Source organism: Phoxinus phoxinus (assembly GCF_949152265.1).
Source record: "Phoxinus phoxinus genome assembly, chromosome: 19".
In the NCBI taxonomy this organism is placed as follows: domain Eukaryota; kingdom Metazoa; phylum Chordata; class Actinopteri; order Cypriniformes; family Leuciscidae; genus Phoxinus; species Phoxinus phoxinus.
This window is the reverse complement of record NC_136894.1, coordinates 13042121-13114209: the sequence shown is the minus strand read 5'-3', so window position 1 is coordinate 13114209 and position 72089 is coordinate 13042121. Positions and strand designations below refer to the sequence as shown.

Here is a 72089-nt window from a genome sequence, read left to right as displayed (position 1 = left end):
GATCGATGTTAAAGAGAATCGTCCATCACACACCAGTGAATGTGCTAGCAGCTCTGAGAGAGAGTTGAGGCCATAGGGTGTGGAGGAGTGATGTGACATGATTCAGGGAGAGGTGTGATGAACAGATGATGAGGTGGATGAGTGGAGAGAGAGATAGAAAGGAGGATGGGGTCTGTGTTGTGGAGGTGGAACAGTGGTGTCTGCCTCTTCAGAACACCACAACCAGCCTACTCGAAAACTGAGCTTCCCCCTGCCTCCTGTCTAGTCCTCTCTCGTTTATCTTCTAAACTTCAAAACCAAAAGTATTTTGGCTTTGAAAAATACCAAAATACTTTTTTACCCCCCGCTAATTTGTGATATTAGCTTTGGAAAGTGATTTTTATTTGTATTATTATGCGTTATTCACCAACTTATACAAATATTTATTTTAATCTAGTAACCATTCATGACAGTTTCAACAGATACTCACAAAACTGAGGGTCATGTAATGCTCAGCAATCATATAGTTTAGAACAGCAACAACACATAGCACATAATGCCAACAGCATTGGCACAACACATTAATCTCACAGTCTCAAGGGGAGCATAAACACACCTGCATGCTGGGCGAGCCTGATGGGGAAAAGATCATGTCCAAACAAAGGGGTCAGAAAAGAAGTCTGCAAATCCACCCTGCTTGCTTACACAGAGGAGACATTTCAGATTTCACACATGCCTGTAATGTTCCCACTGGCTGGAGACAGAGTTCACTGCTCGTCTGAAAACTTGTTTGTGCTTCTAAAAAGAGGGGTGTGTGGGTATGGAGAGTTATAATGCCGGTCTTTCTGTAGTTATAAGCATTGCGTAAACTTCAAATCCACCTCATTCTGGTCTTGACGCAGGGTCTGATACATAAACAAATGGGTTAGTTGCAGGTTTAGTCTCAAGTAAGGCTCACCCAGGAACTGTTGCCCTGATCATATTTCCTCTAAGCACTTTACAAAACAAAAAAAGATCTACAAATTATACATTACAAAAAAAAACGAAAATACTATTATCTTGCACTCAATAAAAGTTTAGCAGAATGTCGAGGCTGCTGTTTTCTATACAATGAAAGAGAATTATGTAAATACACTGTAAAAATGAGAAGATACGTCATCGTTTGGTGTTTCTCAGACTGCCACACTATGAAACCCTGATGAGCATCTCTAGACACCCTTACAAATCCAGTTCAGGGAATTTGGAAGCTATTAAGTGTCAACAGTTCCAACATTAACCGCATTATAAAAGAAAGGTTTTTAGACACTTAAAATATTTTATTTAGTACACAGTACAATATATGACACACTAAAAAGTCTTCATGAGCCAAGTTTTAATATGTGCAAGCAATTCTTTAATAATTTATATTAAAAGAATATTCCCAAGTGCAAACTAAATTGGATGTTTGCTGTCACTTATTGCATGTTAATTTCATGCTTTTTTATCTATTTTTATGTAAGTTTATCACTTCAATTTAAAATAATAAACATTAAACAAAAAAAACTTATTGAATAACACATTTACAGAGCTAAATTAATCAAGTACATGTGCTTTCGTTAACATTAAATAAAGTGTAAGTGCATATTCAATATATTTAAGCACAATTATTTTTCAAAAGGGATATTAGAATTACAGCAATATTTTCAATGAATAAAGACTTAAATAGTCAAACAAAGAGGTGTGCAATTTGTAGGGATTCTTTTCTGGTGATTTTGTCTATTTTACTGTATCACAGTATGGAAAAGAACAAATTGAATATAATTAATAAATTCTCTTTTTGTCTCTCACAGAAAAAGGAAAACATTAGATGGGTTTAGAACGATAAGAGGGTAAGTGATAAAGACTGATGACTTTCATTTTCGAAGAAACTATCCCTTTAAAAAGTGTTTAAACCATACATAGCTATGGATAAAGTGCACCTGCACTCACTCAATAATTTGCAGAGTGAGAGTGATGCCAGGATACTTGACAGCATGTGCTATAGATTTGTACTTCACTGTAACGTGAAACTGTATATGCTAATAGCATGTAGGGATAATCTGGCATGAAAGTGAACTGGACAGAGTTGGGACAGACTGTTCTAGCTGTAGTGTCTGCCTCGCCATGCACACAGCTAAGCTCTAAGGACTTATGAGACCGACTGTTTAACATACATAAAACAGACACACACTTTCTCTCACACACACACAAACAAAAGTACAGTGAGATAGCTTCCATAAAATCATGAAATACATAAAATACTTGCAAGAAAATTATTTTTTATTAACAATGTGAATGGTATTTAATTGTCTACGACACACACACACACACACACACACACACACAAATGCCTTTTTTGGCTATTCATTTTTATATTTTTTAATTATTTTAGAAATGTACATGGTATTTTACATGCTTTTTGTTCTCTTTAATATTAATATGCTAATGTAAAGCACTTTAAATTAACATTTTTTATGAAATGTACTATTCTATATATAAATAGACTTGCTGTACAATGCATGGGATGTTCTGAGTGGTTGCCAGGGCATTGCTTACTAGCGGAGAAGGTGTGTAAAGTTGACGTATGGCTGCTAGGGAGTTCTGATGGTTGCTGAATGATTACTTTCTTGCCCAAGTCAAAATACCTGACCAGTTTACCGAATCCTATGTCTGTCACATTTACACCAGGCTCCTCAGTCACCAACACGCAGGGCTCCCCCTCACTCGAATACTATTTATCCACACCTCAATCAGACCTGTATAAGACCTGTATGAAAAGACTTCTGTCATCATTCTATTAAAAAAACTAATCTGAACATTGACTGATGAGATCATCTTAGTTGCAAATTTAATCCAAAACCAATTATGCATCACACTTCTGTTGTGAGGGCAAGAACATGAATTAAAAGGTAGAAAAATTTATTACGCTAATCTGTCTCTTTCCTTTTAGGGGATTTTTTTCTAGGATAAATGGCACAGTGAAAAAACAATCCTTCAATTTGCTGAATAAGAGCCGTTGGTGATATAACATGTAAGCTCAAAGATTGAGCCCAGAGGAGAAACCACTCATTTAAGCTCCTGACTGAAGAGATTTACTGTGGCCTCTTTTCAGGGTTGGTGTGGTAAGTTGGTGCGTTGCTGTGAAAACTTGTGAGATCTCTTTTTATAATACCAATGCTATTACTACAAAATCATTACTGGTGTTTGTTAGGCCAAAAAACACTAAAACATTTACCTATAGGGATCTACACAAACCCTATACCTCAAATTGTATAGGCTGTTCTATAAAGGTTTTGCTTTATAAAAGTCCAGTGATTCAAAGACAGTCTCTAAAATGCGGTTTAAATTTGCAGGTGTTCTATAAGTCACAAACCTTGTTACGTCAATGTGCGGGCGGGCTTTAGCATATCAATAACTATGCTCTGAAACAGGGGGTCTCAAGAGAAGGTTACCCTGGTGTTTTTTTACTGTTGATATGAAAAATAAGGTTTAGCAATATAAAGGGTGAATTATGTATATGATGTACTGTATATTACAGCAAACTATATGCCTTTCTCCACTGACGTTCTGAGTTGTTCAAACCGTTTGGATGTTGATTTTTAGAAGGCAGTCAACTGACTTTGAGATGACGAACGGGAACATGGTTTGTGTAAAATAACATTGTCTGCATTGGCAACATTTATAATATTTAGCCATGGGCACCCTCATAAACCCAGCTGTGCCCTTTTACCATCTGGGTTCTCTCTGTTATTCGGTTTAAGCTTTGTTATCTCGATCCTCTCTTTTATTTGAAGTGAGATTGTGGATAATTCAGCTGTGATTTTCCATGATTCAAGGTCATGTGCTTCTTCACCATGGCAATGAGATCAGATGGTTCATAGCCACTTCGCCCCTATGAGAATTGTCCCGTGTGACGGGGCTGCTGGAGCGCTGTGATGCCATCTCCGTATAGCCACGGCATCACCCCAATCTGGAGGCCTATAAATAAAAGCTCTATTCATGGTGAATGGGGGTGTGTGCATGTGTGTGTGGTTGGGCGGCACATTTGCACACAATTCCCCATTGATTGCTGCTGCATGTGGACATCATGTCCAGCGGGGAGCCTAACGGCAATCAATTCAATACACATCTTTCCAGTTTGCCATGACGAAAATCACCAAAGGTTCACGTCAGCAACACATGTTCAGAATATCTGAACAGTCAGTAAGCATACCATTCTGATAAATAAAGACAGCTTTAGGCATGAGGTCAAAATCATTCTGGTCAAAGAGTTATTTATATGCTGGGCTTATTGATATGATCATTCAGACTTCCAGTGCTAAAATCATGTTTTAAAATGGATAGTTGCATTTATCCAACCCTTCTCTCTTTTCTTAAAGGCATATAATGCAACATTGTTCAAGCAGAAAATAGTGTCATGTTAGTTATTAGATAACATCCACAAAACTGCCTCATGAGCTCCCACATTAGAACTTTTTGTGTTATGTCAAGAATCTTATACATCACAAGTAGTTCTATCATCTCACTTGAATTCACTCAAAGTGATTTGTTCAGTTAATGTACAAAATAGGTCAAATTCTCTCCTGAATTCCTCTTGCTTGTAAAAAGAAATACAGGACACATACAATTCACTCTTAAATGGAAACAGGATTTGACTAGCAAAATGAAGCATTTGCATAAAACAAAAAGACACTGCATGCACTAGTTAGGAAATATGAGTGGAAAAATCAATATGTGTCAAAGTGTGACATTCCCCACACCAGTCTGCTAATCTTTAATATTAAAAATCAATATTACAAACATGTAGGCTATTTAATCCTCTGATTGGATGAATTTGGCTGGATTGAATCTTCACCCTCTTTGGCCAGGATTCATAAAAGTGAAATTATTATAAATTAATTTATTATAATAATAAAAGAGAAAAACTCTCATCTCAGAGCAAAACTCCACAATGTAAAAACTAATTAATTGTATACAGTCATACTTATTGTAACACTTTTTAAATATATCAACAACAACAAAATGATCTTAAAAATGACATGCTTTTACACAAGTAATATTTTATTTTGATATCAAAGGTCATTTATACTATACAATGTATCAGGACGTTTTACTGATATTGATCACATTTCACAACAGCTCAGCTGTACCTGATGTCCCAATGCAAAACGATCTCATGAAAGCGTATCTATGCACGAATGTTATTTCTTGTGCCATTTATACGTCAAAAATGTTTTTTTGCGTGCATATGCTGCACTGAAAACCCTTGGGTATATGATTAGGGGTGGGGAGTGTGTGCGTATTACACGCTATAAAGTGCGTATCACGCGAAACCTGAGTATCATATGCACGCAAAAACTATTTTTGGTGTATAAATGGCACGAGAAATTACATTCGTGGTATAGACACGCACTTTCATGAGATCGGGCTGCTCCATCATAAAGCCAAAAAAAAAAAGCCCAGGGCAAACTTACAGAAATGTCTCTCACATCCAGCTTACGCAACCACTTAATTTAACTCAACTTAACCTGAAACCCCAGTGGACATGGCCAGAGACAGAAGGACAGAGAGAGCGGGAATGAGAAAGAAAAACTAGAGAACAACGTCAGTGAGCTGTGCTGGTGAGACCCCAAGGCAACATAGCTGATTTTGAGGCAAATGCACAGTAAAAGCAGTGGATAAAATGTCTTGCAGTCCCAAGCCGCATGTTTATGTAAGAGCAAAATCTGACGTCAATGGAATTGGGAGATAGGAAGTTTTTGCAGCAAATTACAAGGTAACTGCAATCAAAAGATTTAGGCGTCAAATTAAAACAGATTTGAAACTGGATTATACAATAAACAGCCATGGACAACTGTATAGCAATACATAGGAAAATCGAGGGTCTCTTGAGGGTCAGAGAGCCTCATAAAACGTTGCCTTGACTAGGTCACCCAAATATATCTCATTTAAATTGAATTGTCCACTGACGGGTCCATAATCAGGGCACTCACACCTTTGAGTAAATTGCAAAGACAGATTTTTGATGATTGTTAAATGACATTTCATATTCATACTCTATGCAAGGCTGTAATCCCTCACATATGATGACATAATGCCATAATGTAATGAAATACAGTTGGGAGCATGTGCTTTGCTTTCAGCAAAAGCAGCAGGACAATCTGTTCAAATAAAAAAATCTGTCTTATTGGAAGGGATAATCAGGTCTAAGAATTTACATAAGCTTGCATTTAGAGCTGTGCTACTGTCAGTGGTAACCGAATGATATGATGGGTCTGAGGGTGAAAGAGTAAGCCGTAGTCATACAGTGGGACAGATGTGGGAAAGTTGTAATGAGCTGTGAAAGGTTGCAGGTGAAGAGACAAAAATATTAAATGAAATTAGATGAAATGGAAAAAAGTCTGACTGACGCTTTGACTCTGCATCTATTCTGAAGGACAACATGCTTTACCATGAAAGAATAATAGTAGTTTATTTGTGTGGCATGTGACCTTAGCAGCCAGTTAGAATCCATCCTGATTACCTTAGCAGAACCATAGCCACCATCTATCAGCAACCTAATGGTCACTCAGAACACCTTAGCAACCACAGAGAAATGGCATAGTAACAGCGAGGTCAGGTCCTAGCACCCCCTCAAACACAGTAGCAACCACATAGAAGTGCCCTGGCAACAATAAAGAATATCTTAGCAACTGCCTGGTAATGCCCTAGGAAACATCAACACCCTAATGGTCACTCAGAACATCTTGAAACTGCATAGAAACGGCATAGCAACCATGAAGGACCTAACAACCATCTCAAAAACATTAACAACCTCATAGCAGTGTCCTGACAACAATAAAGAACACCTTAGCAACTGCCTAGCAACCATCCAGAGCACCCTTGCCACCACATATTAATGCCCTATAGGGCAGGACTGTCAAACCAATTAAACAGACCTGAACCATCAAGGTATTTAGGATTACTAGAAACTTCCAGGCAGGTGTTTTGGAGTCGGGTGGAGCTCTGTATTGGCCCTCCAGGAGCAAAGTTTGAGATTACTCAGAATACTTTAGAAACCACATAGGAAAATCCTATAAACAACCCAAACACCTCAGCAAAGGCCTTACAATTGCCTAGCGACCATCTGTGAATAGTATGGCAACATTAGTTATCAGAACAACTCCAACATTCTAGTGGCAAGTTTTGCATTGGCAAACATCACTGACATTTTCTTCAGAAAATGGTTGGAATAGTTGGAATTTTCTCAGTGGTGTGTGTTGAATATTTGAGAGATAAAACAATGTCACGTCACAGACCAGATTTTCTTGCTCATGCAACATTACAACATAATTTCTCAGCATGCTAAAGTGACACTCACAGCTGGGTAGGTCTCCATATTCATCACACTATTTAATTTTTGTGCCAGCCAAGATTGTGTGTGGGGGAGTGAGGAATGTGACTAATAATTTGCCAGGCCTGCACGCATCTATAGTGAAATAGGCTGTTTTGCTACTCTACCTTTGGTATTTAAAACGTTGGTGATGGCCATCATTGTGGCGAGCAGGACGAGGTCAAGGGCCGGTTGGAGAGCGGCGCGAGGCCTGTGGAGTGATTTATAATGAGCGACACCTGCGCGACGCACAGGGTTTTGTTTCTGTTTTGTGTGGCCAGCAGTCAGCAAAAATGGCGCGGTTTGCAATGGACCATCTTTAAAGATCATGCAGCAAAACATTGGGGTGGGACTTCGTCCTCCATTGCACCATTAAAAAGAGTCATGTGATCACGATTGGAGTCCACATGTGTTGACGTCATTTACCACCATCACTCTTTCAATGTCGTACGACTCGCATTGTAAGGGGAATATCCGATCTGTCCGCTTGCATGGCAGACTTAAATGCACATAGGGCTAATCGATTCATATAAAATTTATTTTCACCTCTGAATGAGGCCTGAAACCTATCTGAGAATACCGGAATCCATGCGTTTTTTTTCCTGCTTACATGTTCGTGTGTCATATTCGTTCTGTGCCACATGAGAGGGGAAAAAAAACAGAATTGGGTCACTTGAACCACATAATGTAAATGCAGTCTGTATTTTATAGTGTAGAAAACAAGTCTCCTAAAGATTTAATCTGAGTGTCCTGCAAGTCTCAAAGTGAGTTTTTAAATTCAATGAAGTCTCCATTTAGTGTTCAGATGGAACATAAGATTGTAAGCACATGAGAGTTAAAGGACACTGTGACGAAGTGAATCCATACTGTTTTCTTCTGCTAATTCATCCACAGCACCTAAGGCACTGTGATGTCAAGTTGTGGAGTTTAAACGTAAGATGTTTTCGGGTCAAAGGCCCATTTCAGTTGGTGCGCATATGACTGTATGTGCGTTTATTTTTAACCTGTCGCCATGTGATGTTATACTGTGACGTCAGTTTGTAACGTGTACAGTACATTCTTTCTCCGCTGGGACTCTACAACTGCATATTTCACATGAGCGTGAAACTCGACCTCACTATGGTAGCAATTATTTGTGAGAAGACAAGAGGAGGCCAAGGGAGGTACAGTAACAGTGATACCCCTGGTGTAATCTTTCTATCGGCTCAGGTATCGGAATGTAGTGTTCCCTTCGTAAATAATGAAGGTGCTCTCCACTTTTCTTTGTCAGAAAGTTCTAGAACAGTCCCTCTCTTTTTGTCCCTTTCATTTTCTGAACATAGTACAGTATTTGTTTGATGTTTTATTCAGGAGCATAAAACATACCTCAGGATGATGACTGAATTTTTTTTAGGGTAACTGTCTCTTGTGTAAAAGTATTTTAGCATACCTCTTTATAACTTATTAGAGAAATAATCATTTTGAAAGAATATACTTAAGTGTGCACTGCATGTGATGTTTTTGGTCACTTATCTGCAATTTAATTAAAAAGTATTATAGTTTAAATTTAGATTAAACGCGATTACTTTCTCCGACCCACTTATATATACTGCTGAATGTACTGACAAGTATTTTTATTTACTTTCTATTAGCACTTGTATAGATACTTGTATGTTATACACAGATACTTGTATGTTATATGTTCATATTTGTAATTACACATTTGTAATGAAGTTACATTGTTACATAAAAATGTAAATATTACTTTAAATGTAATTTAAAATAACACACTGCAGTATCAAGTACTTTAGTTAAACACATCAAAATAAGCAAGACAAAAGATGATTAAAACCATATTTAAGATGTATATTCAAGTAAAACTTTTAATTTGACATTATTAAAGTGCACTTTTTTAAATATGCACTTAAGTGTACTCTTTTAAGTACACTTAAGTGGCCTTTTCTTAAATTAATATCTGTAAGTACAGTTTTTGGTCACACTTTATTTTAAGGTGTCCTTGTTACAGTGTAATTGAAGTACATTTAAGTATTAAGTAATATTAACTAATTACATTACTATATGGTTAGGATTAGGGTTTGGTTTAGGGGTTAGTTCCATGTAATGATTAAGCATAATTTGTTACATAACATGTAACAAGGAGACTGTAATTTAAAGTGTTAGCTATCGTTTTATTATATATATATATATATAGCTCAAATACTTTGAATACATATTCAATGCAAGTGCACTTTTTCACAACTTTCTCTTGCCTTCAACTATGAGTTAGACTATGAAATGAGCTTTATGCAACTTATTTCATTTCTTAGTATTACTATATATCATCACAGTCTTATTATATACAGACTTGCTTGGGACTGCATAACAGCAGGCTTTGTTTGCACATGACTAGCTTCGGTGGGTTATAATCAAACCATAGCCTGTCAAAACCAGATCCCCTCAACACTCCTAGTGAGATTATGCTGGTTCAAGTTCTCTCTCTGTTTGTCAGATTCCACATGTTCACTGTTGTTTTGAGGGGTGAGGTGCATGAAGGGTCAGCGTATACACTCTCCAAAATAGAGCCCTCCTTGTCGACACAGCACCTGCGAGGGTCACAACCTTTTTCTTTCTTTAGTTCATCTTTGATGGAAGCTTATTCAAGAGCGGAGGGGAAAGTCAAAACAGGCTGGGAATGCGTGCCGTGTGTTCTCAACATAATTCACTGACCCGCTGCTTGCAGAGTAAGAGAGATGGCTCATTTCCCCAGAGTGCATTGAGGCAGACCGTAGAGCCACGGATTGTAATTGGAATCATTAAATGTCGCCTCCCTCAATGATACGCTTGATTTAGTAAGTCTTCCTGCTCCTGCTCAATGAAGCATTTGTGTTGTTGCCAAAGAAAGCAAGCTGGCAAAGGTGACAACCATGTGGAAAAAAGTAATCAGAAAGGCAGATTTAATCAACATAAACTACAACATATAACATCAAAATATGTATTTTGATGTTATATGTCAACTTTTACAATCACAAACTTTATCAATTGAATTAACTGACTTTATGATGTCCTTTACTCTGTGATGTAACAAGCAAGTGACCTGTTTGCAATTTGACTTGCAGCCAACACACCCATTCCAGTGACTGCATGCAAATATGATGAAGGCCGGCTGTGTTTCGTCCCATCTGACAATGGCATCAGTATGACACAGCTCTCTCCTTCACTAACCCTACTTAAATCCATAATCCCAATCACTACATGAGCACATAGCTGAAGAACTGTTGTATAACCTCTAGATCACAGTGTCATAACCATTTCACTGCATAGTGCTTTACACTAGACCCCACAGCCAATTCAGAATGACATAACTGCATCTACGAATGACAGATCATGTTTGACCAATGTCAAGATTACCAAAACAAAGAAGAGAGTTGGGATTTTTCCTGTGGGATAAAGCAGCAGCCCCTGTACAGACTGTTCGAACACTGTGATGCAATGATAATGTTGGCATTACATTTTATTAATCAGGCCAGTCCAATTTATTGGATTTCTGAGAACTGCTGACGCATGAGTTACATCTGGGCATGGGCTATTTTAACGTCAGGTCATCCTTTACATTGTGCATAGCGCTAAACCAAGTGCCCTTCTTCAGACACACAGTAAATCAAAGTATTAATCTGAATTCTGAAGTGCAATGTCACAGCTTCTCAGAGACATGCTCATCTCAAAAAGGAAGTTTCCATCATGTCAGGATCACAGAATACATCAACAGAATTTTTAAAGGTCAAATTTTAAAGGTACACTGAAAATGGTCTTGCAAACATGCCTGCCAAATAAAAGCACTTTTTTAATTGTAAATAATTGGTTTTAAAGTTATAGGACATTATAGTACACACTAAAAATGGTTATTTTATCAATAGAAATGCTAGAAAGAAATAGAAAATTATTTTCTTGGTTTGTGCATAGTAGTTGTAGTGTGCTTTTTTTTTAGATACTATTATAGTTTTTATTAATATTTGTGATCTTTTTAAGTTGTTTAATTAGTTTTGTTTATATTATCTTTTTTCATTTTAAAGTTTCAGTAATTTTGTTGTTAAACAAGTAATGTTGTCTTGCTAACTATAGCAGAAATAAAATAAGCTTTCTATTTTATTTTACTTAATGTTTGTTTTATTTAAAGTAACAATTTTTATTTTATTTTAGTTGACTAATAACCCTGCTTGTGTCACGGTGTGGTGCAGAAGAAGAATCAAAAAGTTCCAATGAAAACGTACACAATATAAATCATACAGGTACATCGAAGACTCACACACACTTACTACGACGAAGATCAGGCTACGTTTACACATGGCCGGCTATTTTCAGAAACGGACATTTCACCCCTCTCCGTTTTCAAAAATAACATTGTGCACACCTGTCAGTTTTCAGAAAAGTGTTCGTTTACACAAACCTGTGTATATGCCGTCAAGAGCACGCCAAACCTGTAGGTGGCAGTGTAACAAGAAGCTCTAGCCCACGTTAGGCAATCAGAATCCCAAAAATTGTCACATACTGTGACGTCGGCTGCCTAAAACCAGAGAATGTCTAATATGGGGAGAAATGCCACTCTCATTAAACTTCCGGCTTCTGAACTGGTTGCAGTTCCACTCTGGTTCCATATGAGGGCGCTCACAGGACGAGTGCAGAATGAATGGTGGTCTATGGAGCTATACCCCTAAAAATCCACTTTTCTCAGGATATCATTTTTTGTCTAGTAATTTGAATGTTGTATTCGAAAGGAGATGCAAAGAAATTACACATTGTGGGTGTTAGATTTTTTAGAGTCACTTATTTGCTTTAAAAAGTATTTTCAAATGTCAATGACGTCATACACATCGTAAGACCAGAGATACTGCTTTACGGCAATCCTTCAGTCACTTTAGTGCTTTCGCGCTCTGCACTTTCTTTTCTCTCGAGGCATCGACAACACAGCTGACACAGGTAAATACACAAGCTAGAAGAGTTTTTGCTAGAAGACATTCTGGTCCCGCTTCGGATGCCACGATGCCATCAAGCGGTATCTCTGGTCGTAATCAGGCCTTCACTGACCAATCAGCGTTCATTAACAGAATGCTAGCGTGTTATGGGCAACAACAACTCAACCTGTAAGAAATTGAAAGGACATAAGTACTCGTTCATTCAACTTTCGACCTATAACCCATGTTGAACTTGCAAAACCTACAATCAAATCATAGATTTCTCAACGGCAATAGACTATGTGCATGTTAGCATATGCTACTTCCGGCTGCGAAACTGATAGGGGGTGTCTAGTTTCCGGTAGCCTGATGGACGACGTAGAGGATGTATATTCCATAGTATATTCCGCCAAGAAGGCTACAGTACCCCACGTTGGACAATCCCCTTTCTCTGGTTGTGCAGTCATTACTGCAGGGGCTCAGTGCAGCTTTCACTGTGTCATTGGGAGAGCCCTATTCTTTTGGAGATAATCCTCAGAAAACGTGTAACGTGTAGTGGGAATTCTACTGCAGTGACATTGCAGCCTAAAGGATGCAGCCGGACCTGCATATCTTCAAAGCAGGGAGAGTGTAACCCGGATAATCCAGGCTACGAGTAAAAGAGTTGAAAGATGTGTAAAAAGATGGGAAAATTAAAAAGAATAAGAGAAAAACGAGTGTTTTAGAAGAGAAAGTGTTTCGTCCAATCATTGATCGCGCTGCATTGATTGACACTCCAACGAGCCAATGGTAGCAGCGCACTGAGACTGCGCCGGCGACACTGCCGCTGTCAGAGTCAGAGACATTGAGAGAGAGAGCGAGTCAGATGAAGCAGGATCTCCAGACACTCCGTATCAAAGGATAGATGTTGAGAAAGAGAATTATAAATGCAATCAAACGATTACAGTTATGAGTGAAAGTGATAACTTTGAAGAGCAGACGACGAAGTGAGAAGACGACGAGACAGAGAATCGAGAATAAAAGCCGATGTAGATACACGGAGCACCAAAGCACCGCAGATAATCTTCCTATTTAATAAGATGTGACTTTTTTGCCTTGGTGAGTTGTTTTCTTATATTGACTTGACATTCCACAAGGTTTTTTTTATGTTTAAGGGCCATTGCGTACGATTAAACTAACTTAACGCCAGTCCACTGATGTAAACAAGACGGCAACCGGAAACGAAGTACCCAATATTCTCGTGCACAGAGCGAATCGGGTGAAAGAGACAAATTTAGCCGCCTAGCTCCATAGACTCCCATTCATTTTGCACTCGGTCGATCGCCCCCCAGTGGAACTCTGGTGGAACTACAACCAAAATTCAGTACAGGACTTAATAGGGAGTGGCCAGGCTCTCCGTAGACGGGCTCTGCTAAAACTCAGTTTACGTGCAAACTAAGGTTTCCAAAATCTCCGGAGTTTTTAGAAAGAATCGGTTTCAGAGACGAATTCTCCGTTTGCGTGTAAAGGAAGGGCACAAACTAAGGGAAATGTCTCTGTTTTTCAAAATAACCATGTACGTGTAAACGGGGCCTCAGAACATGAATAAGGTAAGACACAGGGCTTAAATACATAAGGAAAAAGATCAGGGAAACGAGACACAGCTGACAAGACTAACGAGGAAACAGGTGTGACAGATGAACTAATGAAGGTTACCATGGAAACCAAGGAGTGGAGGGAAAACAGAACAAAGGAAGACATGTGACTAATGAAAACAAGACTCAGACAGAAACACAAATGTGACAGGTTGTTTGAAGGTATTTCATGAATGTTATATGTGAGTTACATGAGTTTTCATGTGATGAGCATTCATGTGATGTTGCTAATAGTAGACAACAAGCACTTTGATAACGGTGACGTTCACTTTTCAAATGAAACATGAAATTAAATTAATACATTAATATAAAATCCTGAGCTTTTTTTAAGTTAACAAAAATTCTGAGAGCTACTTAATCTAAATAGTAAATTGTTACAATGACGGTAGATTTTCAGAAAGACATTTTATATAAAATATAAAAAAGGGGTACACTTTATTTTGATGGCCCACTGTAGACACTCTTCAAACTAAAAGTAACTTTGCAACGCTCATCAGAGTATTAGTAGACTGCTAGTGGACTGTTAGGTAAGGGTTAATGTCATGTATACGCAGTGTAGTTAAATCCAAAGAAGAGCAGAACGCAGAAATAACAGGATACGGGTGACTTTTTAACAAAGCAACTACACAAAGTCTGATGATGACAAACACAAAACTGGGGAAACTGAATCACAATCCATGAAACCAGGAACAGGTGTTAAACATATTCGAAACCAAGGAAACAAGCAAGGAACGATAACTCAGGTAAAAGGTACAAGGAGAACACATCCTCGTGGTGTAAAAAGCCCAAAAGAGAAACTAGGGGGTTCCGGCAGTGGACGAGGAGCAGGCGAAGTATAGGAAACCGGAGGACCCTGCTTTGGGGAACACAGTGAAGATGATGGAGGGAGAAGCCAGAGAGCGGCCCAGCGAAGAGCCATCAGGATGAGGGCCCACGTTGGAACTGATGGCTGGAGGAGCCAAGGTGAAGTCCGGGGTCTGCCTAACAAGTTGAAGCCTGGCGTGGTGACGACTTGGGCGAAGTCTGAGGGACTACAAGACCAGGCGACACCAGGAGGACCAGGAGAACAAGACAGAGCCGTGGCGGCCTAGGTTGAACCAGGGTACCGGAGAACTGAGAAGGAGTGGGAGAGAAGGAGGAGGTCAATGGAGATGTGGTGGAGAGATGAGGCATAGCAGGAGGCACGGAAATCCATGGCAGAGATGGAGCGATGACTGACCAAGGCGAAACCAGTGGGACAATGGGACCTCAACGGACCAAGGTGGGAACAACGGCTCTGAGGGGGATCACCACCAAGGCGGAGCTGGAGACCGGAAAGCCCAAGGCAGATCTGAGTAGCTGGGTGATGCCACTGAAGGAGGAGCCGATAGGATGGGAGGGAGCCGGTGTAGATGGGGCCAAAGAACTGGATGCATAGACAGAGGAGGAGGGAAGTGGGACACCTCAACTCACACAACTGGAATTGAGCTTCACTCAGTCCTGTCAGCCTAGAGAGTATGGTCGGGGCTCCACTCCATTCCCTCATACTCCACTAACACGCCCTCTGGGACGGACGTTGGTGCCCGCTTACGCACCTGGCCAGATTCGGCAAGGTTCGGCTCAGGGTATGTGGTGGGCTCTGGCTTAAAGTCCATGGGGGGCGTGGTGGGCTGGGCTCTGGGTTTAGAGTGGGGTTGGTGTTTTCATCTGCTGCAATGAAGACAGTAAGAGGGGAGCTCCAACACCCACTCAATCCACATATTCATTGAAACTCCCTTGAGGGCCATCCCCACCCCCATAACAATTTAGCATTGGTCAAGATGTTAAGACCGATGTAATAAAATGTGCACAGCCAAACCAAATAAAAATGACAAAAAACACAGCACACAAAAAAAAGTATCTCAGTGATACTGAAATAACACTGACCTTAGAGAGAGAGAGAGAGAGAGAGAGAGAGAGAGAGAGAGAGAGAATATAGACTTAACCTTTCTCATGTAATGAAGGCTAGCACATGCCTCTCACATGGATTTACAATAATCCTTCATTCCTAATCTGGAATGAATGGCAAGTCTTTCTTAGAACTCAACAATGTCCAGAGCGGAAAGATTCATGCGACCTGCAACACGTGTAGACAACTATGCTACAAATGCAGATTATAGCATATACTCAAGGGTGAGTTCCCCAAAAGTTCTTTCAGTGGTCCCTATACAACTGTTTGAATTGCAATGGAAATTGATTTAATATGAAAAAGGCTATATTTTAACACCCCACAGTGCATGTATGAGCGATGCAACAGCTTTTAAGATTATACGGCTGCAATGCATATTATGCATATGTAATCTATCCCAATATTAGTTATTAAAGCAGCATAAATTTGACTTTGCTCTTTATTAGTTCCAGAAAATAATTCCTTATATACGTTTCATACACCATAATCATTATAATCTCAGCCAATATTGCATTGCTTTATGTCAAGCAGCCATAGATTGTTTAATTAACATCTGTAGGGCCTCTGAGGACATCACATAATATATCTCTCACTGTGTGTTAACTTAGATTATTCTCAAAGGGAACAGCTTATCTCAGGGACAGGAAAAAGTGTGAGGCTATATTTGGCACAAGTTTGCAGCTCTAGATCAGGTGAGATCTGGATCAGTGTGAGGTCAGGGCAGAGCTGTAATGTCATTTTTAGTTTGCTAAATCAATTTCATATTAAGACTTAAGTCAAATTGAATTGACTAGTTAAAAGTGAATGAGTTGTTGATGTTAGCTGTTCTATAATGCTGCATGTGCTAAAAAGGGTATAGCGTGATTTCAGTGCCTGTCCATAAGTCCAATCAATCCTGTCTATAAGTCCCAAGTACAATCTCAGAGACGGTCAACGGCTATTTAAAGAGCGTCTTAGACAGTGTTCAGGTTTAAAATGTCATCTTTGTCTCTCTTCTCCTCAGCTACCCACACTTCATCATGAATAAGCATGAGTGAGCAATCCTCAAACAGCTCCTATAGCACTGAATGATTAGAACTAATATCACACTAGACGATTATGCTGTTTACTGAAGTGCAGTACTCACAGCGTTTTACTTTATATTCATGAGTTCATAATTCACAGTTCAAGTAAGTGTTAAAAGACATCTGGATTTTCTGAGAAAAAATGTGAGTGGTGCTTAGCAGCAAAACCCAAGAGTATTATGCTAATGGATTGTGGGTGGTTATATGGGCTTTTATGGTAGGTCCCTATATGGTTTGGGTCATTCATGACTTTGTGAAAAAGAAGTACACTTTAGCATATTACATAAATATGGACACTTGCAATTATATAAAAGGTTTGCAATTAGATGGAAATAAATTATAGTTTAAATTTAAATGAAATGCAATTAGCTGAACTTTAGAATGCTTTTTAATCCACTTAAGTAGGACTTAAACGCATCTTTATGTGTAATTTTATAATTACTTTTATTGTCTTTGACATAGTTAAAGTGGTTAAACAAAAATATACTTTATGTAATTTCTATTGAAACTTTTTATATAATAAACATATTTGTAATTACACATTTGTAGTTATGATGCTGCAATTTAGTAGGCTATTGTAAAATATATTAACTTTACTATCGAATAACACACCACAGTTAAAATGATAATAATCCTTTACTCGTGCTTTATGTTAGTTAGTCACATCACAATAAGTGTACTTCTTTAAAGTACGGCAACTATTATTAAAACATAATTATTTAAATTGTACTTTAAAGTAAAGCATTTAGTTTGACATTGTTATAAAATGCTTTTTAATTGTACTTACCTGCTTGTGTTAAGAAACAGTCATGAATGTGTACTCTCTACACTCAAGTAGCCATTTATTTAATTAATATTATATCATTTGCAAGTACAGTTTAAAAAATGTCATCATTTGCAAGTACAGGTTTGCAAGTACAGTTTAAAAAGAAATACATTTCTTTTTCACAAGGGTGTCCGTAACAAACTGCTGTTAGATAAAGTGTTGTTGTTTTTATCTCTTTTTGATTCCATCCTCTCAGTACATATCAGTATTTCTCAGTACAGTACCAGAAGAAATTGCACTTGTTTGAACTTTGATTTAAAAAAAAAAGAACAAAAACAAAAAAAAACAGTACTGACTCTCTTGGGCTTACAAGAAACTCCAGCTGGCTTGTCATCAGCCCAGCCCCAGTCATGGATTATTGCGAATGTTAACATTCCATAGCAGTCTGGAAATATGAATACAATTTAAATCAGTTACGGTAAAATCAAATAAAATGCTTCTGTTTTTCTGTTCTGCTTCTTATTTTTATTTCAAGCTATTTCCTCTTTGTGATGTAACAAACGTCGTCACTGTTTTACAATCCCAGGACATTGCTGTCCTTTTTATTTTCATTACTCATGGATTTCAAACCAACTCTTACCTAAGTATTAAACTTAGTTGTGTAACGTCATGTATTGCGCTGCATACGCCTCAGTAATGCTGTGGCTTACTGAAGAGTTTGCTGTTACTTTTCTAAGTGATCAGATATACTGTAAAGTAGTAACCTATATTGTTAGCTTAAGGAGCTAACAATCGTAGTAAGAACCATAATAAAATGTTCAACAACAACAATTAGTTAGTAAGTGATTTGTAAAGTGATGGAAAAAAATTCCAGTCACACACGGAATTATCACATTAAACTAAATTTAGTTAAACAGGAAGTTCTAATAACGTAGCAAGTGACTGCCATTGCTTGATGAAACTACCAACACTTTCAGTTCCTTTGCTAAAAGCGTCATGGGGCAATGCTCAAATTTTCTACAGTGTGGCTAAAAAAAGACATGTGAAAATGTCAATAAAAACTGGAAAATCCACTCGGTTTGACAACCAGCTCATTGTTCTGCATGTCTGTCCTCACTTTAAATGTAGTAATGTAAAGTCACAGCAATTTTATAATAGATTTGGTGCTAATAATAACCACAGTCATCATAAGGAAGTCAATAAATACAGTGATTCACCCGGAGGAACATTACACCACTCAAAAACCTGAATAAGAACATTATGAACAAAATCCTAATTTTGCGTGTCGTCTCTTGCAACAGTTTGATAAGAAAGCTTTAGCTGAAATTGCTTTTGTGTCCTTCTTTTGATTCCAGGCTGACTGAATTGGTCAGCAGAACGTATGAAGACATAAATATTGAGGTGTCTTATAGAAAGGGCTAGGCAATAATAAGGATATAATGGTTTCATTAAACTTCCAGTGTGCCATTAAGCCAGCCGTTTAGAAAGAACAGCCTAGCAGATGCCATTTGAGGTGCTCTCTATTACCCAAAAGGCCATTAACATAAAACTATTCTACAGTGGAGATGAAAGTGCACTGGGCAGGAAATCAGTAATAAAAATTTGATTGTCTCTTTAAAAATCTCTAGATCGTCTTCATGATTTAATGAGGAAACCTTTAGGCAACCTTTAGGGAAATGTGCTTCTTTACATTGAAGCACTTCCACATTTAGCTTTGTTTTCTTTTTAATAAAGCTGAATGAAATTGTAACCATTTGATGTCATTAGGACATTGGAGGTAATATATGTGTAATATTGATTATATAAATATATTAGGCAGTGTATGTAATAAATGCACAGCCTCTGGCCTATTTACACAAAAATCATCCTGGCCAGGTGTAGCTGCACATTTGCCTGACTACGCAACTTTTAACAGCCAAAAACTTGCCTAGTCATTGTTTTTATTTGTGTGTTTTTTTTTTAATGTAAGATATTCCCAGAGCGTAGCAATGGACCTGGGAAGTCATTAGAAGCTTATGGCACAATTAAACTAGTGTAGAAAATGGTGCAGGTATTGCCCTAGTGACTGCTGTAACCTGGAAACTGGTTTCCCTATAGGGCGGTACCAGGACACTCGTGAGACGAGCTGCTATCCGACACCTGTCGCTTTGTTTGCAAGACTCAAGAACAAGGGAGGCTGGAGATACGTCACCAGTTTTTGGTTTCAGTTATCATTGAACTATGAGAAAGACAAGGAGAGCAAAAAGAGAGGCGAAGAGATACAGAGCAAAGAGTGATGAGGCCAATAATTTGCTGATCTTTGAAATTGAAGCGATGAGACCGCCTCTAACAATACTGCAGCACTAGAGAGATTTAGACACACACACCTACACACACCCGCACACACATACTTGTTCACATGCAAAATGTTTCAAAATGATGAACTGCTGAGGATACAGCATTAGAATCAGCTTTTAAAAGGATTTCTGTCAAAGCACAATAAAGAAGAAGGATCTACTTCGGACTGGGAGATACGCTGTTAAATGACCATGAAGACTGGGAAGAAATCATTCATAGGTAGGAAGTTTTTCAACTAAAAACTGACCAGTATCACCCTAGTTGTAACAAAGTTTGGAAATTTGACAGGTAACACTTCACAACAAGGCTCCGTTTGTTGACATTTGGTAACTACATTAGTTAACATGAACTAACAATGAATAATATTTCTAAAGCATGTATTAATCTTAGTTCATGTTAATTTCAACATATGCAATAGTTAAAATCTATAGGATATCTGTTAATATTCTTATGGACCTAAGCTATGAACTAACAATATACAGTTGTATTTTGTATTTCAGTTGTATGTCTAATAACTAACCTTAAAAAAAGTTAAATAAATGCTGTTACAATGTATTGCTCGTTGTTAGGTAATGTTAGTTAATGCGTGTTAAGTAATGGGACCTTCTTGTAAAGTGTTACCATTTTACTTGACCTTTACAGAGTCCTGCTTTGTCCTGTGTAACTGTGAAATGTTACTCCTAAATCTCCAATTTTATGAGATTTATCAAGATGAAATTATATTTTCATCGATCTTTGAGAAAAGAAGATGTACTTAAAATAGTAAATTACAGAACCAAAACCTTCCTATCAATCACACTCTTTTAGTAAATGGACCATTTATTTATATAAGGGTCAAAATGAGTAGGTAATGGACTTTAAAAAAACTATAATGCAACTTGGTCCCACTTTATATTAGCTGTATTTGCTAACATTTAAATTCATACATTTGATAGTGTACAATGAACTTATTATGTATAAATACATGTTTTACATTATACTTATTAAAATTACCTGCATGTAATTACATCAATAATTACACTGTAATTACACTCTTGAACCCATACCTCCAAACCTGTCTTAACCTTACCTGTATCTCACCTCACTAGCAGTGAAAGTGATTTGCTATACAGCATAAACACAATAAGTACATTGTACTTGTTTTTTATGTAGGTCTGAGTACATTGTTAAAGACACCTAATATACAGGTTGACTGTAAACTGTACTCGCTGTAACAAAGGAATTGTGCAATTTTTGGAACCCTGTTTCCAAATCTGTGGGACATGTCTAAATAAAGCCTAAAGCTCTGTGGGATGCTTATGATCATGAAATAAACATCAATACATGGACAATATTTACATAAAAAAATAAAGAAAAATAAAGAACTATAATATGAGTAACAGGGTTGTAAATTTGGCCTAAATTAAGCAGTCACTAAGTAGGGTTATACTGTAGTTGAGGACCAAACGCTTGTTTATATGTATTTACAAATATATATTAGTAATGAATGTAAGAACATCATTTACAGTAACTTGTGTAACAGGGTTGAATGGTTCTTCTTGACAAATGCAGATGACAAATCAATATTTAAAAAATATATATTTAAAAAATGGAATGAGAAAATGTACTTCTCCTCATCTTGTAGAACAGATCCGAATAAAAATATGTTAGCTCTTAGGTGTCGCAATTTTGAAGTAACTTTTTTGTAATGAGAGAAAATCAGTAACAAGGTTACAAATGTAGGACACTGCAAAGTATTGCGTTTTTGTTCATTAAAATGAGTTAATAATTAAAAATAGCGATGGATTATGATGCTGTATGATTAGAATTGTAGGATCCGTTTGAAAAGACAAAACCTCTGAGGTAAAACACACATAAAATTCCCATGTTAAATGAACCGGATGTTGCGGCAGACTTCCGTAATGTTATGTATTTCTGAGGGAAATTGAATATGAAATAGAGGGCAGTGCTTGATTTTCACGCACCTCCTCGCCATCTCTCGCTGACAGCAGACTGGGGTGTTTGTTAAGGATGTTCTGTCCAAGCCGTCAAACTGAAGTCATTAGAAAAGAAACACCTGGACTTTTTAGATTTCACTTTAATGGTGGCAGAAGTCATTGGATGTGTATATTTTTCATGCTAGATTAAATAACATTTTCTCAAATGTGACATTTGCACCACCTTTATAAAAAGGTCAATATATTTATATTCTGGATAGAGTCCCTTCTTTTGCCCTCACTTTTTGCACTTACTTTAAGTCCTTCATTTTGCAAAAAGGAAGCAATATTATTACCAATAAAATCATTATCACGGCACATATGTGTTCAGTAGATCAGCTTTGCCAGTCCATTCATTCATCCATCACAACAGACATAATCCACTTTAGTCTGATTTAGTTGCCTAGGCTTTGATCTCTTTGGCTTTGTTTGTTTCATCTGTTACCCGGGTGAGCAGGATGCTCTGTTTCACTTTTACATTCAACCTGCTGATCAACACATAATACACATACATGCCTTAATTGTGTATGATTTATCAGTGCACTTTATTCCAATGTTTGATTATTGATTATTTCCCCCTCATAAATATCTTGTTTAATTTAGAAACAGGTGTAGGCCTATACATCACATTAGAAAATAAGGTCCCATTTTAAATTAGGTGTCTTTAATGTACAATGCACTTATTGTGCACTGTTTTTTACATTGTACTTGAAATACCATGTAATTACAGCTGTAATAATTTTCTGTAATTACATCTATAATTAATTGCTAGCAGCAAAAGTGTTTTCAAAACAACAACACATATTAATTTATATAAGTGCATATAGGACACCTAATATAAAGTGTGACTGGAAATAAAATTGCTTGTGAATGCTGTTTCATGTTAACTTCAATTCTTACCACTCAGAAAGAGAAACAACAATCACAAACATATAATAATTTTAGGGGAAGTACAGTAACGTGAAACCCCCAAACTCACGAACACTGGAATTTTGCAGAGACTTTCTGTTAGAGCATGTGACTCAATCAGTGTCAATTGTTAACAAAGAAGATTAGTTTTGGGATATATTGATATTATTTAATGATATTTGGTGAATAATATGAATAAAATAATATGTCATTATTTATATTTCTAACTATTTTAGGCCATTTTCAATAGATCTTCTCTAACACTTTACAATAAGGTTCAGTTGGTCATGTTTTGCATTAGTTAATGAATAAACTAACAATGAACAATACGCTTACTGTACATTCATTCATTTAGGTTAATGTTAAACTAAATATTTAACAAATTAATTAATTTAGCTATGATTTAATGGTTAATAATGTAATGATTTTACAACTCATCATTTCTTTAAAATTTATATTAAATTAACTTAGTACTAATACATGTATATTTCAATTTGTATAAATTTACATTAAAGGACGAACATTAATTAACATAACAATCCACAATATATTTATAAACTTACATTAACTGCTAAATGCTGTAAAATAAAAGTTTCGTGTTTTTAAGTTAATAATGCATAATGCATTAACTAATGTGATTGAACCTTATTGTAAATGGTTTCCTTCCTATTCGCAGCTATATTCAATTTATGATTCATTTTAATGCAGGATTCACCCCAAAATGGCAATGGAGTGCTCCACCAATGGTACAGGCCTACTAATGTAACTTGTTTTCTAACTCACGTAATCAACATAGCAATAGTTAACAGTTGAAGAACACCCACCTACAGATGCCTCAATGCAAATTACACAGCTCCCATTGAGCTCTACACAAACACATTACAGAGAACAATACATAGATGAGGCATATGAAGGATGAGATGAGAGAGAAAAATGCAAATAGGGGAAATCATGAATCAATTAGTCAAGAAAACACACAGAAGTGAGACATCAAACATCAAGACTATGGGTCGAATGGCAGCTATAGAGAAATCGATCTATTATACATGAGTGTGTGGGCATGAGAGTGGCGCAAGCCAGAAAGGCAATCGGCCCTGAGCAGTGAGAGGAGGTGCAGAAGTTGAGAATAAACTCCCCCTTCTCTTCAGATGATTCACTTCCTGCCCACCAGAGTGTGGCAGACGGTATCTGACCGAAAGACACTCGCCCTGTTATGCAAATAATAATAATAATAATAATAATAATTTGTTACATTTATATAGCGCTTTATCTGAGACCTCAAAGCGCTTTACATAGAAGGGGGGAATCTCCTCAACCACCACCAATGTGCAGCATCCACTTGGATGATGCGACGGCAGCCATATTGCGCCAGAACGCCCACCACACACCAGCTTACTGCGCACTCTCAGTCGACCTGCGTCTCCACGGTAACTCGGCAAGTAGTAACAGGAAATAAATAGTAATAATTGGATCTCTGACAACTATGACTGACTCATTCAAAGGACCTTCGGTGAGCAGCGGAAAGACTTTGCCACCTGTGCGCTTGGCATATGAGATACTGTTACAGTAACACGGTTATGTGGAAATATGGGGAGGTTAGTGGGGGGAGGAAGAGACGAGACAAAAAAAGAAAAGGTTAGCTGAACCACCAGATATAGTCACCTGATAGGGTGGATAATATTGTTGTGTCTCGTAGTGTCAGCATAAACAAACAAATATTTACTTATTTGAAAGGGTATTGGGTTATTAGAGCCATTGATTTGCCAAAAAAATAGATTGGAAGTAATCATCAGTCTTTTTTATCAGTATGTTTTGTTTATTTGCATAGAAGAGTAAGACATTTTGAGTATAAAATAGGAATACATCAAAATGGCTTGAAATCTGTCTATTATTCATCCATTATGAGCTGAAATACAGTGGAACCTGATAAGCACTATCCAGTATTCCACCGAATAACTTCCCTATCTTTTTGTTATTTGAAACCTGCTCCAGCTGAATTTCCCAGCATGGTTCCTCCTAACTGCTATCTGAAAGATAATGTTTGGTTGGATACAAAGCATGTAACTCTTAAGTCGGGTAATGTCATGCCACCCGATTCTGCTTGTGTAAACAGAACTTGGCAAGGCTCCTCATCCAGGTGATTTTAAAGCTCTCAAAAAGAACGTATCCTCTTTGTGTAAAATGAAAGGATACCAGCGGCATAATGTGTAGACTGGATTTACAGATAGAACAGGTTATACATTCCAGAAGAAGTCCCAAATGGTTCTATGGAATTGGAAATGCAACTCACGTGCACCAGGTTTATTGAGCAACATTTCTCTTTTTTATTTTTTATTTATTTAACTTGATGCATCAGGCTACTAAAATTACAAACATAAATATTAAAATGTATGAAAACTATAGCACACACACATATATATATATGACTAATAAAAAAAATACAGAATCTCACAACACAATTAAACTTAATAAGAAAACAGATATTTTAAACTGGGGTCCCAGGGGGCCGCAAAGAAAACCCTATAGTGAAAATATCAATATATGTGTATAAATCTAACTGTAGCTTATAATACAAAAATATTATTTATTTAGTAATATAATATATATTTATATAAATACAGTTACATTTTAATTCACTGTAAATATAATACAAAAATAATATTTATTTAGCAGTATAGGTTATATAAATACACATAGCCTACATATACACGCACAGTTACAATATATACTGTATATACATATTCACTGGAAACATACACTTTTCTGCAGACACCTTTATACTCTCTTGCGGGCCCTGCGACCCCAATTCGAAATCCCTGGGTTATACCAGTTGTCCCCCTTGATGTCTAACCGGACAAATTCTCTATTATAAGATCGAGGATGGCATCATGTTATGACACACTTATATAACTTACAGGGTCAGTGGACCACATATGGAGAGCAGGCTGAAAAATAAATGATGTGGCTCAGAGTATCGGTTTACGTAAGCCTTGATGGCGCAGCCTCCTCACACACCCTTGACCGGGTCGGATCGCCTGAACATTAGTGGCTTGTTCACAGAAAAGAATCTGTTAAAACACAGGCTTTAACAGATTAATATTGTGCTTCATTCTCTAAGTAATGGGGAGAATATTTTTGCACATCTGTTCAGCACAGGAATGTCTTCCATTAACAATAATCTCATGTCATGCATGATCCAGCCCTAATTTCACTGAATGCATTTCATTTCTCGTTTTTTACTGCTTCACGCTCTTCTTCGTCATTACTGATAAGGATTAGAAGTTAATCTGTTACACTATGATGAGATGGTGAGCCAGCTGTGTAGCAATTTTCAATTGAGAGAGAGAGAGAGAGAGAGAGAGCGTGTGATCTGGTTGACTTGAATGGAAGCGCTTCCGCCCCCCCTTCCATCGCCCCCTACCGGTGAAACAGAGATTCGTGGGATCCCGTGACATCACATTTTGCAAGTCTCCTCGGTTACTCAAGTTATGTCAGAGCCTCGCCTCCACAACCACGTGTTCCGTATAAAAATACGAGTCCAGCGCTGGCGGGGAAAGACAGTATCGCTGCCCATCCAACAGCCTGGCATCAAAACCCTGTAGTGCGCTTCGTCAAACTCAAACGGTTCGCTGCTGGGAGATCTGCGCGTTGCAATAAAAGGCTTCTAAAGGAATACATTCATCCTGTGGATTTATTCTTAAAAAATAATAGGGATGGCAGTTACTCAGGCTGGATGCGACTTGACATACTGCAAGATGAGGGGGATCGTGTCAGTTCTCACCGGTACGTCTCTCTCTCAACAGATTTGAGTTATGCGAGTTATTTTGTTTTAGTTATGTCTATAAACGACTTTGCTTATTTGATTATGCTTTAGAAAAAAAAGATGCAATATGTCAAAAATGCAATTAAACTACTGTAAAGGGAGGAAAAAAAATATTTAGAGGTGCTCTAGCCGTTTTTGTGTTTGTCTATTTTAATTAGGTCTATAATTTATTATTATTATTTCGCTAGTCGCATTAAAAAAAATCATATTAAAATTGCATTGCATTTTTATTCGGGTTTAATTGTTTTTAGATTGGTTAATTAAATTAGGTGGTCGGTGTTTCATGAGAATGAGAGAAATGATGAAGCATCGTTCGTGATGTGTACAGTTGCATACAGTGAGCAATGCGGTCTGTTGTGTAACACTGACACGTTCTTGACATTAAACCACATTCACACGGATCCTGAATCACAGCATGTATATTAGCTACACGATTTCTGGCATAGACCTTATTTTACCGATAACCTCTAAGATTTTTAAGGGTTTCCCTTCTCGGCATTTCATTCAGTTCAAATGCAAGGGTGTTCATGACGTCAGTTGTGGATTTCCTTCTGACGTAAATTATTATTTTTCATTTCAGCTTTTATTAAAGAAAGGAAGATGGGCTTAAACGACTTCATCCAGAAGCTTGTTTCCAACCCACCCATTTGTCAACAGTAAGTATCCCAATATTTCATTATATGAGAAAAAAAAGAAGGCATTTTTACCTAAAATCAGCCTATAGGCTACATGTAGATTTTTTTTACAGACAAAAGACATAGGCTAATGAACAAATACGAGCATATGATTTCTGTGTTTCAAAATCAGTAAGAAAGTGGATCAGGAAATTTCCAGCATTCATTCACCAACACTGTAACCTCTGGTGTAACCTGTAATCCCATCATCGGACTTTAGCTGTACATTCTGCTAATTGTGTAGGTTAATCTGTACCGGCAAGATAAAGCCAAGCACAAGAATAATGCTCTGCGAAAAGCAGCTGTCCAGGCCGCCGCTTGGCTGCAGTAAGCACCTTTGAGAAAATCCCTTATGTCCCCTAGATGAGGATAAGGGCCTGATTCAATTAAGTGCGGCCCATTTGGTCTTAGAGCCATTCAGGTCAGACCAGTGGAAAATTTCTCACCGCATCTCTACCCTCCATATGCTCCACAATATTCATTCATGCTGGAAGATGCTGGGTGTCCCTCAATAGACTAAAGGTCATCATTTTTGGGCAGGAGGACTGATTTTACGAAGTTTCAATAAAATATTATTTGATCTATATTTTAGTAGATTTTAATGTAATATTCTTGCACCGATTGCAACTGTCTTGTCAGGTTAAAATTATAATCAAGTCATTTTTAATGTTCCAAAACCAGAAATGGCCCCTCATAAACTTCAACAACACTGCCATCTATCTGTGTGCAAAGGCATTACAAGAAATAATTCAGTGGTCCTCAACCTTTTTGACTGCCCAACACAATATTTGAAGGCCCTCTATAATATAGCACTGTAACTATAATATAATATTATAAGTATAACATATTACTAACAGAAACTGGGAGTTCCAATATAGGTCAATTGATTAATCACAAGTTTTAAATACGTTCTTTAATAAACACTGTTATTAAAGGGGAAAAAAATAATGTTTTTAGTTTGTTTTTTAATCATGATAACAATAATAATATATTAATTGTAATAATTACACTGATATTTGCTCCATAGATTTCCATTGTAACTAATCTGTTTGTTTGTCTTTTGATTTTACAAACTGTGTGTTTTGAACAAAGTTAACTATCCGGAAAAAAAAAAAACTAAATGTTTTTTTAAATCTATTTTCTCTAGTGATGAGGTTGGTTCATTCTTAAAAATCGATGAAAACCAGAATGAGGAGCTGGAAGAGAATCACCTGTGTTTGACCAATCCCAGGAGCTCTTTGGCTGAAGAAACTCAGTACGTAGTTACTCTTCCAAACTTCTGTTCTCAATCTTTTGTTTGGTTAATTGGATTTCCGTCAGTCAGGCCGCTTGCTGTTTGCATTACTGATGTTTTTTAATTTCCTTAACAGGATCCAACCTTCAGATTTTGACTACTTAAAGATCATTGGGAAGGGGAGCTTTGGAAAGGTGGGTAACTTTTCATTTTTCATACAGTCAAGATATAAACACGTATGTCATATTTTAAAACTGAGAATGCTAACGGCGTTTTATTCCACAGGTTCTGCTCGCGCGGCACAAGGAAAGCGAACAATACTATGCTGTGAAGGTGCTACAGAAGAAAATCATTCTGAAAAAGAAAGAGGTAAGACCTAATGCAATGTTCTCATATAGATGTGAAAGCACTTCGCCACAATTATAACAATGACACTTAAAATGTTTTTCAGCAAAAGCATATAATGGCGGAAAGGAGTGTATTGATGAAAAATATCAAACATCCATTCCTGGTTGGACTGCACTTCTCTTTCCAAACCACAGACAAACTGTACTTCGTGCTAGACTACGTCAATGGCGGCGAGGTTAGGAAACAATGCATTCATAGCCTGAAAGAGGCCACGCCTCAGCTCAAAATAGACGACTGAATTCATGAACTCTTGGTGTTTTTCTTCTGCAGCTGTTCTACCACCTCCAGCGCGAGAGGGTGTTTCTGGAGCCCAGGGCGAGGTTTTATGCTGCCGAGATAGCTAGTGCTCTCGGTTACCTCCACTCACTGCACATAGTTTACAGGTATGTGAATGCCTGCAGTGCCTCCTAGTGGAGAAGTAGTTGAACTGAGTACTCGATTCTGTTTTATTATAATGGTGACCATGGGGTCTTACCTTTACCTGTCAATTTTCACAGAGACTTAAAGCCAGAGAATATCCTCTTGGACTGTCAGGGCCACATTGTGCTGACAGATTTCGGTCTGTGCAAAGAGGGACTGGAATCAAATGGCACAACCACAACGTTTTGTGGAACTCCTGAGGTAGGTCATTCATAAACGACTTTCTTGTGAAAAAGAAGTGCGTTTAATTGTATTGAACGAGCACTTCAAATTAAAAAGTTTCTTTTAAAACAAAAACTTTTTTGTTTTAGCAGATTATATTATAATAATAAAATAGAGGGCCACTTAGGCTACTTAAAGGGAGTACACTTTCATGACTGTTTAACACACTTAAGTACACTTTTAAAATATCAAACTAAACGTTTTACATTGAAGTACATTTAAAATAATTATGTCAGGCTATAAAGTACACTTATTTTGTGTTTACTAACATACTAAAGCACATGCAAAGTACTTATATTAAAATGTTAAGTTCATCATTATATATTTTTTAAACAAACAAGTTTAAAATAGAAATTAAAGTATATTTTAGTTTACCATAAATGCAAAACCATACTGTACATACATTTCCATTTAATTCCAGTGTCTGAAATCATTGTATTCAGTTCACACTTAAGTGTATTCTTTTAAAGTATATTATTTCTGTAATAAGTGCTCTTTTTGAAAAAAGTATCCAAAGGTAAACTTCTTTTTCACAGGGGAATATAAGATAGTTTGTCTATATTTGACTAGAAATTTGGAGTTAAACAGATTTTGATTTCTTTCTCTTTTTCCCCCCACAGTACTTGGCACCTGAGGTCCTCCAGAAACAGGCCTATGACCGTACAGTAGACTGGTGGTGCCTGGGATCAGTACTGTTTGAGATGCTGTATGGACTGGTGAGAATACCTTTTGTCTGAAAAATGACTAGATCAGTTGTACACTGTAAAAAATTATAATTGTTATTTCAACTTAAGAAAATAAGTGTACGGGCTGCCTTAAAATTGTAAGTTTAGTCAACTTGAAATGTGAAGTTGTACTAAGTGATAACTTGGAGTTGACTAAACTCAAAATTAAAGGAGAACTCCGGTCAATTTTAACATTGAGCTCAATTTTTAGTAAATTTGGAGTGCTGTCAATACAGAGAACAACGACAAAAATCGGTGTTGCCTACACCGTGTTATCCTATTTTTAAAATTTGCACCCTATTGACTTGAATAGGGCAAGTTTTAAACCTGCTTTTATCCTCTTAACATCTTTGATGTGTCATTACAAGTGCCCAGCCATGTTGAGTGATTCCTTCAGAGTGAACATGAGTGAATCTGACTGCAGTAGATGTGAAAGATATGAATAAAAATGATGTTATATCAGCCAGCGCACATACCTGTATTTAGTTCCTGTTTTCGGTGGAAGTCCAAAGTAGTCGATTGTCGAGTTCACGCGCGTGATCATAGTAACTAAACCTATGCGCGTGAACTCGACAATCGACTACTTTGGACTTCGACCGAAAACAGGAACTAAATACAGGTATGTGCGCTGGCTGATATAACATCATTTTTATTCATATCTTTCACATCTACTGCAGACAACTGCAGTCAGATTCACTCGTGTTCACTCTGAAGGAATCACTCAACATGGCTGGGCACTTGTAATGACACATCACGGATGATAAGACTAAGAACTGGTTAAGTTTAAAACTTGCCCCATTCAAGTCAATAGGATGTAAATTTTAAAAATATGATAACACAGTGTAGGCAACACCGATTTTTGTCGTTGTTCTCTGTATTGACAGCACTCCAAATTTACAAAAAATTGAGCTCAATGTTAAAATTGACCGGAGTTCTCCTTTAAGGCATTTTAACACTTGAAACAACAATTTTTTTATTACATTGTAGCAGAGGATACATTTAGCAAACAATTAATCTCTCGCGCTTTGTTTTTCTAGCCTCCATTCTACAGTCGCAACACTGCCGAGATGTACAACAACATCCTTCACAAGCCTCTAGTCCTGAAGCCTAATGTGTCCAATTCTGGCCGTGACCTCCTGGAGGGTTTGCTGCACAAGGACCGTACCAAGAGACTGGGGTCCAAAGATGATTTTGTAAGTGGAAAAACACACCAGTTCTACTCGCATATGGTTTCTTTTCCTGAGATTTGCAATTCTTATTCAAACTTTTGCTTATTTGTAGCTGGAGCTGAAGTTCCACAGCTTCTTCTCTCCCATCAACTGGGATGACCTCATGGCCAAAAAGATCGTCCCTCCTTTCATTCCTTCAGTGGTAAGTTAATAATTTACCTGAATAGTAATAATTTGTAATAATGCTAATACTAAACTTTTTAGTAATCCTTTGTTGTGCTTTAAAGAAGTACATATTTTTTGAAGTGTTGACGTGCATACTAAAGCACATATTGTGGTGTGTTATTCAATATTACATTTAAAGTTAATATATTTTTAAATAAACTTCATCATTACAACTGTGTAATTACAAATATATTTAAATGCATGACATACAAGCAATGACATTAAGGCAAGACAGCACGGGTGAATAGAGTATGTTTGGTGTATGCAAGTGCTACTAAAGTTCTAGATTCCTGGTTTAGATTTTTTTCTTAATTAATTTTGAGAGAAAAGCCTTTAAAGGTATGTGTTATTTGAAATCTACAGATGCAAATACATAAAGAATAATAATAAACAAATTTCTTTCCAGTAGTCTACGTTTTATGGAAGCAAAATAGCCCAAAATCGTAAAATTGACCAGTGCATGAAAAAATGGTTTTGCTTGTAGTGTCTTGCCTTAAAGTATATTTTAGTTTACCATAAATCCTTGTCTTTGCATAGAGATGTAATAAATTGTCTCCATTAAATCTACAGAGTGGTCCCACTGACCTTCGGCACTTTGACCCAGAGTTCACACACTTACCTGTGTCGACCTCCCTATGCAACACTGATAACCTGCACATGACCAGCAGCGTACGGGAGGCAGCTGAAGCGTTCCCAGGTTTTTCTTATGGTCCACCGGCTGACCATGCCTTCCAGTAACAGCCTCCGTGACACCATCCAGAATGTCCATTCCAGCATCGGGACAGAAGAAGGACCACAGGGTGGGACACTTAGCTCTTCCAATTTATTTGCAAGTACGACCTGGCAGCACAAAGGGACACTGATACAACCCGGATACTCGTGCATGCCCAGGAGGAACATGGGACGCTATAGGACTACAGTAACAACTTCCAGAAAAGATGAAATGTGTGCCAATGGTTGCAAAGAGGACCTGAGCTCCTAGAGAGAGAGCTTAGAAGTGCCTAACGGATGATCTGTGAGGGGAGGGAAACAGGCAAATTGACCGTGGCTTGCCGGAGATGATGGCACCAGCTACTGGGCGAAACGCCTTCTGTGATTTTACATTTGATCAAAAATGTCTTTGGATGATGTTTTATTTAACTGCATTTTTCATGCATCGTTGCACAGTGGAGGTAAAGGATCAAGAAATGTACAAAATATACGGATGGTATACATCAACCCCTACCAGTACAAGAGGATACACAGGCTGTACGTCTCAAATATCAATACATTTTTAATGAGTACATTTATTATCTTCTTCCTATTGACAAATGTTCATTTAATAACTGCAATATTTATAATACTGCATTATTTTAGTGTGGTTTGACTTAACTCTGGTCCTACTCAGATTTATATTAGAAGGGAAGTTTAGATTACGAAGCCACAAGGCTTTTAGCTGTGATTATTTGTCTGATTGAGTAGAAGGCATCCTGTGTTCCTCCTAAAATTTATATTTTGTCTTACAAGCACTTTCTTTCCTTTTTTCTCCAATGCCAGCACTTTTACACAATATGCCAGACACTGTTTCTTGGGAAGGCAATTTTACTAGTCGTACATCACATTCTTTTATCATGCATTTAGTGAGATGGATGTGTGTTTTAAACATCCATTTATCATCACTATCTGAAGCGATCGATGTTTAGCGAAAACACAGCATGTCGATTAGATTGTATTGAAACCAGCTGCATCATGTATAGAAGTTATATGTACTAGCCCAAAAGGAACTGTGTCTTTTTTTTTGTTCAAATTGTGCCTGTTCAGCTAATTTATGTATGTTGTGATGCATTTCCACGTGTGTCTATCATTCCTGTCTGCATCGTTCTGGGTTGGACAGGGACATGGAATGCTGTGCAATAGAAATGGTGACTTGAAAGAGATGTGAACAATTTGTCATGCAAGACGTTGTTGAGACGATTGAGTGGCATCGACTTAATGAAGAAGAGGGGTTTGGATGCCCTCATGAAATGCATCCCTATTTTAATTGTAATATATGTCATATCATTGGACCAGTTATGTACTATACGTTGTATTTTAGATAACTACAAACATGGCAATATTGAAAATGTTTATTTTCTTCCATTTTTGGAAGTTATTCATATATTGTTTTATATTTTTCCATGTATATTTATTTACATGTGACATATTTTACCTCTAATGATCAGAGTATTAAATTCTTAGATTGATGGAATATTGGAGAATGATCTATTTGAATGCAAAATAAATATTTGAAAAATGAATCATTTATACATGTCTACTTATTCTTCACTTTTAATTTGATGTTTCATTTGTTTAATTATTTATTTATTTTTTATTCAGTTTGGGGTTGTGAATCTTCTCATGTCATCCATCCAGGGTATTTCATTTACCACAGCCTGAGATGCTGGGATCCCGCAACCCTACATAGGACAAGTGACATGGGAAATGGATGAATGGATGTAAAATACAGTATAAACAGTAATAGTGTGAAATATTAGTAAGATTCAAAACAACCGTTTTCTACATGGTCATTCTAATATGCTGATTTGCTGCTCAGGAAACGGTTCCAAATATCAATGTTAAAAACAGTTGGTATATATATCCTGGTTATGATCAAGGCAGTGTGAGTGTGATCTGTTTGTCATTTTTATGTAAATTTTTATTCTCAAATGATCAAAGTGACAAATGATTCTGGCAGGTTCAGGGACCTGTGCTATTTCAGTGCATCTTGATCTTGCTATTTGGCACAGTGAATAATGGGATTATCCTTGACCGCTTAAAGCCAGTGTAGGTGATTTGATCCAGAAACATTTTTTGTTATGCTGGTCTCTTCACATTCTGATAGTTAAGTGGTATAGATGTATTTATATGTATATATACTGTATATATTGTTAGTCCATGTTAGTCCAATCTTTGCATTCGATCAGAATGCAATGATACAATGTCATACCTGGCTATCAACATACATATTTACATAACTCCACGCACCCTGCTCGCACAGACATCACACGACATCAGCGCTTTTCATGCTATGCAGAGTTAGACAGGCATCAGTCACGAGCACTGCAACTGAAACAGCAGCCACCTTTTACAGTTCCTCTTGAACCAAAACAATGAGCTTATACTGCGTTCACGCCATAACTACTGTAATTTGGAAGAGATGGGAGCCTGTGACGTTATACTGGGAGTGGTTCGTGACTCGAATTTATGCGTTTCAATCGCAACACTATCAACTCCAAAATGTAACTGCAGCAGTCAGGTGGTGCATATCAGTGCTCTAAGTATCAGATGTTCATTATTATTGTGATGTTATGTGCTTTGAGACATGAGGTAGTTTAACACTACGCGTTCATGTGATTTGAAGGAGGCGTGGCTTTGGAAACGCCCTGAAGGTAGGGTGGGTTATTATGCTTTCAAAGCTAGCTCACTATTGCTAGCCTTAAAATTCCCTGTACCTTTAAGTCAGTGGGTGGGATAAACTGCAATAAAGTATAAAAGGGGTTGTATTCTTAAGCCAGGTGCACACTGACTGTACGATTTATAATAGTCCTTTACGATTGTTGCTTGTCAGACTGTACAAACATGATCCCAGCTGTAAGCCGTGTTACACTGTGGGATATCAGTTGTCTTTATATCAGACTGTACAACAGTTAAGTTCTCTTTCTAACAATTTATATTGCTGTTAGCTGGGTGCATTTTGCTAAAGTGGGAGCTCTCCTAACCAAGCTCTTTGGGTGGAGATTTGTGTGATAGCAGATCTGAATCTCCGCATGTCACATGAGGTGGTCCAGAGCTGCGGGCAGCAGGAGTATGCGGCTAACTGTGGTGGGAGAAAGAGCGTTATGGCTCAGTCTCTCAGGCCTTTCTGAAAAAGTGGAGTTTCTTGATGACCCCATGGATCCCAAGGCACTGTTTGGCTTTACGGTCATGGCCAAGCACCAACAGTGTTTTGAGGATGAATCAGGCTCCTTGTTTTTTTTTGCTCCACCCCCCTTGGAGTTCAACACATTTCTTCCTTCCTCAGGCAAACGAAGAAGGTTGTTAATTGTAGATGGTCCCATTTCAAAATTCTTAAGGGCCAGTTCAGCAGGTTCTCTTACCACTGTAGGAGGGACAGTGGGACAAGTTCCCATGGTGCCCCCTGCGACTATTCCCCTAACACAGTCGATCACACATGAGGCGTTCTCATAGTAAGATACATCAATTCTGTTATTAGAGGCTATGCAAGTAATCTAACACTTCTTTAAAAACAGATGCACGCAAGAAGATTCGTCCAGAGTTTTACATCATCAAAATGTAACAAGTTTGGTGACAGTGAGCAGCATAGAGATGCAGGATTGAAATGGTGGCTAGCAAACAAAGACAGTCTCTAGCGGGAATTGTGATAATGGCTTGTCTTGAAAAGAAAATGGAACAAAACAAAGACGATGTGTGTGGAGCAGGTGGTTGGTTATTTTTGTCACACTTATTGCGTAATCAGGTTCTGTGCTCCAATTGGTTTTTGATTTGATGGTCGTCATAGGAGAAGTCACACTGCAGGACTGTGCTGCGTCAGGACTGACACTGGCAGAATTTCATCAGAGGTCAAATTTGATCGCAATGGTAATTAATAGGCTATTGGCGAACATGTCAAACTAGCGATCAAAGACTACAGATTCTCCATTGTCTGTTCTCCATCCTCCATCATTGATTCTCCAATCTCCATGGTCAATTTTCCATGTAGGGATGTCAATTTACACAAATTTCCATGATCGATCGTCATTTAAATGAATGATCGATTAATTGTTAGTTAGCCTTAATACATATAGCCAACAGCATGACAAGTCTGCAATGCTGCTCAAAACGTTATGTCACCAAATGAATGCTAAGGGTTTATAGTCTAAATAAAGGGATAGTAGGATTGTAAAATGAGTCGATGTGATTGATCCTAAAATTAAAATACTTATTTAATAATCAAATAACGACTAATACAACTGTCACCAATGCCACCTCGGATGCCTGCTAGTCAGAATGTGTAACTCCTGTTGTACTCCACGGCAACTAAACCCAATGAATTCACAACGATTTATTAAAATAGTGTTCTCATTATAATATAATGTAACAAGACAGTCCCAATCATAGTTATTATAAGTCGTGCATTGCTGTTTGAGCTGTGCTCTCTGAATCTGAAGCGGTAAATAAACACCAGTAAACTGAACCACTTTGCTAGCAGGTTATTTAACTCAACGAAAACACATCCTATATTTTTTTATTAATCAGATATAAAAAAACAACAACACAATATTACAACTTTCCTTTGCACAAAACAACAATGCTGCGAACGCACAAGCAAACTTGTAGTCATGAAGGTGTAACTCTAGCCTTTTAAAATGATCCCAAACATAGGCTAACTCCGGCGAGCTCGCTTTCTTTTTCCAAATGTCTGCTTTACGTGTTTCGCGGTTGACCTTAATCAACGATCAATGCGTTTTATCGGTTAAATTATTATCAGCAATTAATTGATCATCGAATAATCGTTAGCACCATATTCCTACCACTCACCAACCTTTAAAAAAAAAACCTGCTGATGAATTCTTCTTCCGTTTCTTATAGTCCCGTGACAATAATATACATTTTAATAAAAAGTAGGCTACTGTCAATGTTTTTAGAGTATATTTTCGGCCTTTTACATCAGTATCAAACTGCTAGACCTTTAAGATCTGCTCAGTTTCCTTTTAGTTGTCCTCAAACGACTGAAATCCAAAGGAGATTGTGCCTTCGCTGTTGCAGCTCCGTGCCTCTGAATCAGCCTCCCGCTCCACATTAGACCTAGACACTTCTGAGTGCTTTACTTCTCATTTGAAGACTTATCTCTACTCTGTTGCTAATAACTGTCATTTGACTTATTGTGGTGTATTGCACATGTGTTATATTGATTGTTTAAATGTGTCTGTATGTTAATTTGAGTAAGGCTGATGAATAGAAATAATTTATAACATAATAAATGTCTTTACTGTCACTTTTACACAATGTAGTGCACTTAATGAAAGGTTTTTGGTAGTTTTTTTTTTGGCCAAAAAAATCTTTCTGACCCCAAATGTCAGTTTATTTGCCAAGTTTGTTACTTGTGTACACACACACACACACACACACACACACACAAACACTTACCGGTAGCATTTCAGGATCTTCAGGATCATATCTTTTTTTTTATAACAAATGCTACTACTTTAATTCAAATGCATTTTATATATGATGTTCTGGGGGAGCTTAGTAAAGTCTACCCCCCATCTCTATGCTAGTTTACGAATCAGTAGTGACAGAATGCTCACCTCAGCACTCAGCAGTCATCACATTTTTGCAAGGGTTTACCTACCGTTTTGTGATTCGATGGAGCGCTTGCTTGTCGTTTCTGCGCATGCGCGTCGGGAATTGTAGCGACTTCCTGCCAAATAGTTGTCCCTAACAACACACGGCGCCCCACCGAGGGAATTTCAGTTCAAGGAAACATAAAGTTTCCTCGAAAGTAGCACTTGGTGAAATGGTAAGAGTTTCTTTCCCATTTGTGTGTCATGCACTGTGAATTTGAGTGCTTTAATGAGCGGTTTAGTGTGAAATGGTAAGGTCAGTGAGCCGCGAGCTAAATAACACACGTTGGCTAACTGCTCAAACTGTGCTAAACGCTAACGTTACATGAACACAACGACCACTGGAAAACAGTTTATCGTATGTGCGCCAGCAGTGATAACGTTATGCGTGTTTCCAACATTTGCCACATTTAATGTGTGTGGTATGTGGACATCTCCGGTGAAATAGCCACAGTTTTGGAGAGAAACACTGGCTGTGTCTCAAATCCTTTTGATCTTCCTACCTAGGCAGCACTTTTCGGGGACATGGGAGCAAAGCGTTATTTTTGTAGCGATATACTACTAGAGTAAGATGTGAGATCCTCACCTTCACTGATCAGCCATCCTTGAGTCCGTAGTGTTTAGTGTTTGTTGAGGATGTCTTTAAACTTAAGTAATGATGCCTGCCATTGTGATCCTCCTGCTATTGTGTTTTGTTTGATAGGTTTTTGCTCTACTGTGTACTGTCAGCACATTGTTATGCCTACGGATCCACCAGCTCCTGCAGTCTAATGATTTTAGCTGAGCTGATCTATATATTTATGTCTGACATAGGTGTTTTTCAAACTAAAACTATACAAGTAAAATAGGCCTACATAAAAACAAGATTCAAAAATACTAATTGCTTTTTGTCATAATTTCTAAATGCAGGTGAAGTTACAACATTGCATTTTTTATTTTAGGTCAGTAAGAATTTAAGTATTACTTTTGTAATAAGAAAAGGAAAATAACCTGTAAAACCATTTATAATGTTGAAAAAATAAATGGAAATTATCCTAAAATAAATGCATCTCAGATTTCAGAAAAATATTAAGCAGCACAACTGTTTTCATCATTGACAATCAAAATAAATATTTTTTTTATGCAGCAAATCAGCATATTGCAATGATTTCTGAAGGATCATGTGACACTGAAGACTGGAGTAGGCCTATGTCTGCTGAAAATTTAGGAATATCCTAACTAATTACAGGAATATATTAGGCTACTTTAGAAGACATTTTAAATTGTAATATTTTTTTTAAAGATGTTTTTCAGATTTTTGATCCAATAAATTACACGGGACACAAAAATGTTACTGATACCAAAAGGTATTGTAATTACTTTCTATTTTAATTAAGTAATATTATGCCTTTGAAATAGAGTGGTGCAGGTATAACATCATATTGTTGGCCAGAACGCATTTAGCACTTCAGGTTCCATCGTCCCGAAGTCAATGGGTTTCTTTGAATGGGGGTTTGGTTAAATGGCTAAAAGGTAAACTCAGTCCGCTTTTACAGCATCGTTATGGTTATAATTGTGTTCTAACAAACTATTCTAACTCAAACGTTCTGGGAAAATGTTTTTTGATAAAAACTGAAAGCGTTGTCAGAAGCTTAGTGATGGTGACGACGTTGAATTTGTGGGACCATGTAACCTAGTTCGTTTATAGCATACCTTTAGCTTTAAACTTCTGGCGACTGCATTTAGGCTTCAAAATTAATAAAAACTGTGTTCATCTGTGATAATTATCTTGATGGACAAAACGCCCAAGTATCATAAACTTTTGTTGATCACAGAGCTTGTTTTTAATGATAATCCAAAAGCGTATGTGAAAATCCTTTTTCTTTTTTTTGTCGAGGGGTCCAGATTAGGGCTGGACAATATGGCCAAAATTTATATCACGATGTGTACATGTGTTTCTTAATTTCGGTAGATAACAATGGGCTATAATTCCGATATCAATATGAACAATATAAAAGGATCAGAAAAACAGAACACAACGGATGTCTGACTCTGTACCTACAAACTTCTGAAAAATGTAGGAAAAAATAAAGGAATGTTCACCTTTCATTTGTATTTAGCCTTCATACAAACAAGAAATGTAAAATCATCGTCAAAGCAACAAGACTTTCAACTTATTAATATTAATATCTTTAACTTTAAACTATAAAATAGGCTGATTATATTATTCTTATAGATTGATTATAGATTCAGCTCGGATAAAGAATATGAAAAGTGCTCAGTTGCAGAAAAAAAGTGATCAACAAAAAACACATGTTGCTGGGGCAGTGACATAAGTTTATATGCACAACTTTTGTTTCAACTGGATTGAATTCATTCTGATTGATGAATCTGAACGTGTTTACATAAACGTTAAACATGATCGGGTTAATGCATAGATAGACAGTATATAAGATAGACACAGCGACCCCATAGGTTTCAACGGAGAAAAGTGAAGCCCATTAGAAGCACTCACTTCCTGATGGCTGAGCGTACTGCGCAGGCTCAAACTGAGCTTAGATGTGACGTGAGAAACCTATCTGACAGTTGTAGGCCTTCTAGAAGCTGTGCCGAGAGAAATCTGAATCATTCCCTTCCGAATCTCGCAGAGACGGAGAGCGTGACTATTAGCTGTCCATGAGCTAGCAGCAGGATCAAATTTATCACTCTCTATGGGCTTCTCACTTTACTTTATCGGACTTTATGCCTCCACGTCCCTCCGATTGCTTGCGAGCTTCTCCGCCTGTCTATACAGTAATTTCTCGACTGTGTGACAGAGGGTCAAGTGGTTATGACGCAATCTTTAGCCTATTTTTACCAAAACTGCTTCTACGGGGCCATAACGTAAGATACAAGGTAATGGAGCCTTTTATAAATTGTCGTGTTTCTTTAGAAATAAATAATGGACAAATGGATTCTTTAAACACCTCAGATTTAAAGTTATTTGCTGTCAAAGTGACGCCAAAATGAATGGGAGTCAATGGAATGCTAACAGCAGGTGATGTTCTGCTACAATGGCGGCGCCCGGGGAAGCTTCAGTTTCCGGCTGATGGATTATCCCCCTGGGTTATAATGTGTGTGTTTTTGTCACAAGCTTCAAATCGGAATAGATTTTTTAAACATGCGCACACTGCACAAATAGAGTTCCCCGCTGTTTGCGCATAATCATTCTCCTACCTTGGTTCTTTATTTGTTTTAAACAGCAGACTTAATATTTATCCATTTCTGGTCATAATCTGGAGACAATGAACATCCGTTGTACCTAGGGCTGTCGCGGTGAAGGAATTTCCCTTGCGGTAATTTTGAGTGGCTCAATAGCGCGATATGTAGTATTATCGCCATTTATTTATTTTGAGTTATTCGTTGCTATATAAATAAATGTTACGATGTGGTCAGCATGCACAAAAACGAGGCCATTTGCAGTAACCAATGAAACCGAAACTAAAACAGCATCTCTGCGCATTGAAAGGCTGTCACTCAGTGCACAGTTACATTACGGCAATGGATTGTCTTTGAGTCATTAAACCGCTGGTTTAAACGGACCAATAAACTGACGCCATACCCTTAAACATTAAAAGGGTGATGCAACAAATATTTTGCTTTCCTTGGACAGTGGACACAGCAACCTTTTCACGAATATGACTTGACCTCAAAGACAGACGGAGGTAATCGCACACACTCAGTCGATCTCTCTTATTCACTGTCTGTTAAGTGCAAATCGCAGAAGCCTCTGTACACACTGTCTTGGTATCATTATTAACTTATTTAACATTCAATGCACATGCACGAAGTTCAAAACAAGAAGGGTATAGCCTTGTGAAAAAGAAAACTCGAATATCGCGGTTGCTGCGGTTACTTGCATTTAGGGCTGCATAACGATTAATCGCAACTAATCGTTTGCAGAATAAAAGTTTTTGTTTACATCATATATGTGTGTGTACTGTGTAAAATAATTATGTATTTATAAATACACACACATGCATGTATATATAAAAAAAATATGTACATGTTTATATACATTTTTATATTTAAATATAATTTATATTATATGTAATTATTAATAATATAGAAATATATTTTTTTCTTAAAATTATACATGCATCTTTGTGTATTTATATATACATAATTATTATACACAGTACACACACATATATGATGTAAACAAATATGTAATCGTTATGCAGCCCTACTTGCATTCTTCTGCGGTTGGCTTGTCAGTAGCGCGGTACTACAATATTGCGGTTATCGCGACAGCCCTAGTTGTACCGTGCAGCTTAAATTTATCATGCAGTAAAAAATGCCCCTCCCCGCACCCAAAACCAGTCGTCTATGAATGAGAATCTGAAAGAACAAGGACTGGTGGGATGTTGTCCTGCTCCACTTCACAGACGCTGAGTGAAAAGAGAATTTTAGAATGACGGGAAATTTAATTCGGATCGATTAAGGTGTTACATGAAGGCTTTTCAGTCAGATTGAGCCGTCGGTTGCATGTAAGGTAAACATTGTATAATGAAATATAGGACATGTGTTTAAAAATCATATCACCGCTATTGAGAAAAATTATACCGCAATATATATTGATTTTGAATTATTGTCCAGCCCTAGGCAGGAATACAAAGTGACATATACCTGCCTGCACCTGTCTACTATGCTTTTAATAATTGAACTTGTTAAATTAATTCGTTATTTACCGAATTAATTGTAGATAGTGAACTATTTAAATTAAGTGGACTCCTACATCTGCATTTATGCATACATAAGTAAATGTTTATGTGAACATTGACTTTGCTTGGAGATGTATTAAAAACTAGGAGCCTGAAGCTGAAGTTTGATGCTTTTGTATGTAGAGAACTTACTAAGTTCTGTTCACCCAAAATAAAAAATTCACAACGAAGATATTTTTAATGAAATCTGCGAGCTTTTTGTCCCTCTATTGACAGCCTATGCAATACCACTTTCAAGGCCCAGAATAGTAGTAAAAATACATAATTAAACCTTAATTTTATTTAAAAAGAATTTGCTACTTTATTCACTTAACAACTAGGGCTGGGTATTGATTCAGATGATTCGTTTCGCAAGCTCTCGATTCGAATTGGTTTTCGATTCGATTTTCAATTCTAAATTCGATTTTCGATTCGACTCAATAAATAGATTTAATACAAATCCTATATGTTTTAAAAAAGAACAGTGAACATAAGTTTACAAGTGGTTAATTAATAAAAAGAAATAAAGAGCTACAAACCTATTAAATAGCTATATAACCTATATATTTTTGGTACACTTGGGTACATTAAAACAGAACCCAAATCTATATTTCAAATGCATACAATGATTAGACAGGATTTTGATACTAGATGAAAAATGTATGCTGAAATTTGGACAAGTCAGAACAGTCGCAAGCCTTGATCGAACAGGATCAGGTTATTTTATGTTTAAGATTTAAAAAAAAATATCTCACAGCATTAGCTGTAACGTGGAGGCTGCAAGCCTATGAACAGTGTAGGAAAACTAATACTGGCTTTTGGGTGATAGATAAATAAATATGAATTTTTTTTTTGAATCAACCACATTTCAAAAAACAATTAATCGTAACAACGTCTGCTGCTCATGATGTGCATGTCATGGTGCTCGTGATGTGAACGCGTCAACAATATTCATTGTATTCAATGATGCGTATATAGAACATTTTTAATTTGACTAAATAATACAAGTATAATAGAGAAAAATGTTGGTAAAAATAAGTGTTTTCATACTTTTCACGAAATTAACACAAGGAATAATTATATTTACAAGCTTTCCCTTTATTTGCATTAATATAGCAACAATAATTAAAACATTTAATCATGAAAAATTAATCAATTAATTTAAACCAATTCCCCCTTATGCCATTCCAAACATATAATGATTTTTTTTTTTTTTTTTTTGTCTGTTTGTTTTTTGTCCATACTGGGACAGTCACTGGTCCAATGTTGTTTTGGACATTGACTTTCATTGTATGAGCAACAACAGAATATTTAGGTCATAAGCAGGTTTGGAGTGACATGGGGGTGAGAAAATTATGACAGAAATTAAATTTTTGGGTACACTAAAAGACCCCTTTTCAGTTAGTAAACATGGTGATGTTTTTTTGTGGGTGGAGCTTAGGTGGAGGCAGATCGATTACTCTGGTCGCTTCACTAACGCTAGTTAGCAAGTTTTGTTAGCTTGTTCTTTAACAATAACTGGAGAAAATGCGATTTTATCTTAATGTGTAAGGTCACTCACTGTCCAGGACCGCGATTGTTATTTGCAAAAGTTAATTTTAACGGACGAAACCAGATTGGCCGACCTGTACACACGCTCAATCAATGGATGGACGATCTGACAGGCTAACCTCCGGTTGAGTGGCCTGACTTCTACTACACCTACCTGTAAGAGAAACCAAGCATAAAGAGAAACTGAGGGCTTATAAATCTTTAGATGTCTATATGTAACTATTTGCTGAATGGTCACGGACATGACTTGTGTGGTACGATCCGAAGCTCTGCCTAGTCGGCACCAAGGCCAGAAGACGAGCATGTTTAGTGTGACATTACAGTGCAATTTTATTGATATGAATATTTCCTAGAAATAAAAATTCCAGATACAGCAAAAACATTTTTTTTTTTTTTTTTTTACTTTATGTATTTGATTATTCTTTCTTACCAGGTTCTTCAAAAATTCTAGTCATAATCAATCACAACAATGTATACAATCATAGATGATTCACAATCACAAATAATCAAAAATAGTTTAGAAAACATGCGATAAAATTTCAAATTGGAGGCTGTACACAGTCGATTCTTGCACCCAACAACACAACAAGATGACATTTTAAGCTCCTTATGTAGCTGAATCTGCTGGTTTGTATTGGCTGCCTCCAGTTTTCCCTTTGTTTTGCCTCTGTGACGCTGTGACGTAATTGTGATGTCGGCTCAAAAAGGGTATATAGATGGTCTGTGTAACTTGACCAAATTTCTAAATTTATTTCAAAAACTGTTTTAGATTTTTGGTTCACTTGTTTTTTCCATTTCCACTTCATGTTCCTGGGACAATGGGCTGCACGTTGCAAACGCATCGCTCAGGGCTTCACGTGTTTTACTGAACATCGTAGTCCCATATTTACATGAATGACGCTTTGGCAAGCGTCTGCTAAATAGACTCAAGTGTAAGTGAGTGTCTGACCTGCTTTCTCCCTTTCTTGCTTCTTATACCAATTATATAAATGCAGTTTAAAGAAGGCATGAGGTGAATAAAATTAGGTTAGATCTTATCCTCGCCCACCCTTTGGATGTGACAGCTTGCGCAGAAACACCTAATACCTGTTTGATATAATCAGGAAAGAATACAAGCTTCCTAGTTTTCACCAAATGTAGGTTAGTAAACATGTAAGGAGAGGCGGACATCTAATCCAGGCATGTGCGCTGAAGAGTGGGAGGGTACGGGGGAAACATCTGGTGCTTTTGTGGGGCACCTCACGTGCCAGTGCCGAGCTCACCTGCCACGAGGGTGAGAGTGGGATTAGGCCCCGCAAGCCCCACTTTTTCCCCTGACTTCCCCATGATACTCAGCACCGTGACCGGGCACACAGACAAATGACAAGGATCAACCCCAGTGAGGTGGAGAGCATATATAAAGATCCCTCACAGTGTTGGCGTATGTCTTTCACGCAGGGCCTTGGCCAAAGCAGAAGCAGCAGCAACTGCAGAGACTGACGGCGCGGATTTACTTAGGCGGACGGTGAAGACGTCATCTTTCACAGCCATGAATGAGTCGCAAGAGGTGTCTGAGCTACCTGTGAGTACACTGCACTGATTTCTTTCATAATGTCCATATGACTGAATTTGTTCAAAATGCAAATTTCATCATTCATTTGGAAAATAATTTTTTTCCAGCATTAAAGTTTTAGTTAAAAAATACATGTATCGGTAAATATAGCTGTTTATTAATGTTATCTTTTTTCACTTAATCACACCAGTACAGGAATGAAGAAGGATTCATGCGTAGCTGACAAATAGAATGAATTTTTTCTTGTTCGGCATCAATACATTTATTTTAGGCGCATTTTAATCGCCTTTTAGCTTTTGTATTTCATTCAAAAATAGCCCTGCAGTCTGACAAATGGGAAATTGATGAGGACTTTTCTTGAGTGAACTGCTAAAAAAAAGACTTGCCTAGTTGATTGGAAAATTTCTGTTTAACGTTAATGGAATCAGTCGTTGTGCACAACCCTAATTAGTAGTTTTAGATTATGTAAAGCATGTCACACTACCGGATGCTTCTGTCACTGCATGAAATGCTTCACATTATTATGTCAAATGCCATCAGCCACTGTAAATAAACACGCTGAGAGACGTAATATATAAATGTATGCTTTTTTTTCTCTGTTGTTTTGATTGAATAGACAAAGAAAGCTCGGCATGATCCAGAAGTGAATCAGGAGGGTGATTCACAGTAAGTACATATGCATTTTTATTACAGTGTATGGTTCATTACATATTTTCATATGCATTTTCATTATAGGGTGTGGTGTATTTCATATTTTTATGTGTAGCCTGCATATAGGCTATAGCATACTAGTTAAAGGGATAGTTAACCCAAAAATGAAAATTTGCTGTTAATTTACAGCAACTAAGGCCATCCAAGATGTAGGGGACTTTTTTTTTCTTCAGTAGAACAGTAAATCATTTTTTTTAGCTAAAACCGTGGTCCTGCCCAATCTTTAAAGGGATACTTCACCGATTAGCATTAAGCTTTGTATCAGTAGAAACCCAGTAGTATTTTCAAATGACCGTGCTTCCCTAGAGATTTCGAGATATTTCTGTATTGTGTGTCTGGAAAAAAACTGAACATTATTAACAACATAATTTTTTAAGGATTAGACTGCTAGGATGTGAACATGCTATTCTAAACAGTACAGATACAAGGAACTGGATATAAGATCATAATCTTGCTCTAATACTGTTGTGCCCTTGAGCAATTAAGGGGAAAGAGAAAGAACAAAGAGTGTCTTGTCAGTAAAGCTTCCTTTTGGATAATTGCCCATCTTCAGTCAAAATTCATTAACTTTAACAAAATGTCAGACATGTCAGAAAATATTTAGTATCAGAACAGCTAGCTACTCTTTTAACCACTCATGCGAAATCTGGAAGCTGACAATTTTCCGGCCAGAGGCTCATTTCATGTTTCATTGTTGTGTTATTATACATTAAGAGAACAACAGGGCAAATTTCAAAAGACGTTCTTTTGCAGCGTGGTTGCTAATGACAGCAGTGACTCTCCAAACCGGGACGAATCAACGGCACAGTCAGAAGTCAATTCATATCCACCATCATCTGTTGCTCACTTGCACTTAAGTAAGTAGGTTTCTGCTTTAATTGTCATCATCTGAAATACTTTGTTTATTTTAGGGTGGTAAAAGGTGCATATGTGTGTATTGGATAGGGCAATTATATCAAATATATTTTGTTGATTGTTTATAGGGCTGTCTTGATAACCGCAATATTGTAATACCGCAATACTGACAAGCCAATAGCAGAGGAATGCAAGCAACCGCCGCAACCGTGATGTTCATGTTTTTTCATAATGCTATACCCTTCTTGTTTTACACTTCATGCGTGTGTATTGAATGTTAAATAAGTTAACATCTTATCAACAACTGTTTAGATTTGGTTTCATTGGTTACTGGTTATGTCCTCATTTGTTGCAATAGTTGCGTATTAGTTTCACATACGCCTAGTTTACTTTTCTTTTGTTCTACCTCTGTTTATATAGCCCTGTGTTTCAGTTGTTTTAGGTCGGTTCTTGTTTATGCATTGTGTGGTTTGCGTTATTCTCCTGTCTGTTCATTCAGAGTGTTGGGATTTTTAATAAAGCCGGTTTTGTTTTTGAATCTCAGTCTTTGTGTTTGCTGACCACATCGTAGCACTTATTTATATAGCAAAAAAATTAAAAATAATCTTTAAATATGACGATAATAATCGCGTATCACGATATTGTGCCACTCAAAATCCACGCAAGGGGAATTCCTTCACCGCGACAGCCCTAACCATTTACCATATATATAGAATATTGCAATGATTTTAACATTATTAAAACATATATTTTTTATTTGTTAATTAAGTATGAGAGCGATAGTTCCGAGATCACATTTCTGATTTACACAACAGGAGCAAAATTTTAGCTGATTATTAATTTTAATTCATACTGTCCATATGATTGAATTGGTCCAAAACACTAATTTCTTTGCACGATCATTTGAAAATCTATTTTTACAAGCTTTAAAGTTTTTAGTAAAGTATATGTAAATATTGGTGTTTATTACTATGTATTGTTAGATTGGTTCATATAAATTCTAATATTAATCATAAAACAGTGTAAAACATTTTTTTTTAAATTAAAACAGTTACCATTTTTACTGTTTTGCTTATGCTACACATTTTAAATATATTTTGTTGTTAATTTCTTTATTGAATTGATGGTTCATCTGATTGAAAGACTGTAGTGCCCCTACATTTTGTGTAAAAATATGTGTAAATATAATCCACCCCCTTAATGTCTCCAGCAGTGCCTGGGGGTCCAGAACAGTCAAATCAAGAGACAATATCAAGATCCCAGGGCTGTGTCACAGAAAATGCATATACTCACAATGGTAAGGCCCATTTACTATATCAGGACAAGAGATGCTGTCTTGCTCAGTCAGACATTGATTTAAAGCGTAAAACCATTGTTTCAAAACTCCCCGTTTTTAACAGCAGTGACTTGCAAAGACCTCACCACAGCCACTGAATATACCTCACAGATCTACCAAGGAAGCAAGTAAGTACTGAAAGTTATCTTAAAACGGGTTAGTATTTTTTTTAATAAAATCAGTCATCTGTTTAATAAAACCTGAACTGAATAGTCTAGCATGTCATTTGGAATCAATATGGGATCATAATCGACCCTCTTTGCTTGCTTAAGAAATGTACTTATTGTGCATGTACATAATTCATCAATAAAGTGATATATGAAGAGTGATACAGTATATAAGGAATAAATAGTCTTGGACTTGATGCTGGTAAGCCAATGCACAGGACAATGGTGACACCAGAATAAAAATATTCATGATTCTGAAATACAGAATTATTCTAGACGAATATGCTTGCACTCTGTTACTGACTAGATATATTTAAAATAATTTAGGACACTTTTTACTGGTAACATAAGACATTTGGCACTATCAGGACACACAAATATTTCCCCATTGCATTATTATACATTATATTCAACATTATATATAGTAGTTTAATGTAGTACTGACACTAAAACTCAAATGACATTTTTAAGCTCCTTAGTAAAAAAAAAAATTATTACACAGTAATTTTTATTTTGGGTGAAGTATGCACAATACAGATTTTCACTTCCAAAGACACATTTACATTTTTGTATTGCGGTGTATTGTTACATTTTAATGAACGTTTTTAAGTGCATTTGTTTTTCTTTGAAATAACATGCACAGATGAATTGTTCATTAGACCAGGAACATTATTAAGAAAGTAAATGGTGTCAGAAAATTTGAATGCATGTTGACTAAGTTCATACCACATATTGAACGGACTGCGCCTTCATTTGTTTAAGTCAAATTAAATTAAATTAAATCGTCTACCCAGACTAAAGTCTATAGCAGCCTCTCTAAGTACAGTGGTGTTTTTGAATGTTCAGCTATTAACTCTCCTCCATTATTCTTCAGCACGGCTGTCACTGCATATGCCGGCCAAGTGGCTTTCCCCTCCCTGGGCCAGTCGACCGTATACAGCGGCTTTCCTCAGTCCGGCCAGACGTACGGACTGCCACCATTTGGTCTGTGCTTCACCCAGTTGCTGTCTGTGCTTTAATTCATCTGAACACTCATTCCACTTAAACTCTCACCCTGCATTCACACTACGCTGGCAGTCAGATCAGTTCACGTCTACATTACATCCAGTTCTTAACCTCCCTCTAATCACCACTTTCGTCTCTGCATCCCTTTTCTCCTCCACTCTTTGCCCTCTCTTGCGCCATCTATCCATGCACGGCCTCAGGCTCCATGTGGCCGGGCTTAAAGACCGATTCGCAGCTGCCCGAGGCGCCCTCTGTTGGCCAGACGGGGTTTCTCAGCTTCAGCTCAGCCTATACTTCAACCCAACCCAACCAGATCCACTACTCCTACCCCAGCCAAGGCAAGCCTGCTACTGCTCTGTGTGTGTGTCTCTACACGCTCTCTGCGCCTCACAGCCTTATCATTACAGGACCGCTGAGGACAAAGATCCGTCCAGTTCCATCCGCCAAAACCTTTTCATTAATACTCATACAGCATTCCATTCAGAAATATTTATCATGATCGCCAATCATTTTTAGTATTGAGCTGTTCACTGCATGTGTTTTTGCCATCCTTTATAATGATTATTCTTCCCCATTCAGGTTCCTGTTTCACTACATCCAGTGTGTACACGAATATCCCCCCAGGAACTGCCGTGACCACAGCCACTGGCACACATCAGGTGAGTGTGGAGGAAGGAACTCAATACTGGAAAGGACAGAGTAACTCATTTGTGGATGATGTTATTGCTGCTTGGATTAGATGAACGTTTTATTTGACTAAGTTGAAGTCATATTTTGTTATACAGGTTGTCTCACTTGAACTACAATTTCCATAAGTCTGTAGATGCAATGCTTTGCTCATTTAGTTAGCTGAGGTATGTGGAGATGTCATGACTAAGACATTATACAGTGTAGAACAAATGTAAAAATGCTAAAACATCATGTTCTTGATCATGATATCTTACAATATAAATTTTTTAATGAAGTGATTAAAAAAATAGATAGAATTTTTTTAATTATTTTTCTGAGAATAGATGATCAGATTTCAAACAGTTAATTATCATTTCAACCAGTACATTTTGACAGACTTATTAGACTTCAGAAAAGAAATCGGTTGTTTTACATATGGAAATGAAAGCTTGAAACAATCAGTTTGCTTTGGTTGAACAAACAATGAACACGATTTTAATTTATATGAATGCTGTATATTGTTTCTTAAGAGTGGTCGTATTTCTGATGTCCCCTTTTTATTTTTTTTTAGGAGTTTTCAAATTACAACTCTCTTGGCCAGAGTCAGTTCTCCCAGTACTACGTTCCTCCTCCCAGTTACCTGTCCGCTGGGCTGCCCAACAATGATAGAGATGGAGCCGGTGTAGTGGCACCTGGATATCCAGCCATTAAGACAGAAGGCAGTGCCTCTGCAAACCTGCCCAACACAACAGGTGTGTTATCTTCTCTCTGTATTTTTCAGTAAACCTTTTCAATTATTTAAAACTTTCTATATACGAGTACTAGACTTTTAAAAAATATATAATTTATGATGGTGTCAGTATTTCTTTTTTATTAAGAAAATATTTTTATTCAACATGGACACATTAAATTGATCATAAATTCCAGTAAATAAACATATAATGTTACAAAAGCTTTCTAATTTAAATAAATTTTGATCTTTCTCATCATCATAATCATCATCAAAGAGTCTTATAATAAAGATTTTCCACAAAAATATTAAGTAGCTGTAAACTGATAATAATGACTATTTAAAAAAAGTTTGAAGAATTCATTCATATAATAATTTGAATGTAAAAAATAATAATAATTTCAATAATCATTTTTAAGTTTTAATAGTAAATGCAAGCAAAACTGTTGCTCTGTACAGTCCTGGTCTAGATCATGTTGTCATTGAGAATCCTCCTCATTCTTCTCTGGCTCTCACTGCAGTTCATATTTTTGCTCATTCCTCCAGATGCATCCCCTGGTGTGACGCTCCCAACTGGTGTGGCTCTGCCTGCTGGGATGGCCCTTCCCACAGGAGCACAAGACCAGGACGAGCCCAACCGCAAAAACCCTCCTAGCAAAGCTAAAGGCAAAGCCAAGAAACCAGATGGTTCCCAGTCCACAGACAATGACCTTGAGGTAATGCAGCAGCTTGCATAGTTTTAGAGACATATTCTAACCTCTGCCCATGTGGAAACTAAATAGAAACCCCTTGCAACAGCACTGAAAAATTCACTTTTACTTGCATTGCATTCGGACACAGTAAAGGCATAGTTCACCCAAAAATGAAAATTCTGTCATTTACTCATTCTCAAGTTGTTCCAAACCTGTATGAATTTTTCTTCTTCTGCTGAATACTAAAGAAGATATTTTGAAGAATATGGGTGTTACGACCTCTTGTGGTCTAGGGTTAAAAGAAGTAACGTTGAGATTATGATCAAATTTGGAGTGATGGTGGTGGCAAGAGACAACACTAAACGAAGTAATGCAAAAGAAAAAGTAATTTATTATACATAAGTAAAAATAACTACAAAAAAACATATTTACAGATCAAAGAAATATCAGATAAATAAGTAAACCCAAGAGAAACAGGGATGCAATTAGTGACGCCAGAGAAAAGAAAAGAACGGAACAAAACTCAGTCTAACTTGTAATTTAACCTCTAGCCAATCAATTGATGGGCCCCATTGACTAGCATAGAATGGGGGAAAAACACTATGGAAGTCAATGGGGTCCATCACTTATTTGGTTACTGCCATTCTTCAAAATATATTCTTTTTTGTTCAGCAGAAGAAAGAAATTCATACAGGTTTGGAACAACATGAGGGTGAGTAAATGATGACAGAATTTTTATTTTTGGGTGACCATCCCTTTAAATTGAGCTTGCTAAACAGAGGGTCAGCTTTACAATTTATTTATATTTGCTAAATGTACAAAATAACGTGATTAATCATGAGGTGAACATAATGGATTGGGCAACAGCCAAGTGCAGCAAACATGAGAAACAACTCTTTTTCTTTTCTCAGCGTATCTTCTTGTGGGATCTGGATGAAACCATTATCATTTTCCACTCTCTTCTTACTGGTTCATTTGCACAGAAGTTTGGCAAGGTACAGCAAATAGCTTTTTTTGTAATCTCAAAAGTATTGCACTTGATCTTTTGTTATTTTCTCTTTTCACATTCTGGTTGTTTTCTGGAATGGTTTTATTTATTCAGGACCCAGCTACAGTTCTCAATCTGGGTCTTCAGATGGAGGAGTTGATCTTTGAGCTTGCAGACACGCATCTCTTTTTCAATGATCTGGAGGTAAGTGTAGCGGAACACAAGGGTCAGTTTGCTGTCTGTTAGGTTCATGAAAATAACATTTACCTCTGCTGTCAATACAGGAATGTGATCAAGTCCATGTTGATGACGTTGCCTCAGATGACAATGGGCAGGATTTAAGGTAATACAACTTGAGCTTTCCAACAACTTCTTACACCAGCAAATTGCTTTTCAATTGTGTTTTGCTTCTATCCTCAAAACACACATATTGCTGTTATATTTATGACAAAGGCTACGTGTGAAAGCTCTTTTTTGTAATAGCTTTTTTGATCAGTCTATATTGTATCTAATATTGATCATTCTGGCTTAGCAACTACAACTTCTCTAGCGATGGCTTTAGTGGGCCCAGTGCGGGCGGTGGTCCGGCTTCCACCGCAGCGGTACAGGGAGGAGTAGAGTGGATGCGTAAGCTGGCTTTCAGATATCGCCGTCTCAAAGAGATCTACAACGGATTCCAAGGGAATGTGGGAGGTGAGAGTGTGTCTCGTATCTCTATTTTAAACCCCGCTGCACATTCACACAGGCAGGGTCCCCGCAAGTATTAAAACGTCTTAAATTAGGTTTTATCATTATCTTAAATATCTCTAAATGATATAAGAAAAGTCTTAATTATCATTTCAAGAGATCTTAAACCTAAATCTAGTCGGCACTATCAACTTTTAGGACTAAGGAGTAAACTAATCTAATTTTGATTTCTTATATTCTGTTTTTTTTTTTTTTTTTTCGACATGTGATGATATATTATACAAAGTCCAGTAGTATCTTTAAAATTACTACATATTATATATATTATAATATAATTTGTTTTAATGTCAACATTCGTGTTTTTTAGGTCTGCTGAGCCCAATGAAGAGAGACCTACTGCTAAGACTTCGTTCAGAGATTGAGACTGTTACAGATGCCTGGCGGAGCACTGCCCTCAAATCTCTCTTGCTCGTACAGTCAAGGTGCAACTCACTAAACCTGCATCTAGGGCTGGGCATAAAAATGTGATTTTTGAAATGTGAAATGATTTTTCAATTACCGTATTGTTCAGAATATATATTTTTTCTTTTCTTAGAAATGCATCTGAAAAAATGGGGTCGTCTTATATTCAGGGTCTAGACATTTAAAATAATAAACCCGCCGCAACAATAGGGGAAGTCAGGCTGGGGAACCAGCAACTAAGGAGAGGTTATGATGCAAACTTTAAAGGGGTGGTTGATTATGATTTCACTTTTCTAACTTAACTTTAGTTAGTATGTAATGTTGCTGTTTGAGCGTAAACAACATCTGTAAAGTTCCAACGCTCAAAGTTCAAAGCAAAGGAAGATATTTGCTTTTAAAGAAATAGTTTAAGGACTGCAACAAACGTCTGGTAGGGACTACACATTCCTCCCGGGTTAGTGACATCACCAACCCTAAAATTTACATAAACCCCGCCCCCATAACCAGATTTATTGATTATCATGACAGAATATGCTAATCAATGACTAGAAGATCGTTAACACCGCATCAGCTGCATAAATTCTTCAACTAACCATTCAGAAATTTCCCGTTGCTTTCTACATGTTGTCACTTCTTTTTCTAGAGTCTCTCCATCATTGTCTGACTCCGGTTTGAACATAAAAGGCTAAAAGTTTTGAAATTTTCAGTGCTTGTTTGTGTGAGGTAAAAGGACATAAGCTGTTGAAGCTCTGTGCCGGGAGCAGCAGCTTTATTGCATTTAAAGGGACACTTAAACAGTGCATTTTTGCTAAACCTCAAAAAGTGACAATTTTAACATGCTAAATAAAAATATCTGTGGGGTATTTTGAGCTAAACCGTCACATACACACTCTGGGGATGTTAAAGACTTTTTACATCTTGTGAAAAGGGTATTAGAGCTCATGGTGATCAATGCAGTGGAGTCATCAAACAACTCTCATTAAGCAGCCAAGAAATATACGGTGTGTCAGAGAAAAGCTTACCGTGGTCATAAAAGCGGCTCATTTCTTATTTCGGCTACATACTGACACACTTGCCTGTCAATTTCTTCAGAGCGGCCGTTTTGATGCGGAGCGAGTTTTACCCATCGCTTTCCCTCTGACTTCACTTCAGGGAGAAACTGCTGTCTTTTCAGCACTAATTTTCAGTCTTTTTTTTATTTCTTTCTTTTATGGTTGATTCTATATCGATTCTCAAAAGCCATGACATTTATCTTTTTCCATATTTATTTCTGCAAACATTGAACATAAGATCTGCCTGACGTGAATAAATTCTCAATTTTTTGTATTTACCTTGCGAGATTTTACAACGTAAAGCCTGTCATTTATTTAGTGCTTAACATGGCTGATGCAGGTGTGCCTTTCAGCGTTAAAGATGCTCGGGACAGATGACAGGACTGTCGACTCTCTTGATTCGGTATTCACGTTTTGTCTGAAAGCTGTGTCTCAAAAAGCGCTGTTAATATTGAATTGAGTTCTTTCATGCCGCCTTGCACTTGAACGAACAAATACTCACAAAATGATTATCTTGGCAAGTATCCTAGTAAACCTACCGTAGTCGGTTATGTCTTGTGTGAACGTAAACAGTAGAGCAAGAAAACGCGTGTACAGTATCAGTATATTGGATCCGTGCATTAGTCTTAGTGACTGCAGTCTAATATTCCAGCTACTGTACTGTCTGTTTTAAATGTTGATCAAACAAGAAAACACTCACTGCTCTTGACTTTTAAAACATTTGTAACTTTAATAAAGATTAATCTATATTTAATTTATACAGTAAAGACTATGCAGTGGTTTTTAACATTTGATTACTTTATTCAATTTCTGTAGGCCTACCTGAGTATTAAGTATTTTAGTACTTGTATTAAATCTATATTCATTGAATCAAATCGAAAACCACATCAATATTCGAAGACGAATAGATTTGAATTGATTGAACTGGAATCAAATTGAATCAGGACATCTGTACCTATTACCCATCCCTACTGCATCTGTCTCTGTTCTCAGAGCATGCATGATTTACAGGAAATCATCAGATCCGTCTCTAGGCATTAAACACTGTGTGTGAAGTGTTAGAGCAACATGCCAAACAGGTTTCTCAGTGCGGCTCCATCTGCTTAAATGTAGTGTACACGCTAACATTGGCTAATTGTTTGTTCACAGGGGCAGATGTATGAATATTCTGGTCACCACCACTCAGCTAGTTCCTGCTTTAGCTAAGGTGCTTCTCTATGGCCTGGGTGACGTCTTTCCCATCGAGAACATCTACAGTGCTACTAAAATAGGTAACGGTTTTGGTTTACTAAAATTTTTAATTCAGACCCTCATGTCATTCCAAAGCCAGATGGTCCAAGACTTTGATTAAAAAGATTAAAAAATTGTTCAAACTGAATCCTTTTAGCTCCTTTTAGATTGTAATCTAAATCACAACCGTATAGACCTTCAGCTTTCAAAACTTTGAAAATAAACATTTCCACATATTTCAATTTGACTAAAAAAATCTGTGGAAAACATGGTTTGCGGCAATAATACATCACCATAGACCATAAGATGTTGTATGTTTTATGTAGACTTGGAATGAAGGCTTAGCTCATTTTGGAGCTTTCATCCACTTACATCATTATATAGAATAGTCACAAATTAATATTCTTTGAAAATTCACCTTTTGTTTCAGGGTATGAAAAGTCATATGGTTTTGAACTACTACGAGGGTTAATAAATGATGCCACTGTTCATTTCAAACATCCTTTCCTTTTAAAATCATTGGTATCAAACTGAAACTGAGCACAAGGGTGAATTTACACACAGTATATGAACCTTTGTTAGAGTAACGCTGAATGACTCGTCTGTTAACAGGAAAAGAGAGTTGCTTTGAACGCATCATCGCTCGCTTTGGGAAGAAAGTGACCTATGTTGTTATAGGGGACGGCCGTGATGAAGAGTTTGCTGCAAAGCAGGTACAATACCAGCATTTGGACATATTACATAATCCTGTCAACGTGATCACAGCACAATATAATACCTCATATTATGCAATTGCCAGAGATTCCTAATGATACTGCTATTCAGGTGTTTCCAAACTGTGTTTTTCTTTCAAACTCTATCTAAATTATTTACTTGAAGTATACCCTGAGGTACACTACCGTTCAAATGTTTGGAGTCAGTAATATGTTTTTGAAAAGTCCATTCTGTTCACTAAAGCAGCATTTATTTGATTACAAAAATTCAGTAATAACAGTTGTATTGTGAAATATTATTACAATTTAAAATCACTTTTTTCCTCCCAGTTCAATAGGCCTGACACAAAGTTTCACAAGTGTTGCTTTATAGTATTGATTTTACATTTAATACATTTTATTGGGCAATTCTCTTAAATGTATTCTTCGTATTTGTAATCTAACAAGTTTGCACTGTCACTGTTTAGCACAACATGCCATTTTGGCGAATCTCTTCTCATGGAGACCTGATTTCCCTTCACCAAGCTCTGGAACTGGACTTCTTATAGATTGAGTTGGAGCTAAAAGGATCTCTCTCCGTTTGCACCCATCAGCAATCCCATCCACCCATCCTTATCCATCGCATCAGTGGAGCAGCTGAAGTAGAGTCTGGAATATTAGCATTCATAGACAAGAACTCAAGAAGATCTGTGACACGGTACGATCTCAAAAGCCCTCCACTCCCTCAATGGCAGCTATCCTCCCCTAGGCTGAACCTTGCACTGGGACAACACCACCATACGTGCGGAAAAGAGGAAAACACTGTCTCGCATTCTCACTGCATCTTTCTCTTGGAAAAAGGATGTAGCTTCAACATCTTCAACGTAACTGGATTCACCAAAGGAAAAACCCATGACCAAAAGTCTGCACTGACAGAAACTTAGGAGTGAACTTAGTTTCTTTTCTTTTTCTTTTTTTTCAAACTTTTTAAAGGGCTGAAATTAAGTTGGAGTCATTTTGATTTGCGCTCATTCGAAAGGTCAGGATATTGGTTCTTATGAGATGGCAGGTTACATGCTTTAGACGCCTCCAAGAAATTATGCATTTATTTCAGTTCTTAAAGTGGATCACAGATGTGGCCTGTTTAATATCTGTCTTCAGATGGTACCTACAGGGTTTAGCATAGATCACATTTCATTTTTACTGTATCTATATGAATTTTCCTCAGTTCCAGGGGTCTGCATGCATTTTTACCCTTCATACACACTTAATTTCTGCTTTAAATTGGGCAATGTTTCAAATTAGAGAGTGACTAAGTGAAACCATATTTCTTTCAGTACATTTTGTTCCTTTTTCTTGAAAGAATGAATCACACAAAAATGAGAATTGTCATATTTTGCGTTACTTTTGTTCCAAACCTGTTTGTTTGATTGACTTTCTTTCGTGAAGCTCAAAAGGAGAATGTTTACGCTGCTCTTTTCCATACAATGAAATTTGAATGGGAATGGGACTTTTGAACTTCAACAATAACCATAAAATAACTAAAAGAAGTCTAATACATCTACCATGTTATATGATTGAAGTCATATGATGAGCAACCTGCCTAAATCTTTATTTTATTTTATGAATGACTTAAGTTATACACAAACAGCTTTCCCCTTTGCTGTAGCTCTCAAGTCTATTTCAGTTATGAGACTGAATCAACTGCTTAACTTGGTGTGATTCTTGCCCTGCTGTATTTGTATGAACACAAATTAAATTGAGATTTCAGAGCTATGATAGAGGGGAGGATTTCCAATGAATGGCTTACTAAATTTGAGGCTGTTTTGATGACTTTTGGATTGCAGTAGCATAATCCCTACTTACTTTCATTATATGGAAAAGAACAGCTTAATACCTCCTGTTTTGAGATCCACAGAAGAGTTATATTGGTTTAAATGGACACGAAGGCAAGTAAATGATGATCAATTTTGGGTGCGCTATTTCTTTAAAATCCATATTGAGGGAAACTTAAGCTCCTGGAATCAAACGTCCCATTAGAAATATATCTGTTAAATGTCTATAATGCAATTACGAGCAACATGAACTAACTGCATTCTTGTCCCCTGAGGCAAGTCGTGTAGCTGAGTGGGATTTTGTAATATTACCTCTTGCATAAAGCCAAAATTAGCCATGGATTTGAAGCTACGGGGCCCCAACCTGTGACCTTTTTCTTTCGTTCATGTGTTTGGGAGAAAACCGGTGTGATAGTGTGCAATACATTTCTGATCAGTGATAAATGATTGTTTCAATTATGGTTGAAGGTGGTTTTACGAGCAGCTTGGGTCTAATATTCCCGGCCGCTGTGAGATTGTGACTGAACATTACTGAGCCTGAAGAAAAAGCATTTTTACTCAAGCAGCTTTGACAATTAAGAATGTGTACTCTTCATTTGTTTGCGTAGATGTGTGTGTCTGTGTGTTTCCTTTCCTGTACATATTTATATTGTGCCTTTTAAATATAATCACCATTCAGTAAATGTATTATCTTAAAGGGAATTACTGAGATATGACAAACATATGCAATATGACAAACATATGTTTGTATTGTTTGTTTTGGTGAAGTGTTAACTTTGACTCAAAGGCCTATGCCGTTATTCGTCATTTTCTTTAAATTTGGTACTTTTGATGTGCGCTGACTTCATCTCTGCATAAATAATTTCCCTCCATAACCCAGCCAACCAGATGCTGTTATTCGTTCACTTTAATCTAAAAAAAAATGCTCTTCTGGTGCTTTTTTCTTCTATGTCCTACTTTGTTTCCTGCATTTTTCAGGAAAACAAAAACAAAACAATGATCTAGTCCCTGTATACTGTCTGTTATCTACACCTAATTGAAGATACGTGACTGTATCACGAGATTTAGGGATTTGTTACTTATGCATAGACAATCAAGGGATGTAGTAGCTCTATTAGTTAGAGAACAAGTACTCAATCTAGCCCTGGAATTACGCTTGTGCTCTTTGGTTAGTTGGAGAACCTCTGGCATATTCAAACTGAAACTGGTTGAAGAAGCAAATATCTGTACCTACGCTGTTTCTGGTTTTGTGTAAGTGAAGTTCATTAAATACTTTGTGGCTGGCCTACCTGCTTGGCTTGTTTATCTCTGACTCATAATGTCTCTTTTTTTTTTTTTTTTTTTTTTTTACAAAAGAGTAGCCTACTTATTACAGAAATAATTTTCTTTATAGGAACATGTCGGCTTTTTGGGACTTTAGTTTATTCACCGTATATCCCCCAGAGTTAGATAAGTCCATACATACCCTTTTCATCTCCATGCCTGCCGTAACTCTGTCTGACGCACCCACCGCTAGCCTAGCTTAGCACAAAGACCGGAGGTAAATGGCTCCAGCTAGCATACTGCTCCCAATAGACAATCAAGGCACAAAATAACGCCAACATTTTCAGTCACAGCGTGTACAAATAACAAAGTCACATGAGACACAGCCATCTTCTAACCGTTTGCATACTGGGAACTATATTCTCAGAAGGCACGCTACTTGGGTGGAGTCAAGTGGGTTAATCTGTGGGTCAGACAGAGTTACGGCATGCACGGAGATGAAAAGGGTGTGTATGGACTTATCTAACTCTGGGGGATACGGTGAATAAGCTAAAGACCCAAAAAGTCGGCGAGTTCCTTTAATTGCATCTTAGTTGCAATTAAATATAAATGTATTGTTGTTTAAATGTATATTAAAGGTGAACTATGTATATTAAAGGTTTTTTTTAGCTTAATTTACCTTAACTGAACAGCTTTGGAGTCATTGGAATGGTTAAATGACTTTTTTCGGGTTGAATGTTGGTCGTCTCTCTTCCCCCTGGTGCCTGTGAGCGGAAAAAAACACCCTTGCAACTTTGGGCCGGCATTTTCTCAAATGAAGCAACGCCTTCCCGAAAATGCATAGCTCTGCTTTAAATGCAGTTATCTGACCTTTAGGGTGCTTTTTGACCCACTTACTTTTATGTAAATTCTTAATTATTGTTTTTGAAATAAGGATGAAAAGCACTATCAAATGTACATTTAAAATATATTACCTTTTATGTAATAATGTGCAACACTAAACATTATAATTTAGTTTACATGTTCTTTAGTATGTTAGTCAACAGTCTCAACACCTAAAAAAAATAAGTACTTTTTTAAAGCATGACAAAACAAACAAACAGTAAAGCACTTTTGAAAAGTAAATGTGTATAAGTCTAGTCATGAAAGTGTAATAAAGTGGACTTATTTTTTTCAATATCTGCAAGTACAGATTTCTTTATATACTTTTAAGATTTAAAGTACAGTACAATCAACTGCACTTCTTTTTCACAAGGGATATGTTTCAAGAATGATTTAGTTTACATCCACAGTATCTGCGAAAAGAAAAGGTTAATCGTACATTTCTTGAATTAGTAGAGTTGGATTGAACGGAACTAATAGAATACTTTATTCCAAGGTAGAAAGAATGTAATGTTTCAAGGACTTTTTCCTCTTAGCAATGTTTGTTTTTCTTTCTGCACTCTTCCTTATAAAGCCACCAAAACAGACAAATGAAAATTTCTGAAATTAACATGGTCTGGGTGTATGTTGTATAACTGTATATAGAACTAGTAGTAGAAATTAGCAGCCATGTTCATCCCCCTCTTCAGAACCCCAGTGACAGGTTGAGCAGGAGCTCTATCTTCAGATAAGCATTCCGTGGGGCCTTTTATGCTATAAAATGCTATATCATGTCTATTCTTCTGTTGTTTAATGGGTTTAACTATTTTCTGATCATCACAGCTAGGATGGAACCATCTGTAGTATATAATTTTCACAAGAATTCCAACAACGTGCAAACCTAGTAGTGTCGGGATCACTATGAAAGGATTTAAGGAGCTCCAACAGCCTGTATACTCAAACACCTTCCAGCACCAGAAGCCCAGCAGCATCATTGTGTCCAACCCCATGACACAATTATAGAGAACTGTCTTTTTTTTCATGCTTCCTGTTGACACGTTAAACCAGCTGAAGTACCAGATGATTCCAACAGTAGCTCTGAAGAGCAATTCCCAACCAGGACTTTCCATGTGATCTGTTTTCTGACTCCAGACCCCTAAAACCAGCAGCATCCACAAAAACAGGAAGTGGACTATGATGTAGCACGGCAATACGCTGCAAAAGAGTGCCAGAGCGGTTACACGGGGAATGATCAGCAACAAGTTCCACAGAAAGTAGACGCCAGTGGGGATCCAGCTCATCTGGCTATTTTCTTGAAGAAATGAACGCATGCTGCGGTGGTACAAGGCTACGGTACTGGCTATTGCAGCAGCTGATGAGAGGATTTTTAAACCTGAAACAATAAAACAATAAGGTTTGTTCTCACAGTTCTTCAAATTTAAAGTCACCATTAAATCGAAATTGCCGATTGTGTTTTCTGTAAATGGTTTAATACGTGCACATATTTTTTTTATTTGTAAAATGTATGTGCTCTTGTAATCTATAATCAAAAACAACCTGTCACTCACACACACTTGAAGCAGCATCCAACAATCTAATCGATTTTGTCCATCGGGAATTAAGTCCCACCCTACACTTTTTATCGTGTTTGAGAAACCATTTCACTCGGACATAGGCCTACATTACAGTAGTGACGAAAAGACTATCACAATTTCCATTTCAAGCTACATTAAAGATACTTTTTGCTTTTTTTGGTGCTTAGCATCAGTTACAATGCACTTTCTTTATAAGAAAAAAAATATCTTTGCTAAAGATCATCTTTTGTGTTCCACCTAAATAGAAAAATCACAGAATGACATGAGAGTGGGTAAATTATGACAGAATTTTGTTGGTGTTTTTGGGCTTAAATATCACTATAAAGTCTGCATTAAATGGATGTTGCAAAAGTTTTTTCCCTTTGACATATCAGAGTGATATGGCTTCTCGGACAAGAAAAAATATATATAGTGCGGCCCGCTTGATTTTGTCCATCGGGTATTGATTGGATCGTTGAATCGTGGTTTGCTATTGCTGTGATCTCATGTGATTGACAGGTTGTCCCGCACTTCTGCCAGTAAACACGTCATCAGAGAGAAGATGAGATGTACGTTGCTGCAAGAGGGAGGGGAATGTATTTTGATTAAAGACTATGAGTGAATTAAAAATGATTGTAACAATAATAATAATTTGCATGGATAAATCGTTTATAACAAATACGCCAATATTCTATAAAAAAATACGATTTGTCAAATTTGATTTCAGTGGCTTTAAGTGGTTCAGAGACACATAAGAACTATAATCTGAAAGCAATAGAGATTCGAAGTGTTCTGGATTCGAGACAGACCTGTAATAAGCTCCAGCTGTCCTCTCTGTAAGATTATACACATCATCAGTATGAGTTGTGGGGCACTTTCAGAAAATGCCTCAAATAGACGAAGCATCTGAAGGTCCTGGTTAAGGAGCGCAACCACACCCCCTGTGAACCTATTCGTTTTTTTAAGAAAAAGCACTGTGGAAATCTCTATCACACCAGCATACCTGTGAACACAACGTACATGCATTTATTTAAAGCAACACCAAGGAACTTTTCCTCTGCGGTCGCCCTAAAGGTTGGAAGCGGAATTGTCCATTACCGCTGTCGTAAATAATTTAGCCTACCGTCGCAGGCACGCTCGCTGTTTATCCAGCACCGGCTTTGGAATGAACGATGTCCACAGACAAGGTAGAGTATGATGCATGATTTTATGAAAGTATGATGTATTGCGACATCAGAAACAAAGAAAAACTAAATAATGACTATTGTAATGCTTGACGTAAAGCAAGTCAAATTTGTAGTTTTCTTATGTCTCATTAGAACTACAGAAACGCGACCCGATCTGGCAATCTTACAGTGTGTTATAGCAAATAAAGGACCGCAAAACGGAGACATAAACGCCTTTAACCCTGTTACGACTTGATGAACCACTGAAAAGATTTTGGAATCATTATTTTAAAGGGTAACTAACTCCTGGTCAGAGCCTGACTCCACCCACTGGCAATATTTGAAAAATGCTGGAAAAGTGGGCGTGCACCTGAGACCCGCAGTGACGCAGTGATTGACAGCTGCTGTCAGACTCGCTAAGATGGAGAGTGACTGGAGTGACGCAAGTAGCTTTGCAACAGAGCGGTCATTTGAAGTCGAGGACTTTTCTCCCCCACCTTCCCCTGAAGTGGAGGAATTGTCTGTGGACACAGAGCTAAAACCATATCAATTCGAGCCGCTAGCTCAAACTGCGGTGTCGCATCGCATTAACTCCTGCATCGCGATCGGCATCCGACGATGCTAGCGAAGCATTCTGCAAGAGAGAATGGGTCCAGTATCTGAGTGGATTATTATTACTATTGATTGACCTATACGTTAAGCATATTTTGCCGCTATGTGAAAAAAAATATCCAGCAAAACGCGCCGGCAGTTGTGGAGTCCATGCAGGAAGAGCAGCGTTTGGCACACAAGTGCATGTAAACACCATAGACAGTGGTAAACACTGGCGCCTAATTTCCAAGGTGGAAAGTTATGCAGTCCAGCAGTGCTGTTGCAACCGGCAACACTACACCTACGTACCAGCCTAACCACTGTACTAAACACAGATAAAGCTAATGCTAAAAATCTACACTATCCTAACTGATGCTATACTATGCTATACTAACTGCTTCTAACAATACTAACAACTATGCTAATTAACTACCTAGGCTACACGAAATAATCTAAATAACTATATAAATGCTATGCTAACTAGATGCTAAAATACGCTATCCTGATCGTTTTCAATACTCGTAATTCCAATTTCCAACTCCTGACTCGCTACAGTGGTTTTGACGGAACCAGATGCTTTTATAACAGGGGCTGCCAGGTTCGTGGCAGATAGTGTCACAGAGTACCCTACGTCACAGAGTACCCCTACTTCAGGAGATTCCGTTTAACCTGAAGAGGGCAGCACTCAGACGTTTTTACACCATATATTTGAAAATTAAAACACTTTATACTCAAATGTTAAAAAATGTACTCGAATCAATGAACAGCATTTATGAAGCTCCATTCTTACAGATCATTAACTAAAAAAAGTAGTTTTAGTGTTTAGTTACCCTTTAAGGTAAAATAAAATCTAGTGTTGCTTTAAACAACACAATACAACAAAACTTTACAATAGCCAACATAATCCACAATTTGGATTTTGTTCTACATTATGAAGTTTTATAGTTGTATTTAAATGTGTAAATGGTTTGACTCCAGACCAAATCTATTGATCTCAATAAGGATTAAGAAATAGCTTTGATTAATTTTGATCTAATTGTGATTTTTTAAAGGGTTAGTTCACCCAAAACTTTCTGTCATCATTTACTCACCCTCATGCTGTTCTTCGAAACACAAACGATGATTTTTCTAATGATGAAAATACATTAGCCAAAGAGGGACCTACCTGGAAATTCAAGCTTCGCCTTTCGCGTTTTTAGATTTTCAGATTTTAAATAATACGGCCACTGTAGGAGTTAAAACGCCATCGGAATGGGAGGGGCTAGAAAGTAATATTCAGTTGGTAGTCATATACAATTTCACCGCTAGATGGGAGAAAATCCTACACTATAGCTTTCAAGCTGTATATCAAAGGGTGAGTAGCCTACTAGGAACTATATCCCTTTAGGTGTTCATAATTTTATAGATAAAGTGTGCTCAGTTGTACTGAATGTTCACTTGAAATTGTACTTGAAATCTTAAAAGAATAAAAAATAAATATAATTGGCCTATATAATATCATATGAAATAAAAGGCCACTTAAGTAAAGATAACTTTCATGGCTGTTTAACACACTTAAGTACACTTTTTAGTATTGTAATAAAAGTGCACATTGTAATAATGTCATATTAAAACTTTTACTTTAAAGTACATATTAAATAATTATGTTTTAATAATGTTGTTTTGTGCTTTAAATAAGCACACTTTGTATGTTGACTAACATACTAAAGAACACGTGGAGTAATTGATTATGATTGTAACTGTACTGTGTTATTTAATATATTTAATATATTTTTATATAAATAAGTTAATATATTTTAAATATTGCTAAATTGAAACTATATAATTTCAAATGTGTAATTACAAATACATTAAAATACGAAATTACATTTAAAAAAGTATACTGTAGTTTACCATAAATGCTTGTCAGTACATTCAGCAGTACACTTTAACCATTTTTTTAAATAATAATAATTATGAAATTACATAAAAATATGTCTTTAAGTCCTATTTAAGTGGGTCAAAAAACAAACTATTTGCATATAAAATCTAAATTAAGCTACAATGCATTTTCATAGTTGCAATTAACATGCAGTGAAGCATCTAAAAACATTACATTCAGTTTACACTTATATTCTTTCAACATATATTATTTCCACAAAAAGTACTCTTTTTAAAAGTATCCTAAAGTGTAGGCTACTTTTTTCCCACAAGAATATTCGAGGAAAATTGAGAAGCAAATCTGTCACAGACCTGAGGTAGACTCCAAGCTGAAGGAAGTGGAGTGGTTTGATCAGTTTATGCTTGTTAGCAAATTTCTCCACCTTAGTCTCAAGCTTAGTCCCCTCCACCTTAGTGTCCTCTACCTTAGTCTCAAGCTTAGTGTCCTCCACCTTTGTTTTCAGGAAATCTGAGTACCAGAGCCAGCTGAACACCTGTAACAATACTGAAGAGCCCAGCAGAAGAAAGATCATCACCGCCATATACACATAGGCCCCATCCTGATAAAATGACACAACAGTTCGAATGTCCAGCGCTATATCCAGCAGGAAAAGTAACAATCCCACCCAAGTAAACAGATATTCCAGTAAAGAGTACTTGAAAGGGAAGTTTTCCTCCATGATTGATCCAGTGTGAGAAACCTTTACAGCATGACAAAGTATACAAAAACCTCCTTTACGTGGATATGTTTAAAAAGATCTGAAAGAGAAAGTAAACTTTACACCCAGACAAACTCCTCCCATGTCATGTATTTGAACGATTAGTCATGTGTGAGATAGTGAGTGAAGTCACTTAAGAATGTGACCAGACTCACACAAAATTGTTGGGAAATGACAAATATTTGCTATAATCCTATAGCCTAATGGTTTCACTTTTCTAACTTTAGTTAGCTGTTTGAGCAAGCATCTGCAAAGATAAGATGCTCAAAGTTTATAGCAAAGGGAGATATTTTCTTTTAAAGAAATAGCTTTTAAGGACTTACAACAACGTCTACACACGACATAGCCTACCTCCCGGGTTATAGTGAAATAACTAACCCTAAAATTTACATAAACCCCGCCCCGGAACACGATTTATAAATTATCAAGACAGAATATGCTAATCAATTACTAGAAGATAACGTACTCGGTTACTGACGTAACCTCGGTTCTCTATAGAAGAGGAACGATACTGCGTCGAAAGACGCTATGGGAAAGATTCTTTCTCGAGATATTGAAGCCAAAAAATTAACCCTTAATTTTGTATAGGGTGAATTGCCCTAATGTGGGACATTTTTTGCACTTCAGACTTCTGTGACATATTGCGATGTGTAACCAAAACATTAAATCCACACCCAATACTTTTTTAAAAACCCCAGTATGTTTCCTAATCAAATCAAAAGAGAAAATTCAGATAACTCATTCATAAGAGAAATTATAGACATATTAGTGCTCTTATAGCAAGTCGTCTGAGACAATCTGCAGCTTTCCTAAAGTGGGACAGTTGTGTTCCCAATATGGGACACTGAAAAATCTATGATAAAAGACCAAAAATCACACTGATACATGTAGAATAGTAAAATCTTATTTTATTTTAGATTCTCTCTTAAATCCTAGTTAGTCATTTTCTTGGTTATGGATGGATGAAACATGGATAACTGAACATCATCAGACCGATAATACATCTTATTATCTAGTTCGGTTTACTTAACAACTTTCCCTTTTTCTGCCTCTCTTTCTGCATCAGACAATCTGTCCCTGTCTTTCTCACCTTTGCCATTGTGATCTGAAATACATTTCATTGAATTAATCAGATGCATAAAATAAAGTGGAATGGCTTTATTGGTTTTCTACTGCGTTTTTAAATTCAGAGCTATTTTTCATTTAAGTCAACTACCTACCTTTTACACACACACACACACACACACACACACACACACACACACACACACACACACACACACACACACACACACACACACACACACACACACACACACACAGAGAGAGAGAGAGATAGACACACACAAAAAAGTAAAAAAGAATAAAAAAATAAACATGACTGTAAAAATCTGCATTAACAGTATTCAAATATTGCATTACAAGACTAAAACCATGTAAATAACCATGTTTGTCCCATAAATCATTCCCCACCACACATTTTTGACTCATTGAAGTACTGTCCCACATTAGGCTGATCATGCTGTCCCGGATTTGGAAACCACATTTCCTAATGTGGGACACTAGGAAATTTTATAAAAATATAAAATATATAGATTATGCACACAAAGTTCCACTATTTTTTGATGGACAAACATTTCATAAGCATATTAGGCTAAAAAGTAGCAGGATTGCTTTGTTTAAAATGTATTTAACTCCTTAATATCAAATTTGTTAAAACTCTATGTCATTAACCTTCGGATGGTCTTCACACAAGGTGTCTCCTGTTTGATGATTGCTCCACCCTAAAATATGATTGGACATTTGATAGGTCATGTGATTTTGATAACATGACACCACAGCTTTTTCTAACCCATAGTTTCACTGTCATTCATGTATTTGTGTGGGACCTACAAACACTAGAGCTTAGGTGTCCCACATTAGGCAGTGTCCCACATTAGGGCAATTCACCCTAAATGTAAAACGCTTTGCAGCAGCATACAGCCTTGGGCGGAACAGCTTGCGCACCTATTGGCTGCTCTGCGGAAAAAGCAGCAGCCTATGCGAGGCCTCTCATGACGCTTGACCCAATGAGGGCGCCTTGCGCCCTCTGCGTCACTTCCTGCCAGAACAGGCGTGGCCTAGGCCTATAATTATCCGAGCACGGCTGTCATAGTCTGATTTTCATCGCCAAAGCGACGCAGAGTATGATGCAGGCACGGCACAGAGACCAGGTACTTGTTCCTCTTCTAGAGAGAGCCGAGGTTACGTTCTCTTACGAGAGTTCTCTCGTACTGCGTCGAAAGACGCCGTGCATGCTGAGATCCAACACCAGACATCCAAGGGCGTGCGCGCCCGGGGCACAAATAGTGTATGATCATCAGAAAAAACTCACACAGAGTTCCAGGAAAGAGAGGCTAGCATCATTCCTTTATAATTAGTGCCCCGAGGGGCATTTTTTACAGCATATATATGTATATAAATTATAATAAATATAAGACATAACTGTCAGTGAGTGATGCTTAAAACATTTTGGCAATCTGGGCCGTAATAGAACGGGGCATAAAACACCATATTGTGTCTTTTTTAGACCGAGAGCAGTCTGGCCTGCAAGGCGGGAACTTCTAGGTTATAAAACCTTATAAATGTAGACGGGGAGGCCCAGCCTGCCGCCATACAAATATCTTGCAACGAGATTCCACTTGTCAGACCAAGCCCACGAGGAGGCCATGCCCCTCGTTGAATGTGCTCTGATGCCCAACGGGCATGGCAGTCATTTTGATGCGTAGGCTAGCGCTATGGCATCCACTACCCATCTGGACAGGCTCTGTTTCGACGCAGCTCGTCCCTTGGAACGTCTGCTGAACGAAACAAAAAGCTGCTCCGTCTGTCAAAAGCAGCGGAGCGGGACACGTAAGTTCTTAACGCCCTAACCGGGCAAAGGAAGCTAGCGTCATCCTTTTTCTCAGAGGCCGGCAGAGCCGACAGGGAGATAACCTGAGCCCTGAACGGTGTGTTGACGGACTTAGGCACATACCCATGTTTCGGCTTTAGTACGACTTAAGAGTCATTAGGCCCGAACTCCATACACAACGCTCTCACCGAGAGCGCTTGTAAATCCCCCACGCGCTTTACTGAAGCGAGAGCCAGAAGAAACACTGTCTTGAACGACAGGTGCTTCATGTCAACTGAGTGCACAGGCTCAAACGGAGCACCCTTCATGGCATCCAGTACCATAGAAAGGTCCCAGACGGGGACTGAAGGAGGTCTGGGAGGATTCAATCTCCTAGCTCCTTTTTAGGGAACGGACAACCAGGTTGTTCCTACCAAGTGATCGGCCAAGCGTTGGATTGACGAACGCTGTTATAGCCGCCACGTAAACTTTGAGCGTGGATGGGGTCCTACCCTTATTCAGCAGCTCCTGTAGGAAGGAGAGAACCTCCGTTTCCCCGCACTGCAGGGGTGATACACCCTGGGCTGAGCACCAGCCAGAGAACACAGACCATTTAGAGGAATAGAGCCGTCTAGTGGACAGGGCTCTAGCCTGCTCGATCGTGTCTAATACTCCTTTTGGGAGCATGAATTATAAGATTATATTTATTTATAGATACATATCTAGATAGATAGATTCATATAGATAGATACATATCTATAGATAGATACATAGATTTGGATAGATAGATGCCCAGAACTCATGATCCACTAACTTACTGGAAAGAGAGAGCCTAATCTTTCCTCTTTTATATGTCCTAAATGTCTTTGCATGCCAGCAACAAGTGTCCCTTGTGATTTTTTTTTAAAGGCTGGAGAAATTATCTGTAAAAAAAGAAGTAAGCTAAGTCCTTCCACAGCAGAGAAATTAATATTTTTGAATAAAAATCTCTAAAAAAGTGAGACATTGTGGCTTGATTTCTTTTATTAATATTCATTTTGCAGGACCAAAATAACATTATGCACAGTGATGAGCCTATAGGTTACAAGCTTCACATATTAGAAAAATGCAAAAATTAAAAAAACAATATTTTTTTAATGGCTCGTCAAGGTTGTTTCAGATCAACACCTGCAAGTGACCACTAGGTGTCACCGTTGAGACGGGTGTCGGATTGATTCGAAGCTTCGAAACAATATGGAACATTTGGTTCAACTGTTTCATTGCTTCACGAAGCCTCGATCTGCCCACCACTACCTATAGGTTGATTTTACTCCGAACCATCTCTTTAAGTTGAACAATAGTAATGCTTGCCTCAGCAAATACCACTAATAAAAGCCAAGTAAAGTCACCTTTATTTATAAAGTGCTTTTTACAATGCAGATTGTTACATTACAGTGATAACAGGAAAATAATGCAACAAAGTTTGTAAAGGCACATTCTCTAAATGCTCAGTTTTCTAACATAGGTAGGTACAGGCATACCTAAAGTGCAGCCATGATTTGAATTATTTAAAGCTTCAAGGCTACAGTAGCTGGAAAATACATGAGCATATGAATCTTAGTCAATAAAGTCTGCTGTCAGCAACCAAACAGGCAGTACAAGCTAATAGTTACTCGGAAACAAATGATGTAAATAAACACACAAGAACGCACCATAACCACACATGAAAGACAAGTCTGGCTAGTTTGTTAAACAAAATATGCAATGGAGATCTAAAAAAAAAACTCTGAACAGAACTGAGACATAGTATTATAACCCATGACGTATTAGCTTGCATTCCACACTCATGACAAGAGAAGACATGTTTGAATGAACCCAATATTTAAACCTACAGGCTTTTCACGACATCCTATTATAATGAAACCACATACATAAAAAAAACAAAAACACGAACTTACAGTTTAGGATATTCCCAATTGAATACTAGGCTACTACAAGAACTTCGACAGCCAGACATTTGTTCTGATAAAAATGAGT

The 72089-nt window shown here is 37.3% G+C and overlaps 3 protein-coding genes and 1 long non-coding RNA gene across 10 annotated transcripts in view; 2 read left to right on the top strand and 2 right to left on the bottom strand.

Annotated features, from left to right (window-relative positions):
- The window catches only part of LOC306986685, a 16912-nt gene extending 5687 nt beyond the window's left edge, over positions 1–11225 (bottom strand). Inside the window, exons 1-2 of the long non-coding RNA XR_013795009.1 lie at positions 10402–11225; positions 10076–10254 (exon numbers count right to left, since the gene is read on the bottom strand). This is a non-coding gene — a long non-coding RNA (uncharacterized lncRNA). The remainder of the gene's footprint in view (positions 1–10075; positions 10255–10401) is intronic.
- A 15231-nt stretch (positions 11226–26456) lies between these two features.
- LOC306986997 (serine/threonine-protein kinase Sgk1) lies at positions 26457–34092 on the top strand. The gene is made up of 12 exons (XM_079590875.1): positions 26457–26693; positions 27314–27389; positions 28555–28662; positions 28778–28835; positions 28927–29010; positions 29093–29224; positions 29320–29432; positions 29547–29670; positions 30312–30407; positions 31454–31609; positions 31698–31787; positions 32381–34092. The coding sequence occupies exons 1-12, from the start codon at positions 26624–26626 to the stop codon at positions 32546–32548; spliced, it is 1275 nt and encodes a 424-aa protein (XP_079447001.1). The 5' UTR covers positions 26457–26623; the 3' UTR covers positions 32549–34092.
- Positions 34093–38147: 4055 nt separating this feature from the next.
- On the top strand, positions 38148–60411 carry eya3 (EYA transcriptional coactivator and phosphatase 3). Of its 5 annotated transcripts, none has more exons than XM_079592050.1 (19): positions 38148–38348; positions 45882–46005; positions 46613–46662; positions 47461–47564; positions 48773–48859; positions 48963–49026; positions 49940–50049; positions 50271–50408; positions 50650–50729; positions 51311–51491; positions 52016–52185; positions 53073–53156; positions 53264–53353; positions 53434–53492; positions 53682–53842; positions 54204–54318; positions 56500–56621; positions 57193–57293; positions 57761–60411. In XM_079592050.1, the coding sequence occupies exons 2-19, from the start codon at positions 45973–45975 to the stop codon at positions 57839–57841; spliced, it is 1830 nt and encodes a 609-aa protein (XP_079448176.1). In that variant the 5' UTR covers positions 38148–38348; positions 45882–45972; the 3' UTR covers positions 57842–60411. The 5 variants fall into 5 exon arrangements, with proteins under 5 accessions (XP_079448176.1, XP_079448180.1, XP_079448177.1 ...); XM_079592051.1 differs by having other exon boundaries at positions 38223–38348; positions 48776–48859; XM_079592053.1 differs by having other exon boundaries at positions 38231–38348; positions 48776–48859; positions 48966–49026.
- Positions 60412–60463: 52 nt separating this feature from the next.
- LOC306987620 (XK-related protein 8-like) lies at positions 60464–67269 on the bottom strand. 3 transcript variants are annotated; one of them, XM_079592047.1, is made up of 4 exons: positions 66908–67234; positions 66795–66877; positions 63615–63808; positions 60464–62624 (listed from the first exon to the last, which is right to left on the bottom strand). In XM_079592047.1, the coding sequence occupies exons 1-4, from the start codon at positions 67160–67162 to the stop codon at positions 61900–61902; spliced, it is 1257 nt and encodes a 418-aa protein (XP_079448173.1). In that variant the 5' UTR covers positions 67163–67234; the 3' UTR covers positions 60464–61899. The 3 variants fall into 3 exon arrangements, with proteins under 3 accessions (XP_079448173.1, XP_079448174.1, XP_079448172.1); XM_079592048.1 differs by having other exon boundaries at positions 66795–66865; XM_079592046.1 differs by having other exon boundaries at positions 66795–67269.
- Positions 67270–72089: the final 4820 nt, after the last annotated feature.

What these genes read in the sequence shown, in the direction of transcription:
- LOC306986997 (XM_079590875.1), top strand. Translation starts at nt 26,624, where the DNA reads ATGGCAGTTACTCAGGCTGGATGCGACTTGACATACTGCAAGATGAGG. An exon ending in GGAAGGGGAGCTTTGGAAAG is followed by an intron (nt 28,836 to 28,926) that starts GTGGGTAACTTT and finishes TTTATTCCACAG; the next exon opens with GTTCTGCTCGCGCGGCACAA. An exon ending in TCATTCTGAAAAAGAAAGAG is followed by an intron (nt 29,011 to 29,092) that starts GTAAGACCTAAT and finishes AATGTTTTTCAG; the next exon opens with CAAAAGCATATAATGGCGGA.
- eya3 (XM_079592050.1), top strand. Translation starts at nt 45,973, where the DNA reads ATGAATGAGTCGCAAGAGGTGTCTGAGCTACCT. An exon ending in CTACTCCTACCCCAGCCAAG is followed by an intron (nt 50,409 to 50,649) that starts GCAAGCCTGCTA and finishes TTCCCCATTCAG; the next exon opens with GTTCCTGTTTCACTACATCC. An exon ending in CTCTTGCTCGTACAGTCAAG is followed by an intron (nt 54,319 to 56,499) that starts GTGCAACTCACT and finishes GTTTGTTCACAG; the next exon opens with GGGCAGATGTATGAATATTC.
- LOC306987620 (XM_079592046.1), bottom strand. Translation starts at nt 67,162, where the DNA reads ATGGAGGAAAACTTCCCTTTCAAGTACTCTTTACTGGAATATCTGTTT. An exon ending in CAGCTTGGAGTCTACCTCAG is followed by an intron (nt 63,809 to 66,794) that starts GTCTGTGACAGA and finishes TTGTGTTCACAG; the next exon opens with GTATGCTGGTGTGATAGAGA. An exon ending in ACAGCTGGAGCTTATTACAG is followed by an intron (nt 62,625 to 63,614) that starts GTCTGTCTCGAA and finishes TTATTGTTTCAG; the next exon opens with GTTTAAAAATCCTCTCATCA.